The sequence below is a fragment of the Pelophylax lessonae genome, assembly GCF_965119305.1.
Source record: "Pelophylax lessonae genome assembly, chromosome: 7".
NCBI classification, from domain to species: domain Eukaryota; kingdom Metazoa; phylum Chordata; class Amphibia; order Anura; family Ranidae; genus Pelophylax; species Pelophylax lessonae.
Window position 1 is genome coordinate 205006701 of NC_138774.1, and position 72089 is coordinate 205078789.

At 45.5% G+C, this 72089-nt stretch overlaps 1 protein-coding gene across 2 annotated transcripts; it reads right to left on the bottom strand.

The window, feature by feature from the left end:
* Positions 1-31087: 31087 nt before the first annotated feature.
* Positions 31088-40491, bottom strand: LOC309559890 (P2Y purinoceptor 4-like). 2 transcript variants are annotated; one of them, XM_082263324.1, is made up of 2 exons: positions 40368-40485; positions 31088-32382 (listed from the first exon to the last, which is right to left on the bottom strand). In XM_082263324.1, exons 1-2 carry the CDS (start codon positions 40431-40433, stop codon positions 31312-31314), a joined length of 1137 nt encoding a protein of 378 aa, XP_082119450.1. In that variant the 5' UTR covers positions 40434-40485; the 3' UTR covers positions 31088-31311. The 2 variants fall into 2 exon arrangements, with proteins under 2 accessions (XP_082119450.1, XP_082119451.1); XM_082263325.1 differs by having other exon boundaries at positions 31089-32389; positions 40368-40491.
* Between the last annotated feature and the right edge of the window lie 31598 nt (positions 40492-72089).

Sequence of the window (72089 nt, forward strand, 5' to 3'; positions counted from 1 at the left end):
ACTCTGGCATGAGGCGCTAAGCCATGAGCGGCACCATCAGGGGAAGATCCTTCCCTCCTCCACAGAGATGTACCGGACGCAGTACCGCGCGCGAGAGGTGTTCCCGAGGGAACGACCGCGAGATGAAGAGAAGACGGAGCTCGGAAGATTGGTCCAATGAGACTGGACGCCAGCTACAGAGCCCTCCGGTGGTTCGCGGCTCAACTGTGGCCAGGTACAGCAGATGGCACCCCGACAGAAGGTGTTGGCTATGGCGGCATGGGGCTGCTCCATAAAAAAATGTACGGAGACCCAGACTTTGGGAGCGATGAGGAGTGGTGGCTGGAACACATTCTGGATTTCCGAGATGAGGTGCTGGACCTCCCCGATGAGGCGTGTGACCTGGAGGAATGGGAGTTCCTGGTTGAGCAGGAATGGGAGCTCGAGATTGCCTACAAGCGGCTGTTTGACGGTGATCAGCAGCCTGGCATGGCTCCCATTGCCTGGGACTGTCCGAGAGAAATGGCAGACAAATGGGGCCAGGGGTGACCCTGCGTTTTCCTGTACTAACTGCAATGGAAGAAGCAGCGATGATACAGAGGGCACTGCAAGCGCTAGAATGCCGGAATGCACCGGAGGTCCCCCAGGCAGCGAGACAAGCTAATAGCATGAAGGTCTCAGAAGGGGGAGTTGAGACAGGCGCTGGAAGGCTGGGAAATGGTGATCAGCAGCAAGTCCAGAGTATCTCATCTGGTGCCCCAGCAGAAGCGCTGGCTACAGGGCAGAGTGCCCCTGGCATCTGCCCAGCATCAGAAAAAGAGTTGGATCCGGAGAGTCTGAGAGAGGATCTGTGTGAGCTGTTTTCCCAACAGCAGATATCCCCACCGGGAGTAGAGGAAGCAATTCTCCCTCCCCAACAATAAGACACTACCCCAATGTTCATCCCCCCAGCAGAAGCGCTGGCTACAGGGCAGAGTGCCACCGGCCTCTGCCCACCCTCAGAGGGAGATCCAGGGAGTCTGAGGGATGACCTCAGTGAGCCATTTCCCCAGCACTTGGACACTACCCCAGTGTTTATCCCCCCAGCAGAAGCGCTGGCTACAGGAGAGAGCGCTGAGGGTCTCTGCCCAGCATCAGAACCAGAGATGAAGAATCTGGGAGACAGTCCCTGCAAGATACCTTCTCAGCGGCTGGTAACTACACCAGGAGAAAAGCAAGTACCTTTTTCTCCCCAAATGCATAGCCCTACCAGCCTACATTCCCTACCAGCGGAAGCGCTGGCATCAGGGCAGAGAATTATTCAGCTCCCCCCAATATCTGCAACCCAGCCCCGGATCAGAGGAGTGCAGACAGCTGTTCCCACTCTGCAGCGGCTGTTTTTATTCATGGGAGACCCTATGTGCAATTTTGCTCCCCAGCGCCAGAGTCATACTTTTACCTTTCCTGGTTGCCTGGGGTGGAAGTTTGTGACTAACGCAGGTCCAGACCAGTTGAGGGTCAGGAACCTCGTTAGTCTGTTTTTAACCCACTGTCACTGTGTGTTTTGGAGGGGACTGTGCGCAAGCCTCCTACCGACAGACTATGGGCCAGAAGATACTGGAGTTTGGCGCTGCAGCCTTTTGACTTTACCATCCACTACTGCCCTGGGAAGCAAAACGGCAACGCCGACGAATTATCCAGGCAAACAGACATTGACAAATGATCCGTGAGTACTCCCCGGACATCCCCAAGCCGATCCGTTAGGATCAGACTGTGTAGGCTTGGTTCTGGGGGAGCAGTGTGGCAAACACAGCCACTGTATATTGTCCTTCATGTATGCATTATGTTTATTGCATGTGTATACATTTAAGAACCAAGGGTTTGGAATGTAATGCTACAGCCCTTCTCCCCCCATCCCCCCCCCCCCTCCTGTTTCTGTGTCTAAGTGTGTGGATTCATGGCAGACAATGGTCTGAGCTGGAGACATCTCTCAGCAGGGGGTGTGTATTAAGACTGCCTGTTTCAAATGTACAAATGTTCAGTTCTCATTGGTTGGTCTATGTTCCCTTCCCCCCTTTTGTGGCAAGGCCAAGGGGAGTTTCCCTAACTGTATGTAAAACTGTGTCTTGGAATGTAATAAACAGTTTAAGCTCTGCATGGTTAACCCTCAACACCTGTGTGGATTGTCTCGTGATTGAGGGGTTACGGGCTGGGTATGGCTTCTCCGCAGGCTGTGGGTGCGTTTGGAAGACAGGAGACACAGGTTCGGCGGATGTGCCCACCTGGGGTACAAAGATCCGTTACAGAGGGTAAGGAAGATGGAGCAGGTGACTCCCCTTCCCATCAGCAGACAACACCCCAGAATGATGACACCAACCTAGCAGAAGAGCTGGCAATAGATAGCAGAGTGCGGCTGGCCTCTTCCCTCAACTAACAAAAGATGGTGTTTCTGTGGTAGTGGATGGGACTGCAGTCTTCACTTCTATATGCCAGAGATGCTGGGCAGTCAGCCCATGTCCTCAACAGCATGAGGGAGTGAGCCCAGCCACCCTGTCTTCTCTCCAGTGGCTGAAAGGACTTCAGGGAGATGGCCAGTCCACGCTTCTCTCCCACAGTGGGTATGTTCTATGAGAGAGGCAGAGGTTGGCTGGGTGAGTAATGCTCATCTCGGGACAATTTGTTTGGGGTGCTGTGTGGGTACAGACATTGGGGGACTGGAACTAGTACAGACTAACTTCGAGGTCAACCCGTTTGAGGTCCCCTCCTGTGTTAGTCTCCTTCCAAAAGGGGAGAGATGTGATGGGAGTCACTTTGGTTGGGGGGCCCGTGGAACACCGCTTACCTTAGAGAGGTTGGGAATTCCCTCTCTCAGCCCCCTAGGCCCCTTTTTATGTGTAAGTCACCCTGTGTGTATTAGGGACACAGGGTGACCAAGAAGCCCAGTCTGACTTGCCCTAACCAGACTTCCACAGATAGACTGGTCGGCTATGAGAGCGCCATGCGCCCTGCTGGTACAGACTTACAAACTATGTGGAATTTTGTCAAGGAGGCTGCCATGATGGATTGACTCTTTGGGACTTGTTGTAAGATTCTGGTACCTTTGGTACCCTTATTTGCTATTTTTCCTTTCAATATTGCGTCCCACCTTTCTAGTTAGGTGGAACGCATATACCTTTAAATCGGATGACGTCATCGCCGAGCGCCGCAGAGCGGCTATTTCAATCACCGGCTTTCTCTCTCACGTTGTTCGTTCAATGTGCCTACATGCTCACAAGCCTTGTCTTGCTGCCGGAGCCTCCAGCTATTTGCCTTTACCTGGAACAGACCGGAACCTCGCTACTGATCCCGTATCTCGCTACCGGATCACTCCCTCACTACTGGACCCCTCTACTTACTAAACCTTACTAGTGATAAGTACCCCACAGGGGAATCCTCCATAACTAACTTACACTACCTACCTCTACACATTAAGGACTGTTACTATCTATGCATACTAATTCTATCATCTGCACTGTTACATAGATTGCTAGCTCTTGAGTCTACTACCATCTATCCTTGCACTGGGTTAGTCTATCCTGTATATGTCATCTGCTGTCTTTACCACCTGTTACCATACATGATCACTAACCTATCTGCATTCTACCTATTACCATCTACTACTCTCCTGAACAATACTATCAAGTGCTTACCATTACTGTCACTGCTCACACCTGTCCCTTCAGCACATCACCTCCATACTATCATATACATCCTATCACTCCAGGAACATCTTATTGAGTGTGTGTATATCTGTATGCTGAAGCAGACAGGCCCACAGTGATGAGTCTGGAGAGTTGGATCTGGTATTCCAACACATCTCTACATGACTACTGAGTGGAGATTCTGCAGCTGCAAATCCAGCTTACTATAAAAACGCAGGAGCGTTACAGATTTAACGAACCATAAAAATGGATTCAGCAGAATTGCCCACTCAAGTGACACAATTAACACAACAAGTAAATGCATTAATACTCGCTCTTACTGAAGTAAAAGAAGAAAATCAGACTCTGAGACAGCAGGTAACCCGTCTTACACAGCTTACTGCTGCTCAGCCCCCTGAACCTAAAATAAACCCTCCTCTAGTGTTTACAGGTGATCGGAAAAAATTTAGTGAATTCAAAAACGCATGTCAATTGCTTTTTTTGCTAAAACCTCGTACATACCCTACTGATCAAATTAAAGTCTTTACCGTTATTTCATACTTAACGGGTGATCCACGGGCCTGGGCAGACTCTCTCTTTGAGAAAAATGATCAGCTTCTCAACTCCTATCCCTTATTCCTAGCGGAACTCGCTAGTTTATATGAAGAACCCAATAGGCAGAGTACTGCTGATATCCAATTGAGGGCTTTAAAACAAGGAAAGAGACCTGTAGAAGACTTTGTAGCAGAGTTCAAAAGATGGACCCTTGATTCAGGGTGGAATGATACATCTCTGCGAACTCAGTTCAGACTCGGGTTGTCAGAAGCCGTTAAAGACGAGCTCGCCCGAGCGGATTTACCTGGCACTTTGGATGCCTTAATACAACTCAGTATCAACATTGACAGGCGACTGCGAGAAAGAAAGGCTGAGAAAATGGGAATGCCATTGTCTAGTCCTTCTCGGATTTCAGCCGTTGACCCTACTCCTATGGAGGTAGGAACCATACGCCCACCTTTATCAACTACTGAACGAGCTAGAAGAAGATCCAGAAACCTCTGCATGTACTGCGCATCCCCGGATCATTTGATAAGCGTCTGTCCCCTTGTCCGCAAAAAAGAGGGTGAGTGTTCACATGTCTTGCTAGGGGGATTAACGACTTCCTTTTCTAATCCCTATCTCTTTGTTCATTTAACATTACAGTGGGACCAGACTAGGATTACCACCAAGGCTATGATCGACACTGGATCTTGTGGGAACTATATCGATACACGTTTTGTTACCTTAAATAAAATACCTATTATTTCAAAACCTAAACCTGTTTCTGTTAGTTTCATTAACGGTATTCCGCTATCTTCTGGTCCAATCACCAATCAGACACAAGCACTCCTTGTCACTGCTAACGAGTCTCATATGGAGACCACCACTTTTGATATACTATCTTCACCCCATTTTCCCATTATTTTGGGACTTCCCTGGTTACACACACACCAACCAATCATAGATTGGAAAAGACGGACTTTAATTTTCACTTCTCACTATTGCGAGATTACGTGTAACCTCCCATCTTATGGAAAGATCCTGTCTGTGGTGTCAGATGAGATTGCACCACTATGCTAACAGGATCTATCCGAAGTATTCCTTGAGAAAAATGCTCAAGTGTTGCCTCCCCATAGGGATTATGATTGCACTATCGATCTACTCCCTAACAGCAAATTGCCTTTCGGTCATGTGTATCCTCTTTCACAGGATGAACTCTCTCATCTCAAGGAATACTTGGATGAGAATTTGACAAAAGGGTTCATCAGACCCTTTACTTCTTCCACAGCTGCAGGACTTTTCTTTGTCCGCAATAAGGATTCAAGTCTTAGGCCTATTATCGATTATAGGCAATTAAACACCATTACGATAAAGGATCGCTATCCTTTACCGCTCATCCCTGAACTCATTGAACAAGTGCGTGGGGCTACCTACTTCTCTAAATTGGACCTAAAAGGGGCATACAACCTAATCCGAATCCGTGACGGAGATGAGTGGAAAACAGCATTCAGAACCAGATACGGATTATTCGAATATCTTGTGATGCCATTCGGGTTGTGTAATGCTCCCGCAGCTTTTTAACGATTCATAAACGACATCTTTAGAGACTTACTTGATGTCTGTGTTGTGGTATATCTGGACGATATACTTATCTATTCTCGATCTCTGTCTGAACATATAAAACATGTAAGACTTGTGTTATCCAGATTACTCGCACACAATCTATACGTGAAATTAAAAAAATGCCTATTTCATAAAGAAGAAATATTATTCCTAAGATACACCATATCTAAAACCGGAATCAAGATGGATATGAGCAAGATATCCTGTATTCTGGATTGGCCTATACCAACAACTCGTAAGGCATTACAGCGATTCCTTGGATTTTCCAACTTCTATAGGAAGTTCATCAAGAACTTCTCTGCTATTGTGAGACCTCTCACACAACTTACAAGTATAAAGAAACCATTCAAATGGTCAGAAGAAGCAAATGGAGCTTTCCGCTTGTTAAAATCAAGCTTTACTTCTGCTCCCATACTACGCCATCCAGACCCATCCCTCCAATATATTCTGGAGGTAGATGCGTCAAATATGGCAGTAGGAGCAGTTCTCTCGGAACGACCAACAAATACTTTACCACTCCACCCAGTTGCTTTCTTTTCTAAATCACTAAGCAGCCCAGAGGTGAATTACCCAGTGGGTGAAAAGGAGTTGCTTGCCATAAAACTGGCACTGGAGAATTGGCGACATCTACTTGAAGGTACCCGATTACCAATACTATTATATACAGATCATAAAAACCTTCAATACCTCCAGACTATCAAAACTCTTTCCCACCGGCAGGTACAATGGTCATTATTCTTCCTAAGATTCAACTTCCTAGTGACCTACACGCCTGCAGACAAAAATAAAAAAGCGGATGCGCTATCACGATTAACCGAAGACAACTGCGCCGAAATCCCTTCTATTCCTATAATACCCTATGAACGTATTATTGGTGTTGTTCGTTCCCTGAAGGAAGAGATTTTGCACAGTATAGGATTGGATTCACCTCCATCACAACTAAGTACTGATGCAGAAGGCTTCCTCTATTACAACGACAAACTCTACATACCCCCTACTATGCGCACCAAGATCTTGGAATTATCACATGATGTGCCTATGGCAGGACATATGGGTATGACAAAAACCCTTAATTTGCTTACCAGGCAGTTTTGGTGGCCTGATATGAAGACGTCTGTACAAAAATTTGTTTCTTCATGTGACATCTGTGCAAGGTCCAAAATTTACACTACAAAACCAACTGGTCTACTCTGCAGTCTACCAATACCCCAGGTTCCATGGGAAGTTGTGTCCTTAGACTTTATAGTAGAACTACCACCTTCCAAAGGATTTAATACCATTCTAGTGTCAGTGGACCATCTGACAAAGATGGCACATTTCATTGCTATTCGTAGACTACCTTCATCTAAACAAACAGCGGAACTACTAATGAAACATGTGTTCAAGTTACATGGAATTCCAAAGACTCTTTTATCCGACCGTGGTTCACAGTTCATTTCCAAGTTTTGGCAAGCTCTATGTCAAATACTACGGATTGAGCGAAAGCTCACTTCTCCCTACCACCCTCAGACCAATGGACAGACTGAAAGAGTCAACCAGTGTATAGAACAATATCTACGTTGCTACACATCATACCTACAGGATGATTGGGTGGACCTCCTCCCTCTGGCGGAATTTGCTTATAACAACGCAACCCACAGCAAAGTCCGTTCTACTTGAACTATGGGTTTCATCCCACACTTCTTCCACCACGCATCCTACCATCAAGTAACCCAGTAGCCTCGGATTATCTTACCCAAATAAAGGACTCTCTGGGTTTACTTAATACCACTATCTCACACGCTCATAGTCAACAAAAAAGGTACTACGACCTTCGTAGAAGACCTTCTCCGCAATATGCTATTGGGGACCTCGTTTGGCTATCGACAAAAAATTTAAGGTTAAAGATCCCTAGCAAAAAGCTTGGACCTTTATTTCTGGGACCCTTCCCAATCAAGAAACTCATTGGAAAAGCTGCAGTGCAACTCACCTTACCGGCAGATCTCAAAATACATCCCATCTTTCATGTGTCGCTACTGAAACCACATGTTCCTAACCAAGGAATAAGGCCTACCATCTTGCCTCCACCTCCAGTACAAGTTGAAGGCGGAGAAGAATATGAGATTAAGGAGATTTTGGATTCTCGTATCCACAGAGGAAGACTCCAATATCTCATAAGATGGAAGAACTATGGACCCCAAGACGACACCTGGTTGGATACTTCTGATGTTCACGCACCTAGGCTTATACGAAGGTTTCACTCGAAATACCCGGAGAAACCAGTGCTATAGGCCTTCCGGAGCCGGCCTTAAGGGGGGGGGGGGTACTGTAAGATTCTGGTACCTTTGGTACCCTTATTTGCTATTTTTCCTTTCAATATTGCGTTCCCACCTTTCTAGTTAGGTGGAACGCATATAACTTTAAATCGGATGACATCATCGCCGAGCGCCGCAGAGCGGCTATTTCAATCGCCGGCTTTCTCTCTCACGTTGTTCGTTCAATGTGCCTACATGCTCACAAGCCTTGTCTTGCTGCCGGAGCCTCCAGCTATTTGCCTTTACCTGGAACAGACCGGAACCTCGCTACTGATCCCGTATCTCGCTACCGGATCACTCCCTCACTACTGGACCCCTCTACTTACTAAACCTTACTAGTGATAAGTACCCCACAGGGGAATCCTCCATAACTAACTTACACTACCTACCTCTACACATTAAGGACTGTTACTATCTATGCATACTAATTCTATCATCTGCACTGTTACATAGATTGCTAGCTCTTGAGTCTACTACCATCTATCCTTGCACTGGGTTAGTCTATCCTGTATATGTCATCTGCTGTCTTTACCACCTGTTACCATACATGATCACTAACCTATCTGCATTCTACCTATTACCATCTACTACTCTCCTGAACAATACTATCAAGTGCTTACCATTACTGTCACTGCTCACACCTGTCCCTTCAGCACATCACCTCCATACTATCATATACATCCTATCACTCCAGGAACATCTTATTGAGTGTGTGTATATCTGTATGCTGAAGCAGACAGGCCCACAGTGATGAGTCTGGAGAGTTGGATCTGGTATTCCAACACATCTCTACATGACTACTGAGTGGAGATTCTGCAGCTGCAAATCAAGCTTACTATAAAAACGCAGGAGCGTTACACTTGTTAACCAATTAACTCAGGCAGACCGATTGGAGTTCTGGTACCTCTGGTACCTGGTTAGACTACCCCGGGGGGGGGGGGGGGGGGGAGATATGTGACGGTACTCACCGTCACTGGGAATGAAAGACAGGTACTTAATGAACACTAAGAATATGGTTTGGATTACTTCAAATGGGACAGTAATATTTATCAACCATATATCTCAAGAAATATATGAAGACTATTCCTGGCCTGTTTGATTCTGAACATGTTAATTGAAAGCGCTAATCATATTGGCCTCTGTTCCTGTCACGGGGCTTACCTTTGTTGGAGTCTGTAACGCGGAGATGTACGCTCACCCTTGCAGATATCCACAGTCCAAGGTGACCAGGTAAGAAAGCCACCTGGGCTGTGTATTTGTGCACGGGGCTTGACGGGGAAGGTGCTCCAATAAGTAGGACTGGCAGGAATACAATGGGAAGGGAAGTCCAGGAATAACTGTAGTCACTGGATGACACGAGTCCGGATAAGGATCGCAGGAACAACAAGGAGCGAAGGTAAGGATGGAAGCTGGGGTCAGTCTGGAACACACGCTTAGGAAACAGGAACACAGGAACAAAGTCTGTCAAACAGGAACCATGATCAGGAACACAGGAACAAAGATCAGCAATGAACTGACACTGCTCTAAGCGAGAGGCAGTGTTATATAGCTTGCTTAATTGAGCAATTAGCTTCAGGTGGACAATGAGAGACAAGAGCACACTCAGGTAAAATCTAGCCCCCTAGTGCTGCAGGCAATACCACATTAACAAGACTAGATCCATATGAGCAAAGTGTGGCTCAGAGGCAGGATAACAGGACAGAATGTCAAAGTACACAGGTTCAAATCCCATGTCAGGTACTTAACGGTGTTATGAGGCAGGTGGAAGCCTGTCGTGCAGAGAAGGCTTACCGATGCCGGTGGGCGGAGCTTGGTTGGAAACCCGAGGTGAGTAGCACAGGCTAACCTGAGGTGCGGGGTCTAAGCATCCACTGGTCTTCACCAGAGCCTCTGATGATGAGGATGGATTTGGCTGCAGGTGGATACCAGGTCGCGGTCCCCAGGGTCGCCCCACCAGGGGGTAACAGGTCAAGGTCCGAAGGTGGATGAGCCGACAAGGAGAATCCAGAAGAGTAGTCAAAACGAGCCGGGATCAGGACAAGCAGCAAACAAGCGAAGTCAGGGACGAGCCAAAGGTCAACAGGTATCAGACAAGAAATCAACAGGAAGCAGGTTCAGAACACAGGAGAGCTGAAGACAACACAGCAAAGTGCAGTGCTGCTGAGCTGTTTAAATAAGGCAGCCTGTTTGCCAATTATTGCAATTAGTCTGCTCTAGGTTAACCCTTTAGGTTGCAGACTCATGACAGCACATGCTCAGGAAGCGTTCCTAACATTGCCCCCCCCCCCCCCCCCTTAAGGGCAACCTCCAGGTGCCCAACAAACTGCTTTTCTGAGGATGGGCAAGAAAAAACGCCTGGATTAAATCTGCATCATGGATGTTCCGCTCTGGTTCCCAGGAATTTTCTTCCGGCCCATAGCCTTTCCACTTGATCAGGTACTGGAGCTGGTTACCTCAATCAGAGGTAAGACAATCAGACTGCAGGCATAGTGGCACAGAAGACAATCCGACTGCAGGCATGGTGGCACAGGAAGACAATCAGACTGCAGGCATGGCACAGGAGACAATCAGACTGCAAGCATGGTGGCACAGGAGACAATCAGACTCCAGGCATGGAACAGGAGACAATCAGACTGCAGACATGGTGGCACAGGAGACAATCAGACTGCAGGCATGGTGGCACAGGAGACAATCCGACTGCAGGCATGGTGGCACAGGAGACAATCAGACTGCAGCCATGGTGGCACAGGAGACAATCAGACTGCAGGCATGACATAGGAGACAGTCAGACTGCAGGCATGGTGGCACAGGAGACAATCAGACTGCAGGCATGGCACAGGAGACAATCAGACTGCAGGCATGGTGGTACAGGAGACAGTCAGACTGCAGGCATGGCACAGGCGACAGTCAGACTTCAGGCATGGCACAGGCGACAGTCAGACTGCAGGCATGGTGGCACAGGAGACAGTCAGACTGCAGGCATGGTGGCACAGGAGACAGTCACTGATGGTACAGTAAATCCGTAAATGGCCAGAGACTGCAAACATGGTGCAGGTACTGTGGAGATGGATGCTTCCCCCCTTTACATCTCTATAGAGGGGGAGGTGTAGCAGATAAGTGTACACAGGCAGCTCTAGGACCTGGGTTAACATGTCCTCCCTCTCTGTTCAGTGTGATCCCTGTTCCCTCCCCCTCCCCTGTGTGCAGGCATGGCCAAACTCCTCTGTTTACTCTCACACCCCCACCCTTACTCACGTCTCATCAGCAGTGTCCCGATCCAGACAGCACACAGATCCTCCAATCCAATACTCACAGCCAGTCAGCTCAGCAGTGTCCCAGTCCAGAAAGAAAGTTCTCTCCCTCCCTCACACAGCTACGGCATCCTCCTGTGTATCAGGGCAGCAGGGAGACAATGGAAAGACGTCTGTGCGGGCTCAGGCAGGAAGCAGACAGTGACGCCTAAGCACCGCCCCTATGACGTCCACTCACAGGAGACATCCAATCACAGGACGGCAATTGGAGTGGGAGTGTTCCGGGCGCATCGCTCTGCGCCCCGAGGACACTCTAAAGAGCCGCCAATCAGCACACCAGAAACAGGCACATGATGGGAAAATCTCCACCCCTCTCCATAGCAGCAATGTGTCCGGCGCCCCGCTGCATTAAAGGTACACTTTTTTTTTAATGCTGATGCTACGTGACTAGACTGGGGGGGGGGCGCCCCCGTGCCCCCGCGCCCCCGCGCCCCCTATTGACCAGCCGCCACTGCTTCTGGTGACAAAGTTGAAAATGCCTGGAACTCCAGATTCAGAGGAGATGTCAGGCAGGAAGGAGGGATGGAACCCGTAATTGGCGAAGAAGGGGGATTGCCCAGTGACGGAATGTTTGGAATTATTATATGCTAATTCCGCAAATGGCAATAAGGTTACCCAGTCGTCCTGGACAAAGGTAGTGAAGCACCGGAGGTATTGCTCCAGGGTCTGGTTAGTCCTCTCGGTTTGACCGTTGTGGATGGTAGGATGAGGACATAGCCAGGTCGATCTTCAGGAGCCCACATAATGCCTTCCAGAAATGGGACGTGAATTGCACCCCTCTGTCAGAGATGATACTGGTAGGTACACCATGTAGTCTTACTACTTCCTTGAGAAAGATGTCTGCAGTCTCTTTTGCGGTGGGAGTACCCTTGAGGGGTAAAAAGTGGGCCATCTTGGAAAGCCAGTCTACGACCACAAAGATGGCAGAGCACCCTGCTGAAAGAGGCAGTTCCATGATGAAGTCCATGGCGATTTCTGCCAGGGCCGGTCAGGAACTGGGAGTGGTCTGAGAAGCCCCCAAGCCTTGCTTCATGCGGTCTTACTCCGGGAGCAAGTGGTGCAGGAAAGGACATAGTGTCTGCAGTTCTTTTCCATCTCGGGCCACCAAAAGGTGCGCTGCAGAAGGTCAAGAGTTCTTTGGATGCCAAAATGACCGGCTAGAAGATGATCATAACAGGCACCCAGAACTGCCACTCGGACGTCCTCCGGAACAAAAATCTTGTCCCCGGCCCATAACAAGCCATCCCTGCGTGACAGGAGAGTTCCCGGTGGGTCAGAAATTTTAGCTGAGGCTTGTTTGAGACGGGACCTCAGACCTGTGAGAAGAAGCAGAAAGTTATTTTCAGACAGAATGGTGTCAGGTACTGGGACTTCTTTAGGGTTGCCAAACATCCGAGACAGGGCGTCTGGTTTGACATTTTTGGATCCAGGTCGGTAGGTGATGTGGAACGAAAACCTAGAGAAGAACAGTGCCCATCGTGCCTGACGGGGTCACAGATGTTTGGCAGATCTCAGGTACTCGAGGTTCTTGTGGTCCGTTAAAATGAGAATAGGGTGTGCCGCAACCTCAAGCAGATATCGCCATTTTTCCAGGGCGGCTTTAATAGCCAAAAGTTCCCAGTCTCCCACATCATAATTCCTCTCCGCCGTGGAGAGTTTTCGGGAAAAGAAAGCTATTGGGTGCATCAGGTCCTTGACCTCCTGTCTCTGGGAGATGACTGCCCCAATAGCGACTTCTGAGGCATCTACCTCAAGGAGGTAGGGTAAGGTGGGATCTGGTTTGCTCAGGATAGGAGCAGATATAAAGTGCTTCTTTAAAATCATGAAAGCGGACTGGGCCTCAGGAGTCCAAGAATAACGGACATCTTTCTTGGTGAGCTGGGTGATGGGGGAGATGATGTTGGAGAATCCCCTTATGAACCTCCTATAAAAATTGCCAAAGCCGACAAAGCGCTGCACTCCTTTCTTATCAGATTGCAGATGCCAATCCAGAATAGCAGAGACTTTCTGGGGGTCCATCTTTATTCCTTCCCTGGAAATTATTAGCCCCAAAAATGAAATGCTGCTTTGTTCGAAGTCGCATTTTTCAGCCTTGGCATATAGACCATGCTGGCAGAGGCAGCTGAGAACATTTCAGACATGCTCGCGGTGTTGTTCCAGGGATGCGGAAAAGATCAAAATGTCATCCAGGTATACAATGACAAAGATGTCCAGCCAATCCCTGAAGATGTAGTTCACGAAATGTTGGAACGTAGCCGGAGCATTACAGAGGCCGAACGGCATCACTAGATACTCAAAATGTCCGAACCGGGTGCGGAAAGCCGTCTTCCACTCGTCCCCCTCTTGGATGCGGACTAGGTTATAGGCCCCACGAAGGTCCAATTTTGTGAGCAGTGCAGCGGACCTGAGTCTCAGAAAAAGCTCGGGAACCAGAGGAAGGGGGTAGTGGTTCTTAATAGTGATCTTGTTTAGATCCCTGTAGTCAATGCAAGGTCGGAGAGAGTAATCTTTTTTTTCCACAAAGAAAATGCCTGCTCCCGCCGGGGAAGTGGATGGGCGGATGAACCCTTTTTTTAGGTTTTCGTCCACATAATCCTTCAGCACGTCCAGTTCCCATTCAGATAAGGGATAGATCCGGCCGAACGGAATCTCAGCCCCAGGCAGCAATTCAATGGAACAGTCATACGGACGATGCGGGGGCAAGGTCTCGGTGCCCCGTTTACTGAACACGTCCAGAAAGTCGTGGTAGGCCTGGGTCACGACGGAGCGTAGGTCAGGCTCAGACTCGAGACAGAGTAGGTCTTTGGAAGCTTGGAGCGGCACGGGTAGGCAGGAGTTCCTGCAATATGATGACGGGAATTGGCTGGCTCCTGTGGTCCAATCGATCTGCGGGTTGTGGGCCTGAAACCACGGCAACCCCAGGATAACGGGATATAATGGAGATGCAATAATGTCCAGACTTATCATTTCCTTGCGGCCAGACGAGGAGACCATGGGAAGAGGAGGGGTTTCCTGGGTCACGGGTCCGGATTTAATGTGGGATCCGTCAGCCAGAAAGATGGTGAGGCCTTGGGTCTTTGGCTGGAGAGGTATGCCGTGTTGAGCAGCGGAGGTGCGATCAATAAAGCAGCTGCAGGCTCCTGAATCAATGATCGCTGTAACCGGGACGGGACCTTCCGAGAGCTGCAATGACACAGGGAAAGCTAGGTGAGAGGTATTGGTAACAGATGCCACACAACTGGGTGGAGGAACAGAACGAAACTTGCAGAGTTTTTCAGGGCAGGAACGCACATAATGGCTGGCTTCTCCACAATAGAGACAGAGGTTACCAATTTGCCGACTACACCTCTCGTCTGGAGACAGGGCTGGTCGCATGATCCCAAGTTGCATGGGTTCAGGCATATCTGGAGTGGCACCGGTAGGAGCAGGACAGACAGGGACTGGTCCAGTCGGGAAAAAACGTGCGAGAGGAGTCACCTCTGGAGAAACTGTTGTGGAGGCCGCTCTGCCCGGCGCTCCCGGAGTCGGCGGTCGATCCGAATGACCTTGGAAATCAGATCTTCCAGGGTGTCAGATATACCCACTCTGGCTAGTTCATCCTTCAGTCCTTCGGATAAGCCCAGGCGGAACTGGTAGCGCAGTGCCGCCTCGTTCCAGGAGGTATCGGAACTCAGGCGGCAGAAGTCGGTGACTTAGTCCTCGACGGGCCTGCGACCCTGCTGGAGAATGTGAAGTGCAGCTTCTGCGGTGGAGGGCCACTGGGGATCATCATAAAGTTGAGCCATGGCCGTAAAAAATGATGAGTCCAGATGGGGACTGCTCTCCTCTAGAAGCCGATGGGCCCAGAATTGAGGCTCACCTAGGAGCAAAGAAATGACAAAGCCCACCTTGGTGACCTCCAGGGAAAAGGTCCGGGGCTGCAAGGAGAAGTACAATTGGCAGGCATTACGGAAGGCTCGGAATTTACCCCGGTCTCCGGAGAATTTTTAGGGGTTCAGAACATGGAGTTCCGGTGGCAACATCACCACCGTGGGACTAGGAGCAGATCCTGTGGACGCTGCAGAGGTGGATAGAGCTGATAACACTGGAGGGTTCCCCTGGAGAGTGGCGGATTGTAATCGTCCCTCTAGCTGTGTGTAACCATCCTGGAGGGTCTTCACGGCTTGCGACAGGGCTGTGAGGTGCTGGCAAATTTCCTCCAACGGTGAGGCCTCTCTTGCAGGCTCCGACATGGCTGTGTTGTACTGTTATGAGGCAGGTGGAAGCCTGTCGTGCAGAGAAGGCTTACCGTTGCCGGTGGGCGGAGCTTGTTTGGAAACCCGAGGTGAGTAGCACAGGCTAACCTGAGGTGCGGGGTCTAAGCATCCACCGGTCTTCACCAGAGCCTCTGATGGTGAGGATGGATTTGGTTGCAGGTGGATACCAGGTCGCGGTCCCCAGGGTCACCGTAACCGATCAAGATCCGAAGGTGGATGAGCCGACAAGGAGAATCCAGAAGAGTAGTCAAAACGAGCCGGGATCAGGACAGGCAGCAAACAAGCGAAGTCAGGGACGAGCCAAAGGTCAACAGGTATCAGACAGGAAATCAACACAAAGCAGGTTCAGAACACAGGAGAGCTGAAGACAACACAGCAAAGTGCAGTGCTGCTGAGCTGTTTAAATAAGGCAGCCTGTTTGCCAATTATTGCAATTAGTCTGCTCTAGGTTAACCCTTTAGGTTGCAGACTCATGACAGCACATGCTTAGGAAGCGTTCCTAACAAACGGCGACCACGCCTGGCTGTCTGTAAGCCATGCCGAGAACCGTGACAGTTCCATGTTCTCTGTATTCTGTGTGGGACTGTTCAATAAAGGAGAAGGTTTCCAAAACTTGTACAAGCTAAGTTGTCGGCTAGCTTTGTATGGGGGACGGCTAGAATATCTGATACCTATGTTCAAGACTGGGGGAAGCCCACAAACCGTGTGGGTCGTGGTTCAATTACAAGGGGGGACTCTGATGTGGACAGTTTATATAAGGAGAAAATCTGGCGGGGATGTAAGGGAGGACATTTGATGTATGGGGAGACTCTGATGGGGACATTTCATATGAGGGGGTACCCTGATGAGAAAACCTGATGTAAGGGAGGACTCTAATGGGGACATTTGATGTAAGGGGGGAATAATATGGACCGCTTATATAAGGAGAAACTTTTTTTGTTTTAATGTGCTATCAGCAGACAAACTAACAATGTCAGGTTTTTCAATGTGTGCACGCCGGTTCTTTTCCTTTTTTGTAAAAATTGTATTTATTTTCTTGCTGTGTGTTTTGCATGTACTTGTAGGCATGTGGAAGCAAAGAGAATTGCATGGACTGCATTCCCCATCACAGAGGATTTATTTTATTTCGGAGCAAAGAACCATGGGAATTTCCTGTGATTGTCTCACTTCTGGATGAACTCTCTGCACACTCCTATACACAATGCAGGGATTTTTAGTTCAAATACATTGCAATGCATGTTTAAAGCGGAGTTCCGGCCCCAAAATCGACATAGTCGATTTTGGGCCATCCGCTTGCTTCTAGGTCACCTGAAAAGGAAATGGATAATTACGATTTTTTTTTGTTTTTTTTACTTACCTTGTAATTTGCAGAAAAATATACTCACCTTTCTTCCACTTCCTCCCTCGGTGGCCGCAGCCCGCGCCGTCACTTCCGCTTTGCAATGATTCCTGGGAGCTGAACGTCATCGCTCCCATGAATCAATGCGCCTGCACCAGCCCTGACGTCAGTTCCGGTGCAGGCACGTCATACCTTGCTAAACAGCTTCTGGGCATGCCCAGAAGCTGTGCAAGGATGACGCTGAAGCCCTGGAAGTGACGGCGGGGCCGGCGCAGTGCATCGTGGGACTGAAGAGGACGGAAGAGAATGCAGAAGAGGATCGCGCTGGCTTCCGCTGCCCAAATTTTCAAGGTAAGTATTTCTTCTAAAATGTAAGTGCGAACCGGGACAGATCAGTGGCTATCCATTGTGGAATGTACTAGCCCTGACTGTCCCGGGGGGATTTTCATTGAAATTTTTTTTTGGTGGCCGGAACTCCGCTTTAAATTAAGCTGGCCAACTGCATCAAAGTAATCCCTCTCTGGCCAGTATCTATCTATCTATCTATCTATCTATCTATCTATCTATCTATCTATCTATCTATCTATCTATCTATCTATCTATCTATCTATCTATCTATCTATCTATCTATCTATCTATCTATCTATCTATCTAGCTCTATCTATCTATTCTTATCTTTTTTTCCAAACTTAGCTTATCTTAGTATATCTACCTTATCTTATCTTAGGATAGCTATCTTATCTATCTTCATTATACATATTGTGACAGGAAGTCAGGTAAATCTGTGAATGTAGTCACAGACAGGAGATACATTTCCACCTGCTTTGGAAAGTTCACCAATTACTATAGGGTGTCGGCTGCAGAGATAGCCAGCAGGAAGTTGAAAACCATTCAGCTGTTCAGAATGAGGAAATGAAGGCCTCTATAATTTGCCCAAAGGAAGTCTAAGGATTGCTGCCTCCTGACGCTGTGTGAAGCTGGGGAGAGGAGGACAGTCAGATGTGTGCCTCCCGACGCCATGTGGGCAGGGGAGAAGGAATGCCCCCTGAAAGCTGTGTGAGCATGGGGAAGACCGCCTGAAGCGATGGGCGCTGAGGAGGGTAAAAAAGTGTGAAGACTTCTCAAGGTGAGAAAATTAACTATTTCTATGTGGAAGAAATAAATGAACTGTTTGCTATGTGAAGAGACAAGAAAAGGAATGGTTGCTATGTGAAGAGAAAAGGGACATGTTAAATGGACATTTGTTGTGTGAAGAAACAAACATGGACTATTGAGTGTCTGCTGTATGATCAGCCAAGTCTGCCCAACAGTAGGTTGGGGACAGACTTCATTAGATAGGTTCCTGTGTGTGAGAAGGTAGCCGCCCACAGTGGCAAGGATTTATTTTGTGTTTTATTTTTATTTTGCTGTTTTTGAGGCTTGCACTTGTGTGAAGTAAACTGCAAGAATAAACCAAACTGTTGTTTGCAACCACTTCTCGGCTATCTCCCTGTGTAAACGCAACCCCCAAAGGGGTCATCCACGCCCGCCACCGAGCTAATCTCCCACAATATATATTTTTACCATCCATTCATGGATGGCTCTCTGATGGTGGTGGGGATCAGCCTGTTATTACCTTCATCCTTTCACTCATGCAGGGCTAGCCCAAGACATTGTGCTGCCTGGGTCCAAGAATTAAATGCTGCCCCCCCCCCCCAAAAAAAAAAAAAAAAACCATGCCCAACAAAGGGCCACCACATCCATTATTTTATATAAATATAACATTTAGAAAATATTATGTATACTGTTATCTTCTTCCATAACTCACCACCAGACCAGTTGACCAAACACCCACTGTCTGTCCTCAGTCCTGTGTCTGCTGTGCCCACCGCCCTAGAAGATCCAGCCTGCCCTGCCTGAGATGGGAGTGCACTGATGTCTGAGGTCATTGCGCACACCACGATCACGTGAGGGAAGTTCCCCGGAGGAGACACTCCACCTCCTCATACTCATCAGTTTGCACTATGGGTGGCAGTATGAGATGGGGAAATGCCACCCATAACGCGCCGCAAACTGATGACACACAATACTGCTGCCCCTCTCCAAGTTCTGCCTGGGTCCAATGGACCCAGTGGGACCCATGCTAGGGTCCCACAGCCCTGATAGTGGCTATTTGCTGGGGTTTGTACACTGGTATAAACAAGCATAAAACAGGGTCACTGTTTCTATGGAAAGAGATGGCTCCATAATTGGCCATTAGTCACGAAAAAGGACAACCATTTCTATGAAAAGGTATGGCTTTTTAAAATAGTAATTTTTCTCAAGTAAAGTATATCAGAAAATGTAATAAATTAAATGCATTGATGAACAAAATATGTCAACAGGGTCAAATTCTTTCTAAGGCCAACCACTTGTCTTGTCAGTGCCTTGACTACTCTTGTATACAGTGTACAAGCAACATGACCAATTCCTGCATGACTTTGACCAAAGGTATAACAGATAACGCCTGGGTGAGGTGAGGTCCCTCAGCTTCACTTTTTCTTTGTGAACATTCTACCTATATTTGTGACTGCTAGTAAACTATTATTACTTTACTCACTCTTCTACTGTGGTACAACAGCTTGCAGTCCCTCTCTGGTAGAATCTACCGATGGGCAAGGGAAGAGAATACATTTTCTGAAGATTCTCAAACAATTTTGAGTTCTTGAACATGCCGACCTAATCACCACCACCTCATAATTTATCAGTGTTAGTAGAGAAAATCCCCATCTTTGCAGAGTCATGTGACTAGTAAAACACCTTCCTGAAGAGTCCAGTGGGAATTCTTTACCTCTTGGTGTACTGATACTGCATTCTTCATTTGGTAGAGAGATCACAATCGGAGTGTCAGGGAAGCAGATGAGCTTTAGATGAGCTGATAGCTGGTGTCTCTTGGAGTGCTGAAAACACAATGGAGCTGTGGGGCTCTGCGTCTCACTCACTTCTCACAGTCTTAATCAAGTGTCTGCATGGACTTTCATTGCCCCGAAAAATAAAATGGATGGGCGTCTTCCTTCTTAAACTTTAAGACAACATGTCACGCAAAAGAGATTAAACTGAATTGTTTCAATAGAAAGGAACATATCTGGCACGATATGCCATTCCTTCAGAGTGCATTCACCGGTGACGTCAACAGCTGCATGTTGAATGAATATCTAGGAGGAATATTTAGAAGATATTCACTGAAGCGCTGCTAGTGTGTACATGTGGCCTTTTAGTTTTATTTACACACCCGTTTTCAATGCCTTAAATTTATTATTAATTAGTGGCACTGGCGTCAGTGTTTTTTTTCATTTAATTTATCTTTTACACTCACCGGCAGCAAAGTCTTGCCTTCTGGTAAGCGGGTTCTTGTGCTGCTGCCTGGTGCCTGGAAAGCTGCTCCGCCGCTCTCTTGCACAGGCTCCGCCCCACAAGCCCGCCCACAGCCCGCCCACCAACACTGCTCCAAACCAACCGGCAGCCGCATTGCCGCTCGTGGCTCGCCTCGGCCAGTCAGCAGCATAGGGGAGGTGAGTGACCGTGACAGGAGCCCAAGACAGAGACGGCGGCTAGTGTAATTTGAATACGCCGAGACGAGTCCTGAGTCGCGGCCACCGCAACATTTACTTTAATGGTGTGGCAATTAATTTTTTTTTCTTCTACTACACTGGCTGACTGTCATAGTGCGGATGTGGTCATGTGACGTGGCGGGTGCGATGCGGGCGCCCCTGCTCATCTGCCGTCTGGGTCCAATGGACCCACTGGGACCCATTGTAGGGCCGGCCCTGCACTCATGTATGTATGGCGAACGAAAAACAACTGATCTGCTGAGTCAATTGGCATCTCCCAGTGGGAGAGATTGCTTAGTTTTTTTAATGTGTGTACCAGGCTTAGGAGCCCATGGAGAAATTGTCTGTGTAAATACGGTGACTGGCTACCTGCTACCATCAGTTCAGGTGATCCTTTCTGCTGAGCACTGTTCACCCTTGCATGAAGAGGACAGAGGCTGGATCTGCTCTGCCTGCCACCCCTATCCCTTGTGTGTGCACATACTCCTAATTTTGGCATGCGGTGCTGTGCCTGTGAAAGGGGATGTGTGGGCAGAAGATCTGAAATACAGCACCAGCTCTAGAACCTGACTGCTTGCTTCTGCTGCCTAAGCCTCATGGAGACCAACCTCGGCCCTGGGGGGTGGGGGAGGGGGGGTATAATTGGTGAGTGGGCATTCTGTGCACTGAACAACCCCTCTCTATACCCCGCTTTCTATTCCCTTGCCTCCCTCTTCTTCCTATCGTCCTCCTGCTCTTTTCCTCTCTCCGTACCACCGCCCCCATTTTTTCCCTTTCTCCCCCCCTGCTCCCTTTCTTCACTTTTCTCTCCCATCAAACCCTGTCCCTTTATCCCTTTCTCTATCTTTCCCTCCTCAGCCTTCTCTCCTTTTAGTCTCTGCCCCCTCATTTATCTCTGCCCACTTTCCCCCTTCAACCTCCTCTCCCTTTGCCTCCCTCTCTCTCTTTCTCATCACCCCCTCTTTATTCCCAGTCACCTCCTACCCCCTTCCCTCCTTCTTCCACTTCTCTCCCACCCTCTTCCCCTTCCTCTCCTCCTATGCTCTCCCTCCCCCCTCTCTCCGACCCCCCCCCCTTTCTCTTTGTCCCCCCTCTTTCCCTCTCTATCTCTCCCTACCTAGCCCCCCCACCCCCAAAGGTTGCAACCTTCATGCTATGTTGTACTTGCTCCTGACCCCTGCACTCTATACACTCTGTTATACGTTACATTCACTTGGCCAAAGTGTTCACTGTCCCAACATTTGCTGGTTTTAAACGGTTGCCGCCCACCGCACGACTATTTACTGCGGCGGTCAGCCCCGGCCAGGCAAAGTGACGTAGATCTACGTCGCTTGCCTGTCACTTCCTTGTGAGCCAATAGCGGGCGAGCGCCCGCCCGCGGAGGCGCGCGCCCGCCGCGGCTTGTTCACAGGGAAGTCAGTGCGTGTGACCGGCGGACCCGATGCACCGATGATCGTCGGTGCAGAGGGAGAAAGTCAGGCGGCTGATGTAAACAAGCCGCCTGTCATTCTCCCCTGTGTAGAAACAGTGATCATACAGTTCTACTATGTAGGACCGTTGATCATTGTTCCTACACTAGTAGCCACAGCCAATCACAGTAAAAAGCACGCCCCTAGGGACACACTTAACCCCTCCCTCCCCAATAAAGTTAACCCATTCCCTGCCAGTGTCATTTTGCAGTAACAGTGCATATGTATAGCACTGATTACTGCAGTAATGTCACTGGTAACCCCAAAAGTGTCAAAAAATGTCAGTCAAGGGTCCGATCTGTCCGCCGCAATGTCGCAGTGCCGCAAAAAAAATCGCAGATCGCCGACATTACACCAAAAATTACCAAAATCTTTCCCTTAGTTAGTAAACGCAATAACTTTTGCGCAAACCAATCAAAATACGCTTTTTGCAATTTTTTTTACCAAACATATGTAGCAGAATACATATTGGCCAAAAATGTTAAAAAATTTAGATTTTTACATTTTTTGGGGGGGAATTTCATATAAAAAATGTGAAAAATATTGTTATTTTTGCAAAATGTATGCTCTTTTTTTGTTTATAGCGCAAAAAGTAAAAATCGCACAGGTGATCAAATACCACCAAAAGAAAGCTCTGTTTGTGGGAAAAAAAGGACATCAAATTAGTTTAGGTACATCGTCGCACGACCGCGCAATTGTCCGTTAAAGTCACGCAGTAAAAAAAACGCAAAAAACCCCCTGGTCAGGAAGGGGGTAAAATCTTCTGTGGCTTAAGTGGTTAATGAAGTTCTTCCTAAACCACTTGACCTCCAGAAGGTTTTACCCCTTCATTACCAGACCATTTTTTTTAAATCAGTTAGTATATTATCAGTTTTAACTAGTGACCAGGATACAGACACGGACAGGCATTATACTAGTCATGGCGGTGAACAGCGACTTCCAGTATGACTGCCATAGTGCGGAGGGCAATCAGGGACTGGCGCTAACTAACATTGGCTTGGAGGGGCACTAACTGACTTTAACTGCCACTGACATCACTAGTGACACTAATACAATGATCAGTGATAATACTTTATGAACACAAGGCCTGCGGGTCGATTTCGGCCCGCCAGGCCATTTTATGTGTCCCTCGCACCTCTTCTGCAGCTGTGGCACTTGCCTTATCTATGCCTCCACCTTGTCTCAGCAGTTGGCAGCAGAGAGGGGGACAGAACTCCTCCACCAAATCCTGCACTTTTAAGCGCAGCCTCATCTCCGAATCCCCTGCTGTCTGCATTCAACAGAATCTGGCAGCTGACTCCCACCCTCCCCTGGTCCTCCTCCAGACACTGCACTTTCTGCTTGCTAGCTCTGCCTCCAGGTTCTTCTCAGCAGCAGCACAAGGTAAGGGGGTTGAACTGTGATGTAAGGGAGGGTGGGGGACTCATGACTTCTGATGGTGGGGGTCTCTTGACATCTAATGTAAGGGGGAGTTGGGTGCTGTGGACATCTGGTTTTACAGATACAAGCAGCCCTTTGAGGGCAACCATAATGCTGATGCGGCCCGCAATGGAATTGACAACCCCACTGTACACTGTAACTGTAATAATGGCAGTTTTGAACGGTAAGTGAAATCAGGGAGGAGTATAAAAAAACAGCCAGATCTTGGTTTATGTTTACTAACACACAGATCTATGCTGTGATAGGCCACAGCAATCAGCAGGTTCACAGCCCAAAAAATTGAGCCTACTGATGAATTGCTATGTGCTATGTCCAACCACCGCACGAGAGGCAGGGGGCACGCGTGTGCCTGTAAACCAGAACGTTTTTCACGATGTACGGGTACATCACGGTGCCCAGGGGAGCCAGCAGCCAGCAGTAAATTTACTACTAGCCAGTCGACAAGCGTTTAAGGGAGATTCAGTCAAGCAAAGTAATATTTTTGTGTATAGAAAAGCAAATGTATTTAAAAATTTTAATTTTTAAAAAAATGACCCGTCGTCCTGGTGTTTATGTGTGTCTGTGAGAATTTCACTTGTGGCACAGTAATTAGGAGTGTTTGGTGGGTACAAAGACAGTGTCATAGGTGTGTAGTGTTTACAGTGACTAGCCGCAGGTTCTGTTTAATCAGAAATTTTCCATGTTTTGTCAGTAAAAGAAAAGTTATGGTGGGTTAGCAACCCTGTTGTGCAGGTAAGTTTGCACAACTGATTCTAATATAAAAGGTATTTCTAAAGCTGTGGTCAACACTTTATCCTATTTACAATAAGCTTTATGTTAGCAACAGGCATGGTGCCAAGACTGGATGCCTCAATAACAGAAATAGCTATAGTTTTGCAGAAGCTCATAAAAGCTACGGTGGAATAACAGGAAACAACTTTGTGCCAGTTTCCTCCAGTCAGATATACCACCCCTCTGAAGTGTATCCTAATAATAAAAATTAAAAGTACATTATAATTATTATGGGAAAAACAGTGTCCGTGAGTACCAGGAAGCTTGCCAGGGGTCTGCCCAGGAAGGGGACCGCTCGGATGAGGGTCAGTGGACAGGAGCTAGCACACACAGCAAGTGATAAAGGGGGTGCCAAGCTAGGACCCTGAAGAGAAGTTATCACAGGATCATATTCTTATCTTCACTTCGGTGGCAAGGTGAAGCAGCGGCCTTGCCGCACACACTAGGGCTAGTTGTCCTCAAGTTGTGCATAGTTGGAGTATCCCACTCATCCCTTCTCCTATCCCAGTTCTAAAATAAAACACAATAACCAAATCCCCTGGACTGTTCATTGTCTGAGCCAAGGATTTAAAGTGATAAGTTTCATAGACTGTTGCTATGGGTATAAAAATGGGGATATTGCTGCGCTAAAATGTAAAGATAAAAACATACATGAATAAAAAGTCAACAGACCAAATGAAAGCAGCCAGCACCTGATCTAGAATCAGAAATACCAGATCTAAATAGCAATATAGAATGGGATTGGTGCAGCGCTAACACAATTGAATCCACAGTCCATACAAATGTTCAAATGGATCAAATACAAAAGTGCAGTAAACAAAAGTTCATCAGAGAGTGCTCCAATAAAGAAGGGAAACTGTCCACCACTTCAAACTTGGAAAAAGCCCCGAGTGCAGGAACCGCCACCAAGATAATAAATGGCCTCTTACCAAATTGCAATGACCCCCATTACAAGGATCAAAGACAGCCTGTGTGATCAAATCAGTGCCCAGATCGACATGTATCGATTCCCAGTGTTCCCTCAGCAGCTCCGACCGGAACAAGTGAGTGAACATAAGGAAAAGAGGGACAACTCCAATAGTGAAGTACGTTCACAGGTTTATTCAGTAAAAGCAGAGTGGCAACTCACGTTTGCATGAAGAAATCACAGCATGTCTCGGAGCTATACTCTCAGAACCTTTGTTTCCAACCAATAAAATGGCCGCCGTGTCTCCTTGCTGGCCTCAGCACGACGAACCGCAGGCTCCTCCTCCGACCGGTTTCATCAACACGTGACAAAGTCTCGTGTTGATGAAACCGGTCGGAGGAGGAGCCTGCGGTTCGTCGTGCTGAGGCCAGCAAGGAGACACTGCGGCCATTTTATTGGTTGGAAACAAAGGTTCTGAGAGTATAGCTCCGAGACATGCTGTGATTTCTTCATGCAAACGTGAGTTGCCACTCTGCTTTTACTGAATAAACCTGTGAACGTACTTCACTATTGGAGTTGTCCCTCTTTTCCTTATGTTCACTTGTTCCGGTCGGAGCTGCTGAGGGAACACTGGGAATCGATACATGTCGATCTGGGCACTGATTTGATCACACAGGCTGTCTTTGATCCTTGTAATGGGGGTCATTGCAATTTGGTAAGAGGCCATTTATTATCTTGGTGGCGGTTCCTGCACTCGGGGCTTTTTCCAAGTTTGAAGTGGTGGACAGTTTCCCTTCTTTATTGGAGCACTCTCTGATGAACTTTTGTTTACTGCACTTTTGTATTTGATCCATTTGAACATTTGTATGGACTGTGGATTCAATTGTGTTAGCGCTGCACCAATCCCATTCTATGTTGCTATGGGTAACCCAGGGTAATTCAGAAAGTGCAATTCTCAGCAACTCCCTGGGGGGCAGTGCTACACTTGCTTTAATGAGGCCATTGAGTTTGTCTGTATTGCTTTGTGGCACAAAGTCATGAGTTTAATAGGTACAATATAAGCATACAGTTTTAAAAAATCTTTGAAGCAAAATGGCTACATTTACCACCTATCTGTCCAGCCTATAGCAGAATGACGGCCAGGTGGTGGCTTTCCCATCCTGATTGGACATCATAGGACTGGACACAGCCCATGACTGATCAGTGTACCGGCTCGCTGCCAGTACCATGTGACCTCCGTGACAATCAGAGCAGGTGACATGACAGTTGTACACAAAAGATGGCTTCCTTTAATGCCATCCATTGAGTACAATTGTGTACTAGCTGTGATTGGTCCATGTGATTACATGGTACATACAGGGCCAATCACAGCTCAACTGTACCATATGATTAGCTTTGACCAATCACAGCTAATCACAACAAAGCAAACTGAATCAGTTTCATTCAGTAAAATGCTTGCTTATAGCAATGTAATTCACTGCTGTAAGCAAACATAGGGCACAATTCACTAAAGGTTATCACATGCGTTATGACGGTCACATAAGCACCTAATGCATGCGATAATGAAAATGTAAATTCATTTGCATTTACAATTAATTTACATATTGCTCGTATGCGGTATTTAGCGCAAACGCTTGTTAAAAAATGCTTGTTAAATACCGCATAAAAAGGCATTAAAATCAATTCACAAAGGGAAATAAATAAATAAATGTATGTGGTAATTAAGTCCAAGCTTGAGATTAGAGATGGGCCGAACATCCCCCCTGTTCAGTTCGCACCAGAACTTCCAAACGGAGAAAAAGTTCTGACCTGAACAGTAAACCCCTTTATATTCTATGGGACCCGAATTTGAAAAATCAAAAGTCCAGATTTTGAAGGCCTATATGTAAGTTATTGGCCATAAAAAGGATATGAAGAGAAAATTGTAATCCCAAGACCTAGTGTTAGTGGCCATCATCCAAGTTAATAGGTAAACAAGAAAATCCACAATGGTGTGGGACTATAAATGCCACTAAACACTAACAACAAAGTAAAAAATTATAAACTTTATTTATACAAAGAAAAAAGGACATACACATGACTATATATACACACATGTGTGAACAACAAGGCTGGTTAAAAATGCATGCAATGACAGATCATATACCAATCAACATTGAAGACACTCAGGTGCACATGGTGGAGTGAACTGGAAAATGACCCTACGCGTTTCGGGTAGCACACCCTTCTTCAGGGGTCAACCAAAGTTCCAAACACTCAATGTTCCTGAAGGGATTGAAAAACTTAATAAAATATAGAAAGAAATATGACAGGTATTTATTAGAGGTATTATAGTGGTAGATACCTACCCTAGAAGTCTTCATAGGAGATGGGAATGATCTGTCGTTTAAAACGGTACAAAATACAGAGGAGAAGGAATGCCAAGTTCCAATATAACCCATCAAGGGCAAATGTAAGAGAAGATGAAGAATAGTAGCTGTGCTAGGGGCCCCAAAGGTGCCACGATGATCCAAAGTGGTTCAACAAGGACCGCTCCAGAGAAGTCCTTACTGGCTTGTGTAGACAAGTATTATCAGCCTGAATATATAAATAAGGAAATAATACAGAGAAAGATATGTATGAATAGATAAATAAAAAGGGTATGGGGGTCCGGGTACTGCCCTTGGGTCTGGTATAAATTTTAAGGGGAACCCTTAAAATTAATACCAGACCCTTATAGCATACAGCCTAGAAGGTCAAGCAGCACTGATGGGCACTGTTGGGGCTGCACTGATAATTTGGACACTGATGATCAGTGCCCCCCTGATTATCAGTGTAGATGTCCCCTTTCACGCTAGCCGGTCACTGGCAATCTCCTCACCTAAAGGAATGCCGATAACCGGCAAGTGTGTTTACATCATGATCAGCTGTGTTTGGACACAGATGATCATGTGGTAAAGAACCACTGTGATTGGGTATTTTCCTCCAATCTGAGATCAACTGTGTCCAAATGACAAAGGGATCACAAAGCATACCACCTGTGCCCTGAAGAGGGTGCGTGGCGGGAGAGAACACAGGAGGACGTTATAGGACGCCCTTCCAGAAATGGCTGACTGTGCTGTAGCCGTCATTTTACTCCACTTTTGGAGTATCCCACTCAGCTCCCTTAACCCCCATCTCAGTTACTCCAAAAATAGTTTAAAAAAACAACAAAAAGACTTTGTTAGTGAGCCAAAGAGTGACTGTGAATGTGTGCCTGGCTGCAAGGCAATCTACTGGGAAAGAACCTGGGCAGATTTCCAGCGGCTCCTACCGGAGTAAGCACTGCATAAACATGAATGCAAAACACTGCATGTCTATTTATTTATCATACATATTATTATGCACATTATTTTACAATCTCTCCGAAGTCTGATATACACTTATATTATGATACAGAGGCACACTTTCCAGCAGTATTAATCAGGTATTTTTCTTTTTTCAGATTGTAAAATCCAAACTGTCTATGAAAAGGATTCCAGTCTTTTGCTTTTTACAGTAAGGTCATTGGTGTGTCTTGACTCTTTTTCTGTCTAGTGCTCCTTTCCATAAAGTTTCTTGTTGAGTCTTGTACTAATTCCTGTGGCCGATGATCACATTTCATTTTCAGCCATCTTACCAGTACATTCTTATGTTCTTGTTGCTTATATACTGTACATACATATACAATACTTACATACTTGCTTACTATTTACACATTTAAAAAATAAATTAACTCTGAAAGCTGTGTCCCTGAAAAAGACAGGCAGTGGGTAAAGGACTGGTCCCCAGTCAGCAATTCTTGGCTCTGGGGAAGGGGGCTCGCCCCCGAAACACGTCAGCTTAGCCACAACAGTTTCATGCGGTACACTGCATGCCATCCAGCATCGCGCAGTACCTTGGCTACCTTGGAGATCATATGTATATCAAGTTGATGTGTGTACATACACACCTGTTTTGTGAGTATAATATATACTTTTTAATATTTTAATAAATGTTTTTAGTGGTAATGCACTAGGTCGGTGCGCCCCTTTCTTTTTGTTGTTGTTCCCCAGTATTGCCTGCGGTTTCTGCAGGTGATCTTTCCCCAGTACCCACTTACAATGCCTTGTTCTTCATTGTTGAGGTTTTGAAAGGGTGGGATCGCCAAACCAGCTTGTACAAACTTTTAAAACAACATTTTGGGAAAGCCAATGCGTTTCTGGGGCTCAGCACTCCCCCTTCATCAGGGCTAAAAACATGATGATGCAGGTACTTGGATTGGAACGGATTTGTCTGTGAGATGTGAGCCTTTCCAATCCAAGTGCCTGAAGGGGGAGGGCTGAGCCCACGAAACTGTTCCAAAATAAAAATCTTTTAAAAGTTTGTACATGCTGGTGTGGCTCTCCTATCCTTTCAAAACTTTGACGAGCCCCTCTTGGGGTCCAGCAAGACCCCACAGTTGCTGGTGAGCAGCCCCTAGAACAACAAACCACTTTTTCCATTGAAATACATGGGCTTAAGGTTCAGCGCTCCTACATCACAAATGGCACTTTTCCACTGCAAGTAACGGCTCGGCTCTACTCGGCCCTGCTTGGCCCGGTTTGCTTTTCCACTGCTGGTACCGCATGGTACGGTGTTGGAACCGTTCGGTACGGTACGGTATGGTTTGCTTTTCCACTAAAGTAGTACTAAAGTTAAGTGGGTGGGATAACAACGATTCTCTGACCAATCAGTGGCTAGTAGTGACTGCATGCAAAGGATTGTGGGATATGGTACCGGGTGTGGTACCTCTTGGAACCACAATCCAGGTGGTACTGTTTTTGAGAGCCGTACTGTTCGGTTCCATGCAGTGGAAAAGCGCAGTCGTACCGTACCGTACCGAATCGTTCCTACACCGTACCATGCGGTACCAGCAGTGGAAAAGTACAAAAGGGAGCCGAACCGTTCGGTTCCATGCAGTGGAAAAGCGCCAAAAGATTGCTTTGTTCTTCACTGTTTCACTGCCTGTTGGCAGCCATAATGGTAGAAGGAGGACTTTGCTTCCTATTGGTAGAGCCTCCAACATTGAGAACAGTGAGCACCAAATATTATTAAGAACATTTCCTGGGACTAGCAGTCAGAGGCAGGAATGCCTTAGATTTTCACAAAGCCAACGAGACTGGTAGACACAGGAGGCACTCTCAGAAATAAAAAAGTATGTTATTTCCCACAATACAATAAAATAAAATGCACATTTTCACAATACTGCGTAGACACAGTTAACCCTATTAGATGTTCCCTATAACATAGCACAACTTTACTTTTTTGAGTTCATATCCATGTTACGAGTCAGTTGAACCAAGTGTAAGTTTGCAACTGCATATTCCATTTCTTCCTGTTGCAATCTGTACAAATGATGCATTTATCAGGGTAACTTAGACCATCTTGTTATGTCTCTGGCAGTCATATCAAGTCTCTCCAGCAATAGCTTTTAGAAGGCTCACACATTAGAAGAACAATATTTTAAAACAATGAGGGTATCTGTTATCTCCTTTCCTTGTAATAGGAAAATCTGTTTTTCCTTAAAACATGTGCTGGGTCCTATCTCCTTTCTATATCATGCAAGTTGACAGCAGAGGTAAAGTGTATCTAAATCCAAAACTTTTAGAGGAGGGTAAAACTCCTGTACGGCTTTTTTTCATGCCACCTGTGAGCCATTGGAGAGATTTTCCTCCACTTCCACTCCCATAATCAAAACTGGCAGTAAGAACAGTACTTTTTAAAGTAAGGGATAATTGTAGCTAAAATAGGTGTCCACTTAAGAGGATATATATTCTTCCCCTGTTTCAGTGACAACTATAACATTTTGGATTGCTTATCACTGACAGAGTTTCTAGCCATACCTTATCTAAAATTAGAAACGAAGTTTTGGTTTCAAATATTTAAAAAATAAAATGGCCTCGGATGGCAGTTGCATTTTTCTATAGCCATTTTTCTATAGCCAGACACTGATTTATGGTCAGTAAAGCTCAATAAAGGCACTGCCCCAAAATCCATATGCAGATGGAGATACAAAGATTTTCTGGTTCAAAATAAGGCTTGTCATAGAGGTAAGCTGCTCCTTGAATGATTGAGGACAGTAGTTGATTTAGTCTACAGAGTTATTAGTTTTGACTGGACTTGATCTTCAAACCAGTGCTCATTTTTCCCATTCAACTGACCCTGACAATCCTGTCTCAGTGGTGCTCATAGTTGGAAGAGGAATAGGTTGGTTACTATCTGATGGAGCCTCAACTGGTTTACCATGAGCATAGTCTGTGATGTCCTCCTCACGTTTTTGTAGAAAAGTACACCAGCTTGTGAATGTGCTTTTAAATCTGTCTGAAGCATAACAGTATAATATGGGATCCAGACAACAATTTGTTCCTGACATCATCCAAGTGATATAGTAGGCAACTTCAACATTTTCCAACAAAGAACACAAATCTGAAAAAAACAATGTGACGGTGACACCCATGGTCCTGGTAATATGGACAGGAATGTAGCAGATAATGAATATTATTAGGGAGACAAAGATCGTCTGCACTGATTTGGACACCATAACTTTGCTGTGTGTGTTCATTGGGTTGACTTTGAGGATGAATCGACTCAGTAGGGTGTAACACACCAACGTTATGGAAAAAGGAATGAGGAGACCAGTGAGGAGGATGGTCCAGTTCCAGACGAAAAATAAAACTGCTTGTTCGGTTTGATGAAAACTGAGACATTTTGTAACCCCATGGACTTCAGAAGTTTTAAGGACAAAGAAAAATGGAATACCTTGGCATAGTAGACAACCCCAAATGAAGAAAGAAAGTTTTTTAATAAATGGTTTTCTGGTCAGGGCTGATCTTTTGACGTTGTAAGCAACAGAGAAATATCGGTGGATACTGATTATGGTGAGGAAGTAGATGCTTCCATACATGTGTGTGCTGAGCAAGAAGACCTTAAACTGGCAGAGGAACAATCCAAAGGTCCAGTGGTCAGTGAGGGAGTAGATAATGATTAGAGGAGCTGCTGGGGTGATGATGGCATCAGAGACGGCCAGATTGAACTGCAGAATCACTGTTGAGTTCCATTGCTTTACCTTGAACCAAAATATCCATAAACTGATGCAGTTCATCACAAAGCCAATGAAGAAGATGAAGCTCAAGAAGATGGGTATGAAGGCGTTAATGGTCTGTGGCTGACAGCCAGTGAAATTCCCAGAAGAGTTCAACATCGCAAAAATCTGTAAACTGAAAACCAATTAGAATTTTACATGTACAGAAATAATTTTTGCATGCCTGAACAGATACATTTGCTTTTAAGGATAATGCCACTTTCATGGGGGGAAAAAAAATAGCAAATAAAGAAAAAAAATACAGCGCATACAATTGTGACACAAGTCATATTGTATTTGAATGTTATTTAAAAATGACCTTTCCTTTTCAATCTGCAGCCGCTGTAATTTTCTGACAATTTAATGCAATATGGCTACCTGGAGGTGTTTTGTACACAGAATGTGTACAGACCGCCCTCCGAAAACATAACTTCCTGCTTGTGTAATTGGCTCACTGATTTTCCTTGAAGTCTGCCCTAAGATGCAAGTCCGATTTTAGGCATCCCTTGCAACAAAAATGCTATTTTTGGTGAGCTACTTCCAATAGAAAATCACACCTAAAGAGATGCAGGCCTAACCGCTTTCCTCATTAGAGCCCCGCAGGTGCACAGTTGATTAATAAATATGAAACCGCTCCCATTAGACTCCCTTTCCCACATGGATACAGACAAACACAAAGGGATTTCTTCAGAATACCAAAAGGTAAGGATCTGCAACAAAGTTTCTTAAAATCCCTGTAATGTACATAGATTACCCAGAAGGGAATGTTTTTTTTTTTTTTTTTCTCGACAAAAGTGGAGTTATGCAAGTAGTTGTAAAGACTTTTTAAAAATAAAATAAACATGTTATCCTTACCTGCTCTGTACAATTGTATTGCTCAGAGCAGCCTGAACCTCCTTTTTTTGGGGTCTTCCGCCAGTGCTCTCCTCTTCTCTAAATGCCCACTAAGCAAACAGGCACACAGAGAGAGACATAGCTGCCCTGCCAGTGTTATTATTACAGTATATAAAGTGGTTAGTAGGAGTATAGTATTAGTGAGTCTATGTGCGTGCCCTACTTACCTACGTGTGCTAGGCTGGCTTAACCAAAAACAGCATACATACAAAATATTCTGTATAGACCACAGAAAAAAGTATGGTTATTCGTCAGTAATAATGTGGCGGGCTCAGTATATTGTAAACATAGACATTTATTAATAAAAATATTTTAAGGTTAGAATTACAACCATGCAAGCTATTATTACAGTAACAGTGCATATTTTTAGCACTGATTAATGTAGTAATGTCACTGGTCCCCCCAAAAGTGTCAAAAATGTCAGTTAGGGGTCCGATCTGTCAGCCGCAATGCCACAGTCCCACTAAAAATTGCAGATCGCCGCCATTACTAGTAAAAAAAAAAACAATAAAAATGACAAATCTTTCCCGTAGTTAGTAACTTTTGCGCAAACCAATCAAAATACGCTTACTGCAATTTTTTTTACCAAAAATATGTAGCAGAAAACAAATTGGCCTAAAATGTTAAATTTTGATTTGTAAATTTTTTTTGGGGAATGTTCTATATCAGAATGTGAAAAATATTTTTTTTTAAAAATTGTCGCTCTTTTTTTCAAAAATTACAAATTGCACAGGTGATCAAATACCACCAAAAGAAAGCGCCATTTGTGGGGGAAAAAAGGATGTAAATTTAATTTGGGTACAGCGTCGCACGACCGTGCAATTGTTCGTTAAAGTAACGCAGTGCCAAATCACAAAATATGGCCTGGTCAGGAAGGGGGTAAAATCTTCTGGTCTTAAAATGGTTAAAAATACGCTCATTGATAATTTTTTTTGTCAAAGACATGTAGCTAAATACATTTTGACCTAAATATATGACAAAAATTGAATATATTGTATATTTTTTTAACTGTCAAAGTAGAAAATGTAAATTTTTCGCAAAAGTTTCGCTATTTTTTAATTAATATCGCAAACAATAAAAATCGCAGAGGTGATCAAATACCACCAAAAGAAAGCTCAGTTTGTGGGAAAAAAGGGACGTAAATTTTGTTTTGGTACAGCATTGCATGACTGCGCAATTGTCAGTTAAATTCACGCAGTGCCAAGTTGAAAAAAGTGGCCTGGTCATTTAGCAGGAAAATCCTCCGGTCCTGGTTAAAGAAGTATGACCAAAGCAATTTTTGCACTACTTCTCCTATAAATTACAAGGGTGCAGTTTTTTCTGCACTCCTGTGCCCATTTTCAGCTGACGGTGAGCTAAATCCCCCCATCAGCTGTCGTCAAGCAGCTGATCCAGTCTCTAGTTCAATCCTAACTTTATAGCTGGAATCCACCTACATGCCTGGACTGGCAGCTGGCTCAGCCTCTCAGCGAGCAGCTTTGAGACTAATGCCCCATACACACGTGCAGATTATCTGCAGACTTTTGTCTGCAGACTTACCAAAACCATATAATATGAGGTCAAACCTAAACACTTTCATTTTGTATGCAATCCGGCAGGCCCTTGCACTACATAGAAAAGGTAAGTCTGCAGACAAAAGTCTGCAGATAATCTGCACGTGTGTATGGGGCATTAGCCAGCCATTCCCGCCCCCTCCACAGGCCAGCACTCCAGTAAGTGCTGGAGGGGCAGAGCAGAGAGCTGGTAACTGACAGTCACTGGCTCTCTGCTCAGAATGCAAGGGAGAATTGAGTGATCAGTGGTATTTGATCGCTCCGTTCTCAGTGCAGAGCTGGCGAGGGCCAGATGCAGCATCCACCTAGGTGAGTATGTGTTTATTTTTTTTATAAGCCCCAACTTCTCTTTTATTGTAGAGAATGCTCCACTTTATATGCAGCCATAAGGTTCATATCACCTTTAAAATATTTATTTTTTAGATCTCATCCTTCTTTTGGAAAAAAAATATTAAAGCGGGCCTATAGCTAAATAGATTTTCCTATTGGAATCCTCTTGAAGCAACATTCATCTGCTCATCTGATTGTGGTGTCCTCCAGAACCTAGGCATTGATCATGGGCTCCTGAAGGGAGGATCACTTCAAGCAGAGCTGCTGATTGGGTGGCTCTGTTTTAATTTACTCCTAATGCCTAAATCGAATGCAGACAGCGCATCTACTGGTTAGTTGCAATATTTTACATTTTTGTTTTTGGGTTTAGATAGGTTTTAAGGAAATCAGTCTTTTCAGTGATATTTTAGATATACTGTACATTTAAAAGAGATCAGCCTAATCAAGCAATGCACTGCCTACTACCAGTTTGGCCAGTATGTTAAGCTGGGAGATCAAGTTAATGCAATAATGCTATTTGATTTTTCCAAGGACTAATCTTCAAATCAATATTTTTATTAAAATTGCACAATATGGAAGAGCAAGCATGTGATATTTGGAAAGTCATATACAAAATACTTTAGAGTAAACACTACAATAATAAAAAAAAAAAAAAATGTGCCAACTGAAAATAAAGTATTTGCTATACTTTCTTTAGAATTGGGTTCAGAGTCAAGTTTTAGGCATACCTCCCTATTTTCTGAGAAGAGAATAAGGGACACCTTTTAGCACAAAATTTGTAATTAAAGTGATTGTAAAGTCTTATGTTTTTTTTTTTTTTCTTCAAAATAACAAACATGTTTTACTTACCTCCTCTCTGCAGTTGGTTTTGCACAGGGTGGCCCAGATCCTCCTCTTCTTGGGTCCCTCTACCCCTGGCCCCTCCCTCCTGTCGAGTGCCCCCACAGCAAGCAGCTTGCTATGGGGGCACCGAGCCGACCTGCAGCTCTGTGTGTGCATTCAGACACAGAGCCGCAGTTCGGCCCCACCTCTCTCTCTCCTGATTGGCTAACTGACTTTGATTGACAGCAGTGAGAACCAGTGGCACCGCTGCTGTGTCTCAGCCGATCAGGAAAGAGAGTCCTGGACAGCCGGGGAAATCGTGGACATCGCTGGATAGCAAGTATTAGGGGGGCGGCTACACATTCCATTAAGATAAAAAAAACTTTCTGACTTTACAACCACTTTAATATACAAACTAAACTAAACCCAGAATATCAGGGGATCTGCAGAAAAACAAGCAACATGGTACAAAAGCCTTATGGTCCCATATGTTGCTTCTAGAGTGGAAGCTTTTATTGTTGTGAGCGGAGCGCACCTGGCCCTAGGAACTACAGTGGAGGAAGTAGTGTATACCTGGCTCAGCTGCTGATCCATCGAGTTCTGGCTTTATATATGCGGTTATTGACCGCTATAATTTGAGGGTCAACAACATTTGGTAAGCAGGATTGCCCCTCTTTCTACAGTGTTGACGTGTGCACTTTGTTCACAACAGTTGGTGCGGAAATCTCTTCTAACATCTTTGCCATCTTCAGTGTGTGGACTTTATGTATAGTGCCTTATCAGGACTTTGCTTATTTAATTGGCGCTGCACCCTTTGTTTTATAATTGTATTGTGGGCGTGTGATCAAGCCTGTTGGTGCTGGCTGCCAACTCTACTATTCTCCAGCCAAGCACAGATATATTTTGCTTTAAAAAAAAAAAAAAAAAAGATTGGTTAAGTGTTTTCACTACTTTTAATTTTATATTGGGTTTTCAAATTAACAAATTCAATAATTAAAAAGGGGTTAAGTGAAGTATAACACTTTTGGTAGTTATACAGTACTTTTTTTTTTGTTTTTTTTTTATAGAGGTCTATGCAGGGTTTTCTTTGTAAGAGACTAGGTGCTGGTACTCATCCCTCACCAGGTTTGTGCAATATTCCTGGGCTTCTATGTCATGATGATCGAGATCGCCATTGAGAGGCTGTGGCTTGTAGGGCTGGGCGGCTGCATGACCAGAGCTTTGCAGGGTGGGCTGCTCATTTACTATTGGGTCTTACTGGGTTAGTGGAGCTGGCCAATCTCACTGGACAGGCAGAGCGAGTATTGCCTGTCTTGTGTCCTCACTGGAATTACTAAGTGACCAAAGGGAGGCTTAGTGCTCCACCTAGAAGACCAATCAATGACTATTGAGGATCCTAGACTGCAAAACTGACTTTAACAGCCTCCCTAAATGGTACTCCATCCACCCCCAGATCCCATAGCAGCCATGTGCACTTTAAGGCTATAGTTAGTCTACTGAAAATAAGATCTTTGTCTAAATATGTCAATGGCATTTTAATAATAGAGGGTTTAAAATGATGCTCCGAAGTGAAAATTCAGAATTGTCAATTTCTGTTGGGGATTTGATACGTTCCTGCAACTTGTCCAGCTGTCAGATGGTCGCTCCTCAAAATTAGGAGGGGGAAAAAAAGCATTATTTCGTCAAGCAGAGCTAGTTGGAGGACAGAATACCTCTGATAAACCTTCCCATTGATATTGACAATTGTTCTGCACAGTAATAAATACCGTATTTTCCGGCGTATAAGACGACTGGGTGTATAAGACGACCCCCCTAATTTTCAAGTTAAAACATAGGTTTTGGGCTATACTCGCCGTATAAGACTACCCCCCTTCCGAAGCAAGGTGACACCATTGAAAAACATCAGATTTCTCATAGATCTCCAAGGTACCCTAGTACTGTAATACATGTAATCTCTCATAATATCTCCAAGGTACCCTAAGTATTACCAGTAGATGTAATCTCAAGACGCTGGCTGTGCGGGAATCCTGTACCGGCATACAGTGAGTGATGTATTCTATTGTTGAATGCAAAGCCTGCTCGGATAGGCAGAGTCAGAGAGGCGGGCTGATGTTACTCCGCCAATCCGAGCAGGCTTTGCATTCAATAATAGAATATATCGCTCTCCCTAATTGGCTCAGCGCGGTACACTGTATGTAGCCGAAGCTACGGTACATACGGTATACCGGTACCGTATTCCCACACAGCCGGCGTCTTGAGAGATTACATCTACCGGTAATACTTATACTTAGGTTACCTTGGAGATATTATACTCAGCGTATAAGACGACCCCCCATTTTTGGGGGATTTTTTTGAGGTTCAAAAGTAGTCTTATACGCCAGAAAATACAATATATATGTGTGTGTGTGTGTATATTTTGTTTTTAAATAATTAGAAAACTAAATAGAGGTCCTCTGTTTAAAATTCAACTACACGTTCGTACGGTTGTCCTATAATAAATTCCCTCCACCCCCTTAAACTCTGCCCATTGGTTAAAGTACTTACTCTCGACCACAACCCAGGGATCCACACTGTGTAGCTCTGCTCGGAACTGTACAGTCTTTTCTTACAAAATGGCCAGTTTGTACTGCGCTGGGACACTGTAGCCACATGCTTATGGGTAAGGAAAACTACCAGCGACTGCTTAAGGCTGCCATGAATATACACTATATTGTCAAAAGTATTGGAATGCCTTCCTTAACATGCACAGGATGGAACTTTAATGGCATCCCAGTCTTAGTCCTTAGGGTTGGACAAGAAGACTTGGCTCGCAGACTCGACTTTAATTCATCCCAAAGGTGTTCTATTGGGTTGAGGTCAAGACTCTGTGCAGCTCACTCATCCACACTATATTGCCAAAAGTATTGGGCTACCCCTCCAAATCCTTTGGTGGATAGAGGGTTATGGTGTAGGGTTGTATTTCAGGGGTTGGGCTTTGCCCCTTAGTTCCAGGGAAAGAAACTCCTAAAAGGTCAGCATACCAAGACATTTTTGACAATTTTATGCTCCCAACTTTGTGGGAACAGTTTGGGGATGGCCCCTTCCTGTTCCAACATGACTGTGCACCAATGCACATAGCAAGGTCCATAAAGACATTGATGAGTGAGTTTGGTGTAGAGGAATTTGACTCGCCTGCACAGAGTCCTGACCTCAAGCCAATAGAACAGCTTTCGGATGAATTAGAGCAGAGCTTGCAAGCCCGGCCTTCTTGTCCAACATCAGTGCCTGACCTCACAAATGCGCTTCTGGAAGAATAGTCAAATATTCCCATAGACACACTCCTCAAACTTGTGGCCAGCCTTCCCAGAAGAGTTGAAACTGTTCTAGCTGCAAAGGGTGGGCCAACTCAATATTGAACTCTACGGACTAAGACTGGGATGCCATTAAACTTCATGTGTGTGTCCCAATAATTTTGGCAATATAGTGTAGCTTTCCCATGGGAATGAATGTGTGCATAGCATGCATATGCAGTATGAATCAGCCATTTTTAGGAAAACGTCTGTGTGGCTCTGAGCAGGGCTACAAAGTGAACATTGCTGGTTTGGTGATGAAGGTCAGTATAATGCATGTGAAATTCTGTGTATTACCCATGCTGCCCAACTGTCACCTATGTCTTAATGACCCCTACATTTTTGTTGTTGTCTTTTTTTTACTTTCGACAGAGAAATTGAGGCTGATTTCCAAAGTATTTGAGAATGTTAACAAAATAAAGTGTGTGGAGATTAACTTCAATTATCCAATTGTGTGAGACCCCTGTTTACCTATTTTATCTGTTCATGATTGGATAATTGAATTGACCATTTACACGATTTATTGGTAAATCAGTCTCATGGTATAGAACCTCTGTCAGGGTTAAGCCAGACTGTTGGTGCCTAGGGATGAGTGAATCTACCCAAGTTTAGCTCACTGGAGGGTTCTACGAACCTAGTTTGAAATTTGACAGACCCAAATGTAGATGCCAATCCCATTGCAGTTTTTAGGAGGCAAATCTTATTAGTGGGCTCCGGCCATTTTTAGGTTTAATAGGCAAGCTACTGTCAAAAAAAGGCACTGCCAAGGGGGACAGGTAAAAAATATAATTAAAAATGCAGGAATCCGTTAAATAATATAAATGGATTTTTATTTAATTTTTGGTAAGCTCCTTCAAGACGGGCTGATGTGAATGCACAGTTTCTAAGCGCTTTGGAAATTGTCAGCAAGTACATTTGCAGGGACTGGAAGTATGAAATCTGCAGAATTGTACCTTAAACTCATGGTGGCGACAAACCTGAACTTCATCCCTACTAGGATATTTTTTCATTTTGTGTACTCCATTTTACAACTTCTAGAATTATGATGACATTAATTACTTGTTTTAAGCTTATTTAAATTAAAATAAGATAACACATCTTTGTGTTTAGTGAAATTTAAAGAAAGAGGAAAGGTTTGGAAAAACAGTAAATAAAAAACTTAAAAATCACAATGTGACTCCCTTACCTGTTCTCTCAGCAGACATGCGATTCTGAAAAGTGTCACAAAGCAACTTTGCCTAGAAAGTGGCATCAGTAGTTTTCCGGTAACTATAGTACATCCTCTGGGTTTTCCTCTGTGTGGTAATAGCACGCTGCAAACAAGTTGGTAAAATAAAGAATTTCAACATCACTTTTAGGAGGAAGTGAGAAATGGGAAAATTGAACATTTTAGGAAATAGTGCAAGATCTCAGTTTATTCGTAGATGCAACGCATGAACTCTGGCACAAAATATAAAATTCATAGAATCCAGTGCACTCCTTACAACTATGAACCTAAAGCCCCGTACACACGTACCGATCGTCGGCCGAACGATCGGCCGTCTTTTGTCCAGGGCTGTCGTGTCCGCTGAAAAGTGCAAAAGACTGCACACGAATTTTGTCGGCCAACAACAGCCGACTGCAGAAGTGATGTCATGTGATGGTTAACTTTCCTTGTCTTTTTTCTTTTCTGAGCATGCCCAGTCTTGCAAATCTGCTGTCTGTTGGCCGAAATCTGTACTGACTGACGAACAATCGGCCGTTCTGGTGTTGGCCTACAAAAATTTTAATGCCTGCACGACAGATTCTGTTCGGCCGAAAATGCGCTGTCGGCTGTCGGAAGCTTCATACTAACAAGCCTACAATCGGCCGACCGGTCGGCGGCCGAATATTTGCGGCCGACAATTGCTACGTGTGTACGGGGCTTAAACAATCATTAGTTCCACTGCAAATTAACTGAAAAAGGAAAATATCTACAAAACAATTTACATTCTCTTTAAACAGGGAAATCAACCTAGCCATTTAATGAGTTTTCATCTTGGTGTAGCACCCTCCTAGTATGGGTGCTAGAATGTAAATAGTTAGGTTAGTGCAGAGGTCAAGTCCTGGGAAAAAAAGTGTGGTGGAAACTGTGTGTGTGTGTATATATATATATATATGTGTATATATGTGTATATATATGTATATATATATATATATATATATATATATATATATATATATATATATATATATACATATACACCTCTTGAGCAGCAAGGGCCACTTTAGCGACTTGGTAACCAGTCGCGGGCCTCAATGAGCGGAGCAGGCAGATCAGATGACAGGTCCGTGTCAGCATATGTAGAGCAGACACGGAAACAGCACTCTCTACTCTATGGGCCCTCCAATCTGATCTGCCCAGACAGAAGGGGACGTATCCCCTTCTCTTTTTTTCAAGTGGATTGAATTGGGTTCCTGCAGGATTCGCTAGCTGCTGCTGTCCCCCAGGTGGGTAAGGCTGGTGGCTGCTAACTGGCTGTCCTCCAGAGCTGGTACTGCTGGCTGGTACTACTGGTGGGTACTGCTGGTGGGTAATGCTGGCGGGTACTGCTGGCTCGTACTGCTGGTGGGTTCTGCTGCCTTGTACTGCTGGTGGGTAAAGTTGGTGGGTACTGCTGATGAATACTGCTGGTGGGTACTGCTGGCAGGTACTGCTGGTTGGTTACGTATACATTGAGTTGCAAATTTGTAGTACGGGCATGATTTATATCCGTTGGACACAACATCATTAAAACCCTTGATCTGTCACATATTTCTTTGCAAATTAGACTTGGTTTATATTTATATGGATTTTGCTCAGTAACACTAAGGGTCTTTCACACGGGCGATGCGCCCGACGGAGTCCGTTTTTGCTCAGTGGGGATCGATCCCCTGATCCACGCTGAGCAGGCGGATGACAGCTCCGTCTCCGCTCTATGTGCAGAGACTGAGCTGTCAGAGCCCTGCTTTCCTCTATGGGGAGATCGGATGATAACGGACAGCCTGTCCGTTTTTCATCCGATCCTCCAGACGGATGGAAAATAGGGTTTCCATCCCTCCAGATTTCACGGACAGAATCGGATTGGATAGCAGCGGGTGTCAGCAGGGATGTCTCCCCTGACATCTGCTGCTCCATAGAGCTGCATGGAGCATCCGATCCGATCCGCCTGAAAAACTGACAGGCGGACCGGATCGGAAAGCCTGTGTGAAAGGGACAAAAGGCCTACTGTATCTCTTTTGGTCTCCCTGTTTCTTTCTCTCTCTTTCTACTCTGTCTCTTTTTATTTCGTCCCTCTTTCTCCCTCTCTATTTCGCCTCTTTATCTCTCCCCCTCTCTATTCTTTCTTTCTTCCATTCTTTCTTCTCTCTTTTACTTGTTCTTTCTTTTCTCCCCCATCCATCTCTGTCTTTCCATCTGTCTCTTTATATCGCTCTATCTCTCTGTTTCTCTCTCATCTCTTTCTCTCTTCCCACCTCTCTTTCCTTCCTCTCCCTCTTTCTAATATCTCTCCTTCCCTCATCTCTCTCTCTCATGTCTCTCAGGTCTCTCCTCTCCTTCCCTCCCTCTCTCTCTCTCGTGTCTCTCCTTGCCTCCCTCTCTCTCTCTCTCGTGTCTCTCCTTGCCTCCCTCTCTCTCTCTCTCTCTCTCTCTCTCTCTCTCGTGTCTCTCCTTCCCTCCCCCTCTCTCTCTCTCTCTCTCGTGTCTCTCCTTCCCTCCGCTCTCGCTCTCTCTCTCTCTCTCTCTCTCTCTCTCGTGTCTCTCCTTCCCTCCTCTCTCTCTCTCTCTCTCGTCTCTCCTTCCCTCCTCTCTCTCCCGTGTCTCTCCTTCCCTCCTCTCTCTCTCTCTCTCTCGCTCTCTCGTGTCTCTCCTTCCCTCCTCTCTCTCTCTCGCTCTCTCGTGTCTCTCCTTCCCTCCTCTCTCTCTCGTGTCTCTCCTTCCCTCCTCTCTCTCTCTCTCGTGTCTCTCCTTCCCTTCTCTCTCTCTCTCTCTCTCTCTCTCGTGTCTCTCCTTCCCTCCTCTCTCTCTCTCTCGTGTCTCTCCTTCCCTTCTCTCTCTCTCTCTCTCGTGTCTCTCCTTCCCTCCTCTCTCTCTCTCTCTCTCTCGCTCTCTTTCTCTCTCACCTCTCTCTTTCTCTCTCACCTCTCTCTCGTCTGCAGAGCCAATGTTTCCTGTATGGCACCTGTGTCTTGTCACAGGCGGAGGCGGAGTACATTTGATATCATGACCTGTCCTGATATCATGCCCTGTCCAATTTTGAGCAGAGGTGGAACCAAAGGGGATTTGAATATGCCACTGATACGGTAAATATTTCCAAATTCAATCCATATTTAAAAGTTAATAAAATAATTTTTATTCAATATACATTAAAAACAGACAAACATACCTATTCATTACAAATTTGTATACACTTATTGTACATGAAATGGCGTTTCGCTATAGGTGCTTCCTCAGGCTCCAGCTGTTTCAAACTATTAGAAAATCTATAGAGTAAGCAATATACATGTTTGCATACATTATAGATATTGTTTAAAATATATCCAACAATAGTGCTTAAATCTTAGTGTATTCACATTTTCATTTCTAAAAATCAAAAACAGATATATAATTCTTTATAGAGCAAATAATTAATTGAATAGAGATTATTTTATCTATGATTTATACAATGTCAATCTTTATATCATTTATTTTTACTTCAGACAAAAAGAAAAAAAGAAAAAAAAAAAAGGGAAAATATTTAGTTAGAGACCTACAATTTATGACTTTATTTCCCTAAATATAGGGATATTATTGTATGTAGTCTAAAGTTAGTATAGACACCTTTGAAAGAAGGGACAGCAAAAAAAAAAAATTAATAGGTAAATTTATGGAGAGTGGTTTATCAGAGTCTAAAGGGGGGGCGTATATTGGACGGGCAACCTCCAAGGGAATAACCCCGAGATGGGTACACTCGCCAAATAGAGAGGGAGGGAAACAGAACTAAAATGGCCTTGTTCTCTTTTGCATATAGCAGATTTAAAACTTTAAGAAATATACTGAATAACATATGTTATATCCAAAAAGGAGCTTCATTAAAGAAAGCTTACCCTTAATTTTGCTCTTGATCGATTCAATCAGATTGTACAATATATGTATATTTGTGCTGATAAGTATCAACAGACAAGGAAAAACGGTCGGTTACACCTATAGTATGATATAAAATAAAATATGCCAGAAAACACATCTTAGTAGATGTTAATCACCATTCATATGCAGAAAGATATGTGAAAGTGTTTAAAGTCAAAACGTACTGTGCATCAAGGAGAGTTATATATTAGAGCGTATCACCACAAAAGTGTATACAGAGGGAAATAATTATCCCAGAAGGGCATACTATAGATTTTTGTAGTATCAGAAAGAGAGTGTTAATGAAAAAAGGATAAGTATAATATAGGGAAGAAACTTACCAAGGGAAAGCCGTTGAATTGCTATAGATTTAAATGTGGTTGTAAAAGATAACAAAGAGGGGAGAATGGTCTTGTTCCATCCAGTTATATATATATACGTGAAGTCAAAAGGAGCCCTGATAAAATTTATAAAAATAAAATAAATTAAATTAATAATAAATTATTAGGGCTCCTTTTGACCCTGGCACTTGCTGCCATGCGGCCTCAGGTGGGCGACCTGAGGGCCTGAAGCTAAAGTAGATGAGTGACCCTGGTGTTTCTGAAGAGCTGACTGAAGGGGAGCCGTGCCTGAGAGGATCTGTTTGCGACTCCAGTGAATACACACCAAAGATCTGGGGCCTGTTCTATTTGGCTACCCCCTTGTTCTAGTATAGTCAGCTAAGGGTTCAACTAAAGGGATCGCTGACTAGTGATCCAAAGAGCTTTGTCTACCTGTCCTTTACTACAAAAGACTTTGCTCATGCTCTTTATTTCTGCACTGCTACACAGGAGAAGTCTGCCATCTGCTTCCAGCAAGGAACTTCACCTACTGATCAATTCTAGATCAGCTAGAGTCAATCTGTGCATAGTTTTGTTCTGGAGTATTCTACTACAAATCCCCTACCCTATCCAAGTTCATCCAAAATAAAACTACAAAAACAACACCCCTAGACTGGTCTTTGACTACATTAAGCCTAAGTGTGTGTGTGTCTGGCTGCAGAAAATACCTTGCACCTGGCAGCCGGTGAAGGAGTAAGGACTGTTTGTGTATTACTCAAGCAGCTCCTATGGGAGTAGCGCTATATGTGGGGGCTACGTCTAGGATTTTAAACTAGACCTCTTGCAGAGGTTGATAGTGGCAACAACCAGAGAGAGAGTTGGAGTAATCGTTTTGTGTTGCTGTAAGGATTGCGGGACCGCAATCAGTGTGAAACAGTGCTATGCCATGGAGGGGAATGTCTGCTCTACAGTTGCCAATGCTAGGACATTTTCAAGTGATGGCATGAAGAGTTTAAGGCTGCCTGGGAAGAGGCAGTGGTGCCACCAGAAAGCATGTTTCTATTTGCATTTCAGCACGGCTTGCAAATGGCAGAAAAGGTATTATAGCACAGCTTACTAATACTGAAGTAACTGATGGCAGGGAGAGAGTTAACTCAGGGCAAGGGAAGCGGAGCGCCAGGAAAATCACCAGTGTTTGCATCTTAGAGACAGATGTTCATTGCATAATGGCCAGTCACAGAGCATTTTAAAGTGGTAAGGGTAAAGGAGTTAATTCTGGACTGTGTGTGTTCACCGCGGGTATTGAAGCTACCCTCTCCATTACAGCACAGCCTGATAATGGTGGAGCGAGTATGTCAGCAGAGACTGTTAATACTGGAGGAGTAGTGGGAGAGTTAAAGTGATTGTAAAGTCTTGTTTTTTTTTCCTATAAAAATCACAAACATGTTATACTTACCTGCTCTGTTGCAGTGGATTTGCAAAGAGCAGCCTGGATCCCCCTCTTCTCGGGTCCCTCTTCTGCTCTCCTGGCCCCTCCCTCCTGTTCAGTGCCCCTGCAGCAAGCAGCTTGCTATGGGGGCACCAAAGCCGAGTCACAGCTCCCTATGTCCATTCAGACAGCGAGCCCCAACCCAGCCCCGCCCCCTCTCTTCTGATTGGCTAGCTGACTTTGATTGACAGCAGCGGCAGCAAATGGCGCCACTGCTGTGTTTCAGCCAATCAAGAGGGAGAATCTGGGACGGCTGAGACACTCGTGGGCATCGCTGGACAGAGAGGGACCTCAGGTAAGTGTTAGGGAGGCTGAGGGGAGCTGCTGCACACAGAGGGTTTTTTATCTTAATGCATCAGAAGGTTTTATGACTCCTTTAACCCGGCTCGTGAGACCTGTTGGGAGGCTGGGAACCCTAATGCCGGAGTGTGTGCAATTGGACCAAGCAGCACAGAGTGAGTTAAGTTGTGTCAGGGTGCCAGGAAACCAGACCACACGAAGATGCAACTAAAATAAAGCAGTTTATTAGAGCAACAACAATAAATGCACAACAAGAGTGAGGAGCAAAATCAGGAACAGCCAGGGTCAAGTCCAGAGCGGGTTGTCATCCAAGCCAGGATCGAGTCTAGAAGAGGGTAGTCATCCAAGCCGGGGTTGAGTCCAGAGGTGCGTAGTCTGCCGATGCCGGGTCGTCTGCCGATGCCGGGTCATCTGCCGATGCAGAATTGATAGTATAGGAATTGCAAACCAATGGCTTCAAAATGACACACGAAAGACATTGGAGATACGCATACCAGATCAAGGGCATAGGCCACCGGGTTCACCTTAAGGAGGATGCAAAAAGGCCCAACAAAACAGGGTGCCAGTTTAGGAGAGGGTTTCCTGAGGTTGAGATTAAGGGTTGACAACCACACCCACTCCCCGATCTAGTACGAAGGAGCAGATAGACGTCTCCGGTCTGCCTGGAGATTCTGGAGCTGTGCAGAGACCCGTAAAGACTCTTGAATCTGCACCCAAGAGGAACGGAGAACATGAAGATGTCCTCCACAGCTGGAATGTCCTGTGCTGAGTGACTCAGGCAACACAAGGGTTTGGAACCCATAATTGGCCATTGTTGGAGACATTCCGGAAGACGAGTTGATGGCAGAGTTCCTGGCAAACTCTGCCCAGGGTAGCAGATCAACCCAATTGTCCTGATGGTCAGAGATATAGCAGCGGAGCTTGGATGGAACGCTTAGCAGCACCATTGGACTGCGGATGGTAGGTCGAGGAGGAGAGTTGAATACCCAACTGGGAGCAATAGGCATGCCAGATCCTAGAGACAAACTGGCTCCCATGGTCCGAGACAATCTCCTTAGGCAACCTCTGTATGCAAGAAAACCTCCCTGGCAAACACAGAGGCAAGCTCCTGAGTGGTAGGCAGCCGCTTAAACAGAACACAGTAGCACATTTTGGAGAACCGGTCGACAACCATGAGTATAACCGTGTAACCTCGAGAAGCGGGAAGTTCCACAATAAAATCCTTGGCCAGGTGAGACCAGGGACGCTCCCCATTGGGAATGGGATGCAGTAGCCCAGGGTAAGGTGCCACGAAGATTTGTTCTGGGCACAGACTGAACAAGCAGCCACATATGCAGCAACATCAGTACGGAGAGATGGCCACCAGAACTGACAGGAAATAGCTCAGGACATCTTGTTCTTACCAGGATGACCGGCAGTCTTGGAATTGTGGTACGTATGAAACATTCTGATGCGCAACCCCTCAGGTACAAAACTTTTGCCAGCAGGTCTCTCTGTGGGAGCATCAGGTTGGGCAGCCAAGATCTGTTCCCCAAGAGGAGAGCCTAAGTTGGTGCGTATGGCAGCCAGGATATGATCCGAAGGTATAACCGGTGTCGGCACAAAGTCCTCCCTGGACAACTCAGACAAGGCATCAGCTTTAACATTCTTGAAACCAGGCAAATATTAGACCACATAGTTGAAACGAGACAAGAATAAGGCCCATCTGGCCTGGCGGGGTATGAGGCTCTTGGCCTCCGAGAGATGCGTCAGATTCTTATGATCGGTGAGAATGAGAACTGGAACCACAGAACCTTCAGGCAAGTGTCTCCACTACTTGAGAGCCAGGGTAATAGCCTAGAGCTCTCTGTCTCCAATCTCGTAATTACATTCAGCTGGAGACAGCTTCTTGGAGTAGAACCCACAAGGAAGTAAGGGTCCATCAGGTATCCGATGCTGAGACAGGAGGGTGCCCACTCCCATCTCAGACGAATCCACATCTAGGACAAAGGGCAAACCCAGATTGAGATGAGACAGAATGGGAGCGGAAGCGAAAGCAGACTTGAGGGCCTCGAAAGCTTGGATGGCAGCAGGCGTCCAATTGTAAGCATTGCTGCCCTTCTTAGTCAGATCTGAGATAGGTTTGGCCAAAGAGGAAAAGTTCCTAATAAATTTCCGATAGTAGTTGGCAAACCCAAGGAAACGCTGAATGGAACAGAGATCACTAGGGCGAGGTCATTGTAGAACAGCTAAAACCTTCTGAGGGTCCATGGAGAACCCTTCAGCAGAAATGATGTAGCCCAAGAAGGCAACCTGAAACAGGTGGAATTCACATTTCTCAAGCTTACAGAAAAGCTTATTCTCACGTAACCATTGCAGCACCCATCTGACATCCAGGTAGTGTGATTCAATGGAGTCCGAGTAAATCAAGATGTTGTCCAAATAGACTACCACGCATTGCTGCAATATATCATGTAAAACATCATTGATGAGCTCCTGGAAGACAGCGGACGTATTGCACAACCCAAAGGGCATCACTAGATATTCATAATGACTGATTCTGGTCTTCCACTCATCGTCGTCCTTGATCCTTACAAAGGTATACGTGGCCCTTAGGTCAAGCTTGGTAAAGACCGTTGCTCCCTTAAGGCGGTCGAGCAATTCAGTAATCAACTGTTTTGGGTATGCATTCTTGACCGTGAGGCCCCTATAAACAATGCAAGGTCTCAACTCACCCCCCTTCTTCTTTACAAAGAAAAAACCGGCACCCGCTGGAGAACTGGACTTGCGAATATGCCCCCAGGATATATATAGTCAGGTGTGCAATATCATCAATGAGCGACGCCAAGGCAACAGGCAAGTGATGATGCAGAGTTTATAAAAGACAGCAGTCTGCACATGTCCAAGATGGCTGCCAACAGGAAGGCAAGGTAAGACCTTGACAAGTTCAAGTCGGGATAGAGAGCCCTCGGAGGTCCTGCCCAACAGGAGGAAAGTCTGTGTACAAATCAGCTAACTGGGAAGAGCAGGCAGAGCAAGTGCCCAAGATTTGCCAATCTGGAGAGAAGGGCGGATTAACGGGGCCATATCGGGGTGTAGCCCTCCACGAGGAGAGAGCAGCAAGATGGCGGATGTTAGAGCATGCATGGGAGCTGCTGGCAGTGGTGACTTCCAACTAAAGCTGACTGAACTGCTGGGCAGGACACTGACAGACACTGGAGTGCAGCTGCAACCCTTAGGGAGTGGTCGCTGTGCAGCGATGACCAGGCAGAACACCTAGGACTGGTATGTGGCAGATGCCAGCAGGTTACTGTTAAGCTGCAGGCCTGGGGTGGGTGTGGTCACTGTGGGAAGATACTGTTGAAGAGAATACCCAGTGACATTCAGTTACCTTGCTAACAAACTGGGAGACAGGATGTACTGCTGAAGTCAGGAACACTCTTGTGGTGACTCAGAGGGGGGATTGCAGTGCGATAAAGTCAGTGCTGGCGCCAGGACCGGTGCTGTATACCCAAACCACGCTGTGTCAGATCCAAGATATGTGCACTTTTGCAATCGGGAGCATTCAGCTCATGAAGAATAAGCAGCAGCCTGTAACCAGTACGGCAGACCCTGCAGACAGCCAATTGGCTGCAACATCCACTGCAGAGATTCAGAAGCTCCAGAGTCTGAAGTCTGTAAGCTCTTCAGGAGAGGGGGAGCTGGGGATTGTGTATGTTGGGTCCCCAAGGTTCGAGAATGTTTTCAGGTCCCTGGAGAAGGGGATGGGTGACTGGAGGTCAGTGACATAGACTGGATGGGACTGGGAGACTGAGAGTGATTTCCAGTGTTCCCAGCTGAACAGTGAAGAGAGAGAGCACAATTCCCAAGTTGATTCAATGTGCTAAGAGTCTGGGGTGTTGCCAGGCTTATGTGTAAAGGAGGCCTGGTTTGTCCCCTCCTCGCACCTTTTGCAGGGCACCAGCACAAAAGGAAGCGTACAAGAATTACATACGGATGGAAGTGAGTCTCTATGTACCATAAGGGAGAGGAGACCGTGATTCGTTGCCCAGATACTCCTGTTTCCAGAGGATAGTCCAAAGGCGAGTAGCTCAGGAGTATTGGTATGATTTTCCATATGTTGCCAGGGAAATCATGGAAGAGGTCGAGGCAAAGAGGGTCTCATGGTGTGAAGAAGGGGTTTGGGATTTCATGCAAATTCCAAAGCCCTTCAGGAATCAGTTCCTGTTCATCGAACAGAAATGGAGACTGGGGCATTCACTATAGATGGATAAAGTGTTGGTGGTGAAAAACGGCCACAAAGAAAGGGAATGGTCTGTCACCCTTCAAGACACAAAAGTAGAGATCAGAATTCCTCATCCAGACTTCTACTGCTGAAAAGAAATAGGGGGAGACTGTTATCATCCTGCTGCTGTTAGTTTGAGTTACCAGTTAAGTATCGACATTTAGCCATCTCCCCACCTTACAAGTTGTCCTTTTTCCCTACATCTCTGCAATGGAAGAGAAGGAGAGCTCCACTTTTACTTACATGATCGGCTAAAACTTGCAGTTCACCTATAGAACCACTGTGCCCTGAGAGTGGCTTTTTAACCTCAAGTTCACCAAGTGCAAGAAAGTCTCAGCTATGTTCCGTGGAAGTTTGGCTTCGAGGGGCAAAAGTCATGCCAACTCTACTTTTTCTTTTGCACAAGGGAGGGGAGTTCCTGGCCCATACTTTCTGGTGTGGGACCAGGATTTATGGAGACTTTGCGAGGATATGTTCATGGACACTTTGTAAAGATTCCTCTTTCACTAGCAAGAGGAAAGGTTTCTGCTATGTTCATGGACACTTTGCGAAGAAATAGTCATGGACACTTTGCAAAGACCTTATCTTATCAGCAGGGGAAGGATTCCCTGCCAAGAGTACTCTGCTCAGTCCCAGGACTTTGATTAGAAGAGCCAGGGTGATTAAAATTATTGAGAAATGTTGGTTTAAGGTCATGCTGTGTAGGCACCTACAGTTAGACAGTATCTCACAAAAGTGAGTACACCCCTCACATTTTTGTAAATATTTTATTATATCTTTTCATGTGACAACACTGAGTCCCGGTTCACACTGAGGCGACCTGTGAGGCGACCTGGTCGCCTCACAGGTCGCCGTAGGTCGCCTCCCATAGGGAAGCTGTGGACCCGTTCTAATAGGAGCGACACAAGTTATGAAGTCCGTGGCGGCCGCTCCGAGGTCGCGGCGCGCTGCTCGCGAGGTCGCGGTGCGAAGTAGCGTCGCCCCGATGTGAACGGGGCCTTAAGAAATTACACTTTGCTACAATGTAAAGTAGTGAGTGTACAGCTTGTATAACAGTGTACATTTGCTTACCCCTCTAAATAGCCCAACACACAGCCATAAATGTCTAAACCGCTGGCAACAAAAGTGAGTAGACCCCTAAGTGTAAATGTCCAAATTGGACCCAATTAGCCATTTTCTCTCCCCGGTTTCATGTTATTTGTTAGTGTTACAAGGTCTCATGTGTGAATGGGGAGCAAAATGATGGAGAAAAATCTGAATTCTCAAAAATTGTACATTTTATTTACACATAGGAGGTGAGGACAAGACAGTACATCAATATAAAATGATAAAATCAAGAAAATGCACTCGAAAATATCAACTCAATGAGTTGATATTTTCAAGTGCATTTTCTTGATTTTATCATTTTATATTGATGTACTGTCTTGTCCTCACCTCCTATGTGTAAATAAAATGTACAATTTTTGAGAATTCAGAATTTTTTCCATCATTTTGCACCGTTAAAGTCCCACTTTGCCCCCCTCCATTGTAGCTACTTTAAACAAAGGGATGTGGTGCTTTCTACTTCATCTCTAGCAATATTTCTTTAAAACTGGGGAGCTACAGTTCATTGAGGGAACCATGAATACCAACATGTACTGTGACATACTGAAGCAGAGCATGATCCCCTCTCTTCGGAGACTGGGCCGCAGGGCAGTATTACAGTGTAACGACCCCAAACACACATCCAAGGCTGTTGGTGATTGGGTCAATCCCACCTCTTAAAACTCTTAATAGTCCCTGATTTATAATCAAGTCTAATCGGTTATGTGTAAGAGCGGAGCCTCCGGAAGAGTCCTTTGCCACTGGAATAAAATCAAGTAGTCTGTGTGTGATACAAAGGACTTCTCGTCTGTTTAATACATATCCAGAGATCTTATACAATGAATACAGGATGCACAGTAAAAGGGGGGGGGGGGGGGTGTCTAGGGTAGGTTATGTGTGCAAATAAATGGTTAAACATGAAAGTTAAGCAATACTGATTTCAAGTTCTAAAAGAGGAACTAGGGGTAAAATGTCTACAGGAAGCGCATGTGTATATTTAGAAAATGTGTTAAATGTAAAATATGTGTGATATTATCTGTTTGAAACTGAGTTAAAACTGTTAGACAAAGTGTGTATTCAAAATGGATGCAGTAATATAACAGAATGTAAGAACATACAAAATGGAAGAACATATGTCAATGTCACGCCTCTTCAAAGGCGACCACTGCCTTGCTAAAGAAGCTGAGGGTAAAGGTGATGGACTGGCCAAGCATGTCCCCAGCCCTGAATGCTATTGAGCATCTGTGGGGCATCCTCAAACAGAAGGTGGAAGAGCGCAAGGTCTCTATCATCCACCAGCTCTGTGATGTCATCATGGAGGAGTGGAAGAGGACTCCAGTGGCAACCTGTGAAGCTCTGGTGAACTCCATGCCCCAGAGGGTTAAGGCAGTGCTGGAAAATAATGGTGGCCACACAAAATATTGACACTTTGGGCCCAATTTGGAGATTTTCACCTAGGGGTGTACTCACTTTTGTTGCCAGTGGGTAGACATTATTGGCTGTGAGTGTTGAGTTATTTTGAGGGGACAGCAAATTTACACTGTTATACAAGCTGTACACTTACTACTTTATATTGTAGCAAAGTGTCATTTCTTTAGTGTTGTCACTTGAAAAGATATAATAAAATATTTACAAAAATGTGAGGGGTTTACTCACTTTGAAAGCCTTCAACTGCCTAACAAACTAGGTGCCTGCACAGCATGACCTTAAACCAACATTTCTCAATAATTGTAATCACTCTGGCTCTTCTAATCAAAGTCCTGGGACTAAGCAGAGTACTCTTGGCAGGGAATCCTTCCCCTGGTGATAAAGATAAAGGTCTTTGCAAAGTGTCCATGAACATAGCAGGAACCTTTCCCCCTGCTGGTAAAGAGGAATCTTCGCAAAGTGTCCATGAACATATCCTTGCAAAGTGCCCATGAATCCTGGTCCCACACCAGAAAGTATGAGCCAGGAACTCCCCTCCCTTGTGCAAAAGAAAAAGTAGCGTTGGCATGACTTTTGCCCCTCAAAGTCAAAATAGGTGAGACTTTCTTGCACTTGGTGAACTTGAGGCTTAACAGCCACTCTCAGGCCACAGTGGTTGTTTAGGTGAATTGCAAGTTTTAGCCGATCCTGTAAGTGAAAGTGTAGGATGGTTGTTTTTTTTTTTTTTTCCAGGGCTCTGGAAGACATTCGTGAACAAAGCACAGCTAAAATTTACCAATTTGAATAGACAGTATTATTAGTGCCCAGTGTGGGCTTGGTTCACAATTTACATTACTTCCTTGTTGTTGAAGGGGTATCCCTGAGGGGACGGTCCTTCAACAAATGCTCTTGTACACATATCGTGGTTGGTAGGATGTACCTTACTTTTCTTCTTTCTCCATGTTGATCTTCAGCTAAAGACTTAACCCTTCATTGTACATTATTGTAGAAATGTGTAGATAGTTAGGATTATTGTGTTTAACCCGCCAACCTCCTTTATTTTGGTGGAGGGTGCAATACAGTCTGGTTCTTGTTCATATGGTGTAACTGTAAATACATGTACTGCAGCGTATATATTTTTCCACTATTGTATTTATCAGCAACATATGGGGTATGCCCCATGGCCCTGTTAAATTGTTATTTTTTCCCTTTTTCCCCCCTCCAAGTTGTGGGATACTCCAATAGGCCATTTTGTATATGCCCAAGGCCAGTGAGGACATGGTCTATTTTCGTGGGGGGTGAGTGTAGCACCCTCCTAGTATAGGTGCTAGGATGATCTTCACTCACACATAATCAGAAGGGGTTTTAGGAGGACTGACAGACATAGCGAATGTCCGCATCCTCATCAGTCAGTCCTACAAGTGGTCATTTGTGACTTTTTTATCTTATATGTTGGTTTAGACAAGGTTGTCTCTGGTGGGTTGTTCTTTTGATTTGCCATATTATTTTTTTTTACATTATTTATTATACTTTTTTAATGACAATATTGCTTGAATAAACTTGATAACCTTTTCTCTCAGTCTGGATATATGCTCAAATAGTCCCAGTCCCATTCTTCCCCTAATTTCTTTGTATGATGTTGATTGGTTACATGGAACTACACCTAGTGTGTGTATGGGGCAACCAGACGATTTTATTGCTCTAACGTAATGAATATTATTATTGGCAAGGATGTAAATAGTTAGATTAGTGTATTTGCCCTAAGAGTGGGGCGAGAGGCAAACCTATCTTTAGCAGGTCGGCTTAACAGAATGCTGCAATTTATTAGTTAGGGCTGCTCATGTGTTCTGGTACTGTTGAGTGTGCTTGGACTCCTCCCACCTTCTGGAAACTAGTAGAGCTTTCCGGAGCATGGGAGGGAGTTAGGAAATTGGGCAGCACAAGTATGTAGCAGTCCCAGCCAATTACAGGGGAGGTACCCCTGAGCATGCTGGGATTGGCCTATATATTCAGGGAACATGTGATCTCTGGGTTCTTTCCCAGATGGTGGAGTTCACCAGCCAGGGGTGGGGCAGGCTTGTCAACCCTGGCACTTGCTGCCATGCGGCCTCAGGAGGGCGACCTGAGGGCCTGAAGCTAAAGTAGAGGAGTGACCCTGGTGTTTCTGAAGAGCTGACTGAAGGGGAGCAGTGCCTCAGAGGAATTGTTTTCGACTTCAGTGAGTACAGACCAAAGATCTAGGGGCCTGTTCTGCCTACCCCCTTCTGCTAGTACAGTCAGCTAAGGGTCCAACCGAGAGGATCGCTGACTATTGATCTGAAGAGCTTTGTCTACCGTCCTTAACTACAAAAGACTTTGTTCATGCTTTTTTTTTCTGCACTGCTACACAGGAGAAGTCAGCCATCTGCTCCCAGCAAGAGACTTCATCAACTGCTTAATTCTAGATCAGCTAGAGACCTCAATCTGTGTTCTGGAGTATCCTACTACAAATCCCCAGAGATGTATAGTAATGAAGTAGAACTACTTCACTACTGTACTTAAGTACTAAAAGGCGGTATCTGTACTTTACTAGAGTATAGTTTTTTTCTCCTACTTCCACTTTTACTTAAGTACATATTTTCAATGAGTTTAATACTTTTACTCAGATATTTTTTTTTTATGTGCTGCATTCGTTACTGTGACAGGGCTGTGCTGAGGGTGGACCCGGGGAGCAGAGCAGTGCGCCCTGAGCCCATCCATTGTGTGACAATAGCGAATGAATATTCGCTATTGTCACATGGATCCTCCTCCTGATCCTCCTCCTGGCCAATCAGGAAGCGGGTCCGAGACCTGTTTCCTGATTGGCCGAAAGGCGAACAATTGCCATTGGCCAAAGAGGAGGAGGAGGGAGACGCGGAAAATTGAGGAGAAGCCGCCGCATCAAGTAAGTGCATGCGCTGGTCTCTCTGCACGCTGTGGGCACTCTGCATTGAAAGGGGTCGAGCTGTGGGCACTCTGCATTGAAAGGGGGCACGCTGTGGGCACTCTGCATTGATTGGGGGCACGCTGTGGGCACTCTGCATTGATTGGGGGCACACTGTGGGCACTCTGCATTGATTGGGGGCACGCTGTGGGCACTCTGCATTGAAAGGGGGCACGCTGTGGGCACTCTGAATTGAAAGGGGGCACGCTGTGGTCACTCTGCATTTAAGAGGGCACGCTGTGGTCACTCTGCATTTAAGGGGGCACGCTGTGGTCACTCTGCATTTAAGAGGGCATGTTGTGGTGACTCTGCATTTAAGTGAGCGCTCTGCATTGAAAGGGGGCACGCTGTGGGCACTCTGTATTGAAAACTACATAACACAATACTTGTACTTTTACTTTCAGTACTTGAGTAGTAAATTTTAAAATAAACTACTTGTAATACTTAAGTACAAAAAATGTTGAATACTTTAATACTTCTACTTAAGTCACTTTTTGATAGAGCACTTCCACTTCTACTCAAGTCACTTTTTTCATAGAGCACTTGTACTTTTACTCAAGTCTTGGTCTCTAGTACTTTATACATCTCTGAAAATCCCCTACCCTAAACAAAGTTCCCCGAAAATAAAAAAACAAAAACACCCCCTAGACTGGTCTTTGACTACAATGAGCCTAAATGTGTGTGCCTGGCTGCAGGAAATATCTTGCACCTGGCTGCCAGTGAAGAAGTAAGGACTATTTGTGTAATATTCAAGCGGCTCCTACAGGGGTAGCGCTACACTGGTAATAAACCTCTGCAACTGCTTATGCTGCTAGCTAAATCCCTAAGACTGTTAATAACTTTTTTTTTTCTGAATGGCCTCGAACCCATGCAGTCTTATTTTTCCTTGTACAAGTATACCAACAGTTCATATTATAACCCTTCTTTTGTTATTATATGCTCATTTTTGGCTGACTATTGTATTCTCCTTAAAATTTTTATATAAAACTCAAAAAGCATATTGAAATAAAAAGATGCAGGTCAGTGATACATTGGGGAAAAGTGAGGTCAGTGACCAGATTATCACCCAGGATTGCAAAAGACTTGTTGAAGAGAAGTAATTATTTTTTTTGGCAGGAAAGGTGGTTTGTGTGTACTGTATGTATCTTATCTGAGTATGCTTGTCAGCATTGAAGGCGGTTAAAGGTAAATTGAGGACATTTTCTGAAAGTGATTGTAAAGTCTTGGTTTTTTCCTATAAAAATAACAAACATGTTATACTTACCTGCTCTGTTGCAGAGGATTTGCTCAGAGCAGCCCCAATCCTCCTCTTGCCGGGTCCCTCTTCTGTGCTCCTGGCCCCTCCCTCCTGTTCAGTGCCCCCACAGTAAGCAGTTTACTATGGGGGCACACGAGCCGAATCACAGCTCCCTGTGTCCATTCAGACACAGACCCCTCTCTCTCCTGATTGGCTAGCTGACTTTGGCAGCCGTGGCAGCAAAAGGTGTCACTGTTGTGTCTCAGCCAATCAGGAGAGAGAATCTCGAACGGTTGAGACATACGAAGACATCGCTGAACAGAGAGGGGCCTCAGGTAAGTATTAGGGGGTGCTGAGGGGGCTGCTGCACACAGGTTTTTTTTACCTTAATGTATAGAATGCATTAACCACTTCTGGACTGAAAGGTTTTACCCCCATAAATGAGCAGGCCATTTTTTGTGATACAGCACTACGTTATTTTAACTGACAATTGCGCGGTTGTGTGACGCTGGACCCAAATAAAGTCCTTTTTTTCCCACAAATGGGGCTTTCTTTTAGTGGTATTTGATCCTCTGCAGTTTTTATTTTTTGCGATATAAACAAATCGACCATTTAGGCCCCTTTCACACTAGTGCGACTTGTCCCGCGATTTTGGACCGCAAAATCGCATGACAAGTCGTTTTCCATTATTTTCAATGAGCCCCATTCATATCAGTGCGTTTTGAAGTCGCACCAACTTCAAAGTAGTTCCTGCACTACTTTGGCATGATTTTAATGCGTTTTGAGGTATATAGCCCTGAGCCATTCCTCAAAATCGTGTCAAAATCGCGGCAAAGTCGCGTCAAAGTCGCGTCGCGATTCGCGGCAAAATCTCGGTAAAATCGCGTTGCATAAGTGTGAAAGGGGCCTTAAAAAAAAAAACATATTTTTTTCTTTCTGCTATAAAACACAGCAATAAAAAAAACTAAAAAAATCGAATTTTTTCATCAATTTAGGCCAATATGTATTCTGCCACATATTTTTGGTAAAAAAAATTGCCAATAAGTGTATATTGATTGGTTTGCTCAATAAGTATAATGTCTACAAACTAGGGGATAGATTTATGGCATTTTTACTTTTATTAGTAATGGCGGCAATCAGTGATTTTTAGTGGGACTGCAACATTGCGGTGGACAGATCGGACACCTAACTGACACTTTGAGGGGACCAGTGCCATTACTACAGTAATCAGTGCTAAAAATATGTACTGTTACTGTACTAATGACACTGGCAAGGAAGGAGTTAACACCAAGGGCGATCAAAGCGTTAAATGTGTGCCTAGGGGATGCTTTCTAACTGTGTGGGGGATGGACTCACTAGATGGACATCGAGATCTGTGTTCCGAAATAGCAGGAACACAGGATCCCTGTGTTCATCTGTGATAGAACAGCGGTCTGCCTTGTTTACATAGGCAGACCCCTATTCTGTCACTATGGGGAGCGATCACGGGTGGCCATCAGACATCGCGTCCTGCTGATTGGCTCCCCCTCTGGCCAAGCGCTCCTCACTGGCTATTACACGAAACGATGTACAGGTACATCGTTTCGCATAATAGAGCCACCCTTACGCAGTAAAAGTGCAGCGGCTGGTCGGCAAGAGGTTAAGATATAAGACCTTCTGACTTTACAACTCCTTGAATTTAGCACATTGACATTGTTTCCCAAATAGCATTACGTGTTCATTAAGGCAGAATTGGTAAACCTAAAAAAGCCTAAAAGCCATTTCTGAACTACGCTTGTCTGAAGAGCTGCGCTTGGATATTTTTTTAAAATTTCATTTGCTTTTGAGTACTAAATTTATTTCAAGGAAACATGTAGGTTGATAGTAATGACTAGGGTTGAGCGAACATGGACTGTATTATTCGTGTTCGTACCGAATAATTGGATTTTTGTTACCCGAACACGGACACGAACACTTTACTGTATATTCGGGTAAAAATCCGTGTTCGGTCGTTTTATTTCCGGGTTTTGCATGCTTTGGCGCGCTTTTCATGGCGGGCTTTCAACAGCCAATCAACAAGCGTTTAACTGGTGTGCCTAAGCCATCCCAGCCATGCCTGCAAATGTATCAGTAGCTGTGATTGGCCGTCTGAAGGATGTGACCAAGTCTTTATAAGTTCGAGGCAGCGCCGCAGCGGCGTCATTCTGCAGCTTAGATCAGGGAGAGAGCACACATCAACGTGCTGGCTGCTGATTAGGGACAGACAGGCAGGAAAAAAACATTTGTGTTCGGATAGAATTGAGGGACAGGTCGGAGTGTTTTAGGCAGGGCGAGTTGTAGGCATTTTAGGGATAGAGTCTGCTGATTTTTAGGGAAAGTGTGTTCTACAAACTACAATCGATATTGCTGTGTGGGGTGGGGTCTGCACTCAGTCCCGATCTACGATCTCTTATCAATCCTGTTAGGGATAGAGTCTGCTGATTTTTAGGGAAAGTGTGTTCTACAAACTACAATCGATATTGCTGTGTGGGGTGGGGTCTGCACTCAGTCCCGATCTACGATCTCTTATCAATCCTGTTAGGGATAGAGTCTGCTGATTTTTAGGGAAAGAGTGTTCTACAAACTACAATCGATATTGCTGTGTGGGGTGGGGTCTGCACTCAGTCCCGATCTACGATCTCTTATCAATCCTGTTAGGGATAGAGTCTGCTGATTTTTAGGGAAAGTGTGTTCTACAAACTACAATCGATATTGCTGTGTGGGGTGGGGTCTGCACTCAGTCCCGATCTACGATCTCTTATCAATCCTGTTAAGGATAGAGTCTGCTGATTTTAAGGGAAAGTGTGTTCTACAAACTACAATCGATATTGCTGTGTGGTGTGGGATATGAGATAGGCAGGTGTCAGTGATCCACATCCATTTTGCTGTGTGTGGGCTGCAGTGAACACAATCTTTTTGGGGTACAGTGAACACAATCTTTTTGGGGTGCAGTGAACACAATCTTTGTGGGGTGCAGTGAACACAATCTTGGTGCAGTGAACACAATTTTTTTGGGGTGCAGTGAACGAAATCCTTTTGGGGTGCAGTGAACACAATCTTTGTGGGGTGCAGTGAACACAATCTTTGTGGGGTGCAGTGAACACAATCCTTTTGGGGTGCAGTGAATACAATCTTTGTGGGGTGCAGTGAACAAAATCCTTTTAGGGTGCAGTGAACACAATCTTTTTGGGGTGCAGTGAACACAATCTTTGTGGGGTGCAGTGAACACAATCTTTGTGGGGTACAGTGAACACAATCTTTGTGGGGTGCAGTGAACAAAATCCTTTTGGGGTGCAGTGAACACAATCTTTGTGGGGTGCAGTGAACACAATCTTTTTGGGGTGCAGTGAGCACAATCTTTGTGGGGTACAGTGAACACAATCTCATACTTCTGAAGATTTGAGGGTGCTGCCTGTTCCATACTCCTCCTACTCCTCATCCATCCTTTTAGGGGTACAAACAATAGTAATTGGGGCCTAGTGTGGTTGTGTACGTGTGATATACATACACTTTTTTGGATCATATTTTCTATTCCGCTATTTAATCAAAAACCTTTGGGGATCAGTTAAATTGGGGGATAGTCTGTGTTGGTACGTGTGAGATCCACCTTTCCAAGTTTTTGGGGTTCATCTCATACTTCTAAAGATTTGAGGGTGCTGCCTGTTCCATACTCCTCCTACTCCTCATCCATCCTTTTAGGGGTACAAACAATAGTAATTGGGGCCTAGTGTGGTTGTGTACGTGTGATATACATACACTTTTTTGGATCATATTTTCTATTCCGCTATTTCATCAAAAACCTTTGGGGATCAGTTAAATTGGGGGATAGTCTGTGTTGGTACGTGTGAGATCCACCTTTCCAAGTTTTTGGGGTTCATCTCATACTTCTGAAGATTTGAGGGTGCTGCCTGTTCCATACTCCTCCTACTCCTCATCCATCCTTTTAGGGGTACAAACAATAGTAATTGGGGCCTAGCGTGGTTGTGTACGTGTGAGATACATACACTTTTTTTGATCATATTTCCTATTTTCCGCTATTCAATAAAAACCTTTGGGGATCAATTAAATTGCGGGATAGTCTGTGTTGGTACGTGTGAGATCCACCTTTCCAAGTTTTTGGGGTTCATCTCATACTTCTGAAGATTTGAGGGTGCTGCCTGTTCCATACTCCTCCTACTCCTCATCCATCCTTTTAGGGGTACAAACAATAGTAATTGGGGCCTAGTGTGGTTGTGTACGTGTGAGATACATACACTTTTTTTGATCATATTTCCTATTCCGCTATTCAATAAAAACCTTTGGGGATCAATTAAATTGCGGGATAGTCTGTGTTGGTACGTGTGAGATCCACCTTTCCAAGTTTTTGGGGTTCATCTCATACTTCTGAAGATTTGAGGGTGCTGCCTGTTCCATACTCCTCCTACTCCTCATCCATCCTTTTAGGGGTACAAACAATAGTAATTGGGGCCTAGTGTGGTTGTGTACGTGTGATATACATACACTTTTTTGGATCATATTTTCTATTCCGCTATTTAATCAAAAACCTTTGGGGATCAGTTAAATTGGGGGATAGTCTGTGTTGGTACGTGTGAGATCCACCTTTCCAAGTTTTTGGGGTTCATCTCATACTTCTGAAGATTTGAGGGTGCTGCCTGTTCCATACTCCTCCTACTCCTCATCCATCCTTTTAGGGGTACAAACAATAGTAATTGGGGCCTAGTGTGGTTGTGTACGTGTGAGATACATACACTTTTTTGGATCATATTTTCTATTCCGCTATTTAATCAAAAACCTTTGGGGATCAGTTAAATTGCGGGATAGTCTGTGTTGGTACGTGTGAGATCCACCTTTCCAAGTTTTTGAGGTTCATCTCTTACTTCTGAAGATTTGAGGGTGCTGCCTGTTCCATACTCCTCCTACTCCTCATCTTGCCTTTAGGGGTACAAACAGTAGTAATTGGGGCCTAGTGTGCTTCTGTACGTGTGATATACATACACTTTTTTTTTTATCATATTTTCTATTCCGCTATTTAATCAAAACCTTTGGGTATAAACAGTTAAATTGCGTGATAGTCTGTGTCGGTACGTGTGAGATACACCTTTCCAATTTTTGGGGCGCATCTCATACTGCCGAGGTTTTGAGGGTGCTTCAGTCTGCCTCCTGCCTGCTCCTCCTACTCCTCTTCCTCATCCTGCCTTTAGAGTACAAAAAATTGTAATCGGCGGGGCCTAGTCTGTGTTTGTACGTGAGATACACCGTATTATAAAATTTTTCCTATTCCGCTATTCAATAGACACTCTTTTGGAGTGTAAAAAATTAAATTACGGCATAGTCTGTATCGGTACGTGTGAGATGCACCTTTTAAATTTGTTTGGCGCATCTCCTTCCCCCGCCAAGGATTGCAGGGCGCTTCAGTTTGCCTCCTGTTCCCAACTCCTCCTACTCCTCTTCCTCATCCTGCCTTTAGGGTACAAAAAATTGTAATCGGGCCTAGTCTGTGTTTGTACGTGTGAGATACACCGTATTATAAAATTTTTCCTATTCCGCTATTCAATATACACCCTTTTGGAGTGTAAAAAATTAAATTACGGCATAGTCTGTATCGGTACGTGTGAGATACACCTTTTAAATTAGTTTGGCGCATCTCCTTCCCCCGCCAAGGATTGCAGGGCGCTTCAGTTTGCCTCCTGTTCCCAACTCCTCCTACTCCTCTTCCTCATCCTCCCTTTAGGGTACAAAAAAATTTAATCGGGCCTAGTCTGTGTTTGTACGTGTGAGATACACTGTACACAGTTTTTTATCCTATTCCGCTATTCAATATACACCCTTTTGGGGTAAAAAACATTAAATTGCGGCATAGTTTGCATATTTGACTGTGAGATACACCCGTGCGATACTGTTGTTGTTTTGTTCCGCTATTCAATAAACACCTTTCTAGGGCAAGATCTTAAATTACAGAAATATGAGGAGACCGTCAAATAAGGGCCGTGGCCTGGGTCGTGGTGCTGCTGGTAGAGCTGCTGTTGCAAGGAGAGGACGTGGTCGATCTGTGCCAGCTACACGCACAAGTGAAACACCTTCCTCAAGTGTGAGTAGGCGACAGAACCTGCATCAGTATTTGGTAGGGCATCATACGCCTCTAGAAGTGATGAGGCCAGAACACAGAGAGGCGATAGTAGATTGGTTTGCTGCTGACAGTGCCTCCAGTTCCTTCACATTGTCTCCCACCCAGTCTACTGCAGAAAGGTCAAAGTTGGCACCTGCAGCCGATGTCCAACCGTCTTTCACCTCACCCCCTTGCAAATCAGGCAAGCAGTCTGAGCCCCAAGCCATACAGCAGTCTCTTATTCTTTTTGAGGACTCTGTCAGCAGGGTTTCCCAGGGCCATCCACCTAGCCCTGCCCCAGAAGTGGAAGAGATTGAGTGCAGCGATGCCCAACCACTTATTTCTCAAGATGAGTACATGCAAGGACCATCGCAGCACGTCTCCGATGATGACGAAGCGCAGGTGCCAACTGCTGCGGCGTTCAGCATTGTGGAGACCGACAAGGAGGGCAGGGGTGAAGACTGGGTGGAAGATGATGTGGAGGACGATGAGGTCCTCGACCCCACATGGAATGAACATCATGCAGGTGACCTGAGTAGTTTGGAGGAAGAGGCGGTGGTCTCACAGAGCCACCAGCACAGCAGAAGAGGGAGCAGGGTGCAGAAGCAGAGCGGCCGTGCCCTAGACACTACGCCTGCTACTGCCCAACGCAGCAAGGGAACGAGCGCACCAAAGTCAGCTCAAAGGAGTTCTCTAGCATGGAAGTTCTTTAGAAAATGTGCTGATGACAGGACACGAGTGGTTTGCACCCTGTGCAATCAGAGCCTGAAGCGAGGCATAAACCTTCTCAACCTGAGAACAACCTGCATGATCAGGCATCGAAGTGCAAAGCATGAGCTGCAGTGGAGTACACACCTTCAAAACCAAGAAACGTCTCTGGCACATCCTGCTTCCTCTTCTGCTGCAGTCTCGGCCGCTCCAGCCACATCTGTAGTGATACCGGCACCTGCCACCCCGCAAACAGACGATCTGTCAGCAACACCACCACCTGGGTCACCAACAACCATCTCCACAATGTCCCGTGGAAGCGTTCAGCTTTCCATCTCCCAAACACTGGAGAGGAAGAGGAAGTACCCCCCTACCCACCCGCGATCCCTGGCCCTGAATGCCAGCATTTCAAAATTATTGGCCTTTGAAATGCTGTCATTCCGTCTGGTGGAGACGCACAGTTTTAAAAACCTTATGTCGGTGGCTGTCCCACAGTACGTCGTGCCCAGCCGCCACTACTTTTCCAGGCAAGCCATCCCTTCCCTGCACAACCAAGTGGGGGAAAAAATCAGGTGTGCACTGCGCAACGCCATCTGTGCCAAGGTCCACCTAACTACCGATACGTGGACCAGTAAGCACGGTCAGGGGCGTTATATCTCCCTAACGGCACACTGGGTAAATGCAGTGGCGGATGGGCCTGAGGCGGATAGCAATTTGGCGCATGTCCTTCCACCACCGAGGATTGCAGGGCGCTTCAGTTTGCCTCCTGTTCCTAACTCCTCCTATTCCGCTTCCTCATCCTCTACCGCCTCCTCATCCGGACAGCGTAACACCTTCACCACCAACTTCAGCACGGCCAGGGGTAAACGACAGCAGGCAGTTTTACAACTTGCCTGTTTGGGGGACAAACCACACACAGCGCAGGAGTTGTGGAGGAGCATGGAACAGCAGACAAATGAGTGGTTGCTGCCAGCGAGCCTCAAGCCCGGCCTGGTGGTGTGCGATAACGGGCGAAATCTCATAGCAGCTCTGGGCCTAGCCGTTTTGACGCACATCCCTTGCCTGGCGCATGTGCTGAATTTGGTGGTGCAGAGGTTCCTTAAAAACTACCCCGATATGTCAGAGCTGCTGCAGAAAGTGCGGGCCGTCTGTGCGCACTTTCGGCGTTCTCACCCTGCTGCTGCTCGCCTGTCAGCGCTGCAGCGTAACTTCGGCCTTCCCGCTCACCGCCTCATATGTGACGTGCCCACAAGGTGGAACTCCACCTTGCACATGCTGCAAAGACTGTGCGAGCAGCAGCAGGCCATAGTGGAGTTTCAGCTGCAGCACGCACGCGTGAGTCGCTCTGCGGAACAGCACCACTTCACCACCAATAACTGGGCCTCCATGCGAGACCTGTTTGCCTTGTTGCGCTGTTTTGAGTACTCCACCAACATGGCCAGTGGCAATGACGCCGTTCTCAGCTTAACTATCCCACTTCTATGCCTCCTTGAAAAAACAATTCGGGCGATGATGGAAGAGGATGTGGCACAGGATGAGGAGGAGGAGGAGGAGGAGGAGGAGGATGAAGAGGTAACATTTCCAAGGCTTTCAGGGCAGTCATTCGCAAGGGGCTCCGAGGGTGGGTTCCTGCACACACAAACACCAGGGACACAATTGTCCAGCAGGGGCACAGTTCTGGAGGATGAGGAGGAGGAGATGGAACCATGTTCACAGCAGGGTGGCACCCAGGCCAGCTCATGGCCATCACTGGTGCGTGGCTGGGGGGATACAGAGGACACGGACGATACACCTCCCACAGAGGACAGCCTTTCGTTGCCTCTGGGCAGCCTGGCACACATGAGCGATTACATGCTGCAGTGTCTCCACAACGACCGCCGAGTTGCCCACATTCTAACTTGTGCTGATTACTGGGTGGCCACGCTGCTGGATCCCCGTTACAAGGACAACGTACCGTCCTTAATTCACTCACTGGAGCGCGATCGCAAGATGCGCGAGTACAAGCGCACGCTGGTAGACGCGATGCTGCTGGCATTCCCACCTGACAGCGGGGCCACAGTGGAAGCACAAGGCAGAGGAGGAGGAGGAGGTCGCCAACGCAACCAGGGCACCGCCAGCACCTCAGAAGGCAGGGTTAGCATGGCCGAAATGTGGAAAAGCTTTGTCAGCACGCCACAACAAGCAGCAGCACCAGCAGCTCAGATGGAACGTCTTAGCAGGAGGCAGCATTTTACCATCATGGTGGAGCAGTATGTGTGCACACGCCTACATGTAGTGAATGAGGGGTCTGCCCCCTTCAACTTCTGGGTCTCCAAATTGGGCACATGGCCTGAGCTTGCCCTTTACGCCTTGGAGGTGCTGGCGTGCCCTGCAGCCAGTGTATTATCTGAACGGGTATTTAGCACGGCTGGGGGCGTTATAACAGACAAGCGCAGCCGCCTGTCCAGAGACAATGTGGACAAGCTCACGTTCATTAAAATGAACCAGGCATGGATCCCACGGGACTTTTCCGTACCTTGTGCAGAATAGCGATGGATATCGACCTTACCCACCCATTGTTCCATTTTTGCTCTTTCTCACTCTTTTGGGGTATACCCTCATTTAAAATTTGTGAAAAGAAGCAGTGTTGGCTACCTCGTCCTCCTCAGGGCCAGATTAACGTAGGGGCTATTGGAGCTGCAGCTCCAGGCCCCTACCTTTTATATAGGCCCCGGGTTGGCCATATTCACTGTTACCGCTCTTCTGTCACTTGTAAACACAGAAGTCTGGCTTCTATGCTCGCTTCCCCAGGCAGCACCCTCAGAACCTCCCCACACAGCGCGAAGGCCGGACAAGGAGGGACAGTTGCCGATGCATGGATGTGTTTATGGGCTTCAGAGACAGCATCCCATGTTGAATTAGGCATGCATGGCTGCACCCTTCCTCCTCTGGGTGCATGCCAAGGCACGGCTCTTAAGGCCCTTCAAAATCCTCAGCACCAAGCCCATGATGCTCTTAATCTGGCCCTGGTCCTCCTCCACCGCCGCTTCCACCTACACCGCCCATAGGAGTGCGCAGCCTATTGCATTAGGGTGTGCACCCCAAAGTTGAAATACACATGCATGTGTTTGCCTACATGTACTTGGCTCCGATACATTACTCTCCCTGCTGGCAAAGAGAAATAGAGCAGAGCAGGTCCGAGGGAGATCTTTCCCATCTCCTCACTGGCAAACAGAGTGATAATGCTATGTGCCCTAGGTGATTAGGGTGTGCCCAGGCACATCCGGCACACCCTGTGCGCACGCCTTTGAGACCGCCACATCCACCACCACCTCAACCTCCCTCCTACTCCATATGGGCCTCGTCCTTCAGAGATGAAGAACATTGTTTTATTTTTCTGTTTTTTTTTTTGTTGTTTTAAGTTATTTCCCTATTCACATTTGTTTGCAGAGCACTTGCCATGCTCTTAATTACGTTTTGCTGCCATTTGCAGCACTCTAGCCCTTTCCTTTGGTGTTTTTAGAGCCATTTTAGTGCCTGAAAGTTCGGGTCCCCATTGACTTCAATGGTGTTCGGTGTCCGGGAAAAGTTCGGCAAAAGTCTGGGACACGGACCCGGACTTTTTTTTAAAGTTCGGCCGAACCCGTCGAACACGGACATCCAGGTGTCCGCTCAACTCTAGTAATGACCTCTTTTGAAAACTGCTTGTTCTCTTTCCGATTCAATGTTTTCGATACATCAATGATCTGGAACAAGTATGCAGATAAAGTTGACTTCATTCTCTGCATTGGTTAGTAACTCAGAAAATGATGAAGCCAAAAACAGGCAAAAGGCATTTTCTAAAGGAAGCCTGCAATAGCAGACCTTAATTTTTTGTCAGTACAGCTTATTTTATCCATCCATTTTTTTCTAGTTTTGTAGTGTTGAATATATATATTTTTTTATTAATTCTGTTACCGCCTCTGGAAGCGTTGGGAAATCTCTCCAATAGATGTGGCAACAAAATGATTCCAGTCGAAAAATTTGACTTTTTATATACCCCTGGGAAATAAATGTATTAATAGGAGAGTAAATATTAATAAAAGCAAGTAATTTTATTGTATACAATCAGACAACTACTGTCCCTAAAATTGCATAGATAAAAAACACTTTGCACTGGCTTGAGGTAGCTTGAGGTAGCTTGCTGTGGATTCCTGTATGGCTGCAACTCCTAACTGATGCACTACACACTGTGCACTGACTCTTCAGGGCCCGAACTACAGGTGCCCCCTTTATCACTTCAGGGTCCTCAGCCTGGGTACCCCCTCTATCACGTCAGGGTCCTCTGACCAGGTACCCCCTTTATAGCTAGCTGATACTTGGATTCTAGAACCTTCCCTGGAGTGGTCCCCACTGACACTAGGCAGACCCCCAGGGGCAATCCTCAGTACTCACGACCTGTGTAGGCTTTCCTGGAACTGGATCGCTCTCCGCTGGTTCTCGGCACACAGGATCCCCTTCAGCTCAACTCAGCACTCTCTGGATTCTCAGCCAGCACCCGAGACATCCGCTTCGTCTGACAGGAGGAGAGACAGCCGTCCTCTCCCTCTTGATACTCTGCTTCCCGCCAAAGACCACGAGTCACGCATGCTCCTCAGACTTATACCCACTCCCAGAATCCTTTGCAGCAGAATCTGCCTTCTGGGATAGTTACAAGCCTGAATGTGTCCCTGATTGGTTTCCTTCACTGCCCTATGAGAAGCCTCTCACAGAGCCAGTGCGGAGACTCCCCTCTCAGCAGACACACCTGGAAGCCATGACACCCTAACCAAAAAGCAATCATGGCCCTACTGTTAGGCAGACAAGGCCCACTATGCATTTACCTAGCACCTACCTGTAGGGTGCTACATCAGGTTTAGGTCAGGACTCTGTGCTGGTCAGTCAAGTTCCCCCACCCCAAACTCACTCATACATGTCTTTATGGACCTTGCTTTGTGTACTGGTCCAAATAATTTGGTGGAGGGGGGATTATGGTGTGGGGTTGTTTTTCAGGGGTTGGGCTTGGCCCCTTAGTTCCAGTGAAGGGAACTCTTAAGACTTCAGTATACCAAGACATTTTGAGCAATTTCATGCTCCCAACTTTGTGGGAACAGTTTGAGGATGGCCCCTTCCTGTTCCAACATGACTGCACACCAGTGCACAAAACAAGATCCATAAAGACATGGATGAGCGAGTTTGGGGTGGAGGAGCTTGACTGGCCTGCACAGAGTCCTGACCTCAACCCGAAAGAACACCTTTGGGATAAATTAGAGCGGAGACTGCGAGCCAGGCCTTCTCCCTAACTTTAGTGCCTGACCTCACATATGCTCTTCTGGAAGAATGGTCAGACATTCCCATAGAAACACTCCCAATCTTGACAGCCTTCCCAGAAGAGTTGAAGCTGTTAATGTTGCAAAGGGTGGGCCAACTCAATATTTAACCCTACGGACTTGAAGAAGCGTGACATTGACATATGTTCTTCCATTTTGTATGTTCTTACATTCTGTTCTATTACTGCATCCATTTTGAATACACACTTTGTCTAAGATAGTTTTAACTCAGTTTCAGACAGATAATATCACACATATTTTACATTTAACACATTTTCTAAATATACACATGCGCTTCCTGTAGACATTGTACCCCTAGTTCCTCTTTTAGAACTTTAAATCAGTATTGCTTAACTTTCATGTTTAACCATTTATTTGCACACATAACCTACCCTAGACACCCCCCCCCCCTTTTACTGTGCATCCTGTATTCTTTGTATTAGATCTCTGGATATGTATTAAACAGACGAGAAGTCCTTTGTACCACACGCAGACTACTTGATTTATTCCAGTGGCAAAGGACACTCCCGGAGGCTCCGCCCTTACACAGAACTGACTAGACTTGTTAGTGGTCCGGGACCACAAGAGACAAATCACCAACAGGAATAAGACTGGGATGCCATGAAAGTTCGTGTGGCAGGCGTCCCAATACTTTTGACAATATATTGTATATATACCTTGTGAATGTATGTATGTGTGTGTATATGTATATGTATATATATATATATATATATATATATATATATATATAATATATATATATATATATATATATATATATATATATATATATATATATAAAACCCAGTGAGCGGCAGTTTCAGTGAAACTTAACCTTTTTAATCCTAGAAACCTAGAAATCCTATATCAATATCATGAAAACATATAGAACATTGAAAAACTTCAAAAATAAAATGTAACAAACACAAAAAATCCAGATTCACACTCAGGAACTTTTATTTATATTCCTCCAATTTCCACCTTCTCCACAGTCCTGTTTTAGTGCCGGTTCACATTTCTGCGATGCGAGAACGGTGCGAATATACAGCGTGTTCCCGAATCACATCTGCACCCCTGGCAGTTCACACTGTTATATGCGATACAATGGGGGTGCCAATTAAAAGTTAGCGACACCCCCAGATCAGATCGCAGTGCGATCTGAAAGTTCGCACAGAATCGGCTCGCACTAGTGTGAACCACCATGCGATCCGATTCTGCTGCGGACCAAAAAAAGGGTCCTGTGCGTGTTGGGTGCGATTGCGTTGCGAATTCAGCCATACAAACTGTATGACTGAATTTGCACCGCACAGAGACCACATGTAATTTTAGGAGCAGTGCACTCCGAATTACATCTCTGTGATCGGAGAAATGTGAACCGGCACTTAGTACCCGTTCACACTGGTGCGATGCGGGAACCCTGTAAATCCACTACGGGTTCCCGCATCGCAACCCACTTGCAGGCAGTTCACACTGCCATATGCGAACTGCTGAGAGTGTCAATACAAAGTTAGTGACACCCCCAGATTAGTTCTCCTATTGCAGTGTGAACTGTCAATCTGGACAGAAATCAGATCGCATAGGTGTGAACACCCATGCGACCCGATTCCGGTGCAGAGCACAAAAAGGGTCCTGCGTGACTTTGGTCCGAAAGCGATGCATGTATGGTTGAATTCGCATCGCACAGACATCGCATGTGATTTGCGGAGCAGTGCGCTGTGAATCACATGCGATGTCTGACATCGCTAGAGTGTGAACCGGCACTGACAGTCAGAACAAATGTAATACATGTTAGCAGCACCTCAAATCCATATTCAAACTTTATGTAAAAAAAGGAAGATGCTATTTATATATAGATGTAAAAAGTTTTTGCAAAGTTTTCTCATGTTTACTGTTCATTTAAAATATCAGCTTTTTACAAGCAACATACTATTTATACACAGTGATATTTATCTTTTTGGGGTTTGGTTTCTACACTTTTATTTATTTGTTTTAACCACATATATATATATATTTACAGTAAATACCGGATGATGTGGTTGCATATGTTTTTAAATGCACCTTTTTCCGAAGCCTTTAGGCTGATCACGCTATGCCTGGGGTCCTCTTTCTCTTAAAATCTTCTGTTATTGGTGGCCAGGGTGCCTCTTTAAATCATGACACTGTGGGGTTGATTTATTGATTGTGGAAAGTGCAAATTCGGGTGCAGCTGTGCATAGTAGTGAATCAGCTTCGAACTTCAGCTTGTTCAAATAAGCTTTGACAAAAAAAATAAACTGGAAGCTGATTGGTTTGTATGCAGAGCTGCACCAGATTTTGCATTCTCCGGTTTTAGTAAAACCCCTGTGAGTGCAGCGCGCTATGGTGATGCTGCCCCGGGGGGAGCCTTTGGCACAGTGTATCCTCAGTCTTCCATGTTAAATGATACTGAGTGACAACTCAGAAGACTAGGAACATCTTGTGGCAGAAATTGTATGGGGCATTGGGGAAGGGGGTATTAGTGGCAGAAATGCTTTTTTTTTTTTTTTTTTAACATTGAGTGGGGTGCTTTTAAAAAGGACAACCGAGAAAAATTCCTAACTCAAC

Coding starts and splice junctions, on each gene's coding strand:
- LOC309559890 (XM_082263324.1), bottom strand. CDS start 40,433: ATGCCACTTTCTAGGCAAAGTTGCTTTGTGACACTTTTCAGAATCGCA. Junction 32,383..40,367: donor CATGTCTGCTGAGAGAACAG/GTAAGGGAGTCA, acceptor TTCAGTTTACAG/ATTTTTGCGATGTTGAACTC.